This window comes from Centroberyx affinis, unplaced genomic scaffold (assembly GCF_046629955.1).
Source record: "Centroberyx affinis isolate AG114_WGS23_722 - 3 ecotype Tasmania unplaced genomic scaffold, CSIRO-AGI_Caff_v1 ptg000969l_1, whole genome shotgun sequence".
Lineage (NCBI taxonomy): Eukaryota > Metazoa > Chordata > Actinopteri > Beryciformes > Berycidae > Centroberyx > Centroberyx affinis.
Genome location: NW_027279540.1, coordinates 42,678 through 113,845, shown reverse-complemented (window position 1 = coordinate 113,845; position 71,168 = coordinate 42,678). Strand labels below are relative to the sequence as shown.

The following is a 71,168-nucleotide window of genomic DNA, read 5'->3' as shown; positions in this document are numbered from 1 at the left end:
AGGGAGGGAATGAACCAATCGGGAGTCACCACAGGAGAAGATTTTGACCGTTCTACCCAATGGCTGAGGGATGTACAGAGTTTTGGGGAGTGCATATAATTAACATATTATCGAAGGTGCTTAGATATTGATCCTGTATTTCGAGGTAGTTCAAATTCACCTCTCTTGGACCTTCGGGTTTGACCTTAATATTCGCCTGGGTGGAGAGTTGTTCACAAGCAAAATGCCTAAGAGAAAGGTGAGTGTCGCTGCTCCTGTCGAGCTTACTTCAATTTAGTTTTCCTCTCTTCTATGTGACAAAATAGCGGTGCGCGATTTTGTGGCGACGTCGAGGCAGGTGAGGTGATGCCAAACTTTGAGGAAGCGTCGTTTACAATGTTTCAGGTGTAAAGCCTTTAACCGGGGGATCCAACACGCCGTTGTTTATACAGCATAGATGTTATCAACAGCATATTGTTTTTTTTTTTACTGTAAACCTTCCTGTGTTCCTTTCAATGGCCGTTCTGGTGGTCGTTTTATTTGCCACTTCCCTATCCACGATACGCACTGGCGAATGTCACCCGGACCCGCTGGATGGATGGATGCGTAAATCCCGTAGGAGACATGCGTGATGATTATTCTTCTGTGCGCATTTCACGCATATATACTTATGATTTATCGATTCAGAAAGATGTGTAATCTAACACCCAGAAAAAAAACCGAACGACACCACCTTCCTGCTTCATTTTCAGTCTCCGGTGATGAATGGTAGCCGCCAAGCCGATGGAACAAACCCATATCCAGATATGGAGAGAAAGAAATAAAGAGAGGGGGGGATCACAGATAATTGCCGCCGTGTTAAAAGGGGCCATGACACCAAACAAACAGCCTTCCACGACGAGCTCTAGTGCATTGTATCAGTTCATACATGGAAACTGGCTTTTCTACCACCTAAAACTGCCATTGTCTGCGCAGATTCGCCTTTGAGGACAGAGAATGGGGGGCCTCTAGGGGCGGAGGTCGCTCACATGCAAATGATGCGATCGCCAACCTGCAGGCTAAACCAACATTTTTTTTGCATGGGTAGAGACTCCTATGTAGGCTGCTCTCCTTATCTACCTGCAGCCCAAATAAAACGGGCTTTAGCAGACCATCTGCATCAAATGTGCAGTATTTATGATCATGAAAATGTAGGCAGACAGCATTCTCTGTTAGGTTGTGTGTATTGAGGCAATGAGTGCGCGAACGAATCGATGTTTATATTCTATTATTCTTTGGGGAGCTTATTTCTTGGCAGGTAAGCAAGATGCCTCCATTAAAATGGTAATCACCGGAGAGCAATACATACAATATCATCACGACCCGTGGGCGCCGATAAGATGATATTGCAAATGGTAAATTTGCGGCTCTAAGCATTCCCTGACAGTAATTAATAGAAATTGCAATTTGATACTGTGAAATATTACAGATTGCGATGGTTGCTTTCATATTAATCAGAAAGCCGAAAATATAAATCACTCTGGAAAATACAAAAGTCATTATTGTGAGAAGACATTTTAGATTCTGAGAACTGATTTTACATTTCAGTTGTGCGGCACGTCATTACAACTCCTTAAATGTACAGGCCTATAACATACTCTGCTAATACCCGTCAGTGTATCAGTACACTGGGGATCGCCACATTATAGATGGAGGTTATCAGAAGGGAGATTTCTATTCAAGAAATAAGGGGTTTCTCAGAGGAAAAAGAGCCTCCAACATTTATTTTATGGACGTTTCTAACCTGTTCACCTTTCTCCAAAGCTATGCTCAGTGCATTTGGTGTTTTACAGTTTCATCCTGAGCATTCACCCTGTCTCCCAAATTCACCCCACAGAGGAGAGAAATACGAACAGCTGCACAGGGTGAACTGTGTTGAACCAAATCCAACCTTTAATTGACAGTGGATTGCTAGTGCAAACAGTCCAGACACTCAAGTTCTGCTTGATGCTCTCTTCCCTCTGCCATAATGTAAAAGGGCAACTCTCCTGGTGATGATGGAGGATGAAAACCACAACAAAACAAAGCCACAGTCAATTTTGAATTACAAAATGAATAACTGTAGAGGAGCCATAGACCCAGGCCTGAACTGGACCGCATTCGTGCACATACACACACACAGACACTTAGACTGTCAAAAAGTGTGTTAATAGTCTTTTTGACAGTGTAAGTGTGTGTGTTAATAGTCTTCATCCTATATTTGTACATTTGAGTCAACATTTTTTCCTTGATGTGTTTTCTCTACAGTCTCCAGAGGGTGCTGAGGGCAAGGACGCCCCCAAAGTCACAAAGCAAGAGGTAATTGTTTTGGGTGTGTTTGTATGCTGTGTGGGGGTGCAGATGTGTGTTTGTGTGCAGTGTTTTGTGTGCTGAAAGTGTGTTTGTGTGTGTGTGTATGTGTGTGTGTGTGTGTGTGTGTGAGAGAGAGAGAGTATAAACATGAACACAAACACAGATAGGGTAAATTTTTTAGGACACCAGGCAAACGCATCAGATCACCGGCCCCTGAAGGTACAACTGATATCTGTCTCTCTGTCTCTCTCTCTGTCACTCTCTCTCTCTCCTCCCTGCTCATCCCTTGTTCCGGTAGCCCACCAGAAGGTCAGAGAGATTGTCAGCGGTAAGTTGCGTTCTCCTCTCCCTGTCTTCACCTCTCTCACTTTCCTCTCCTCACCCCCCCCTGCCCCGCCCCGCCCCGCCACCCCACCCCACACTCAGTCTTCTGGGACGCGGTGTAATAAGTGTCAAATTACCACGGTCACTGTAAAGTCCTCGTCTAATTTATGGATGTGATCAAGGCAATCAGCATTTACAAATTCCATAAACGTGTTCCCTGAGGATTGTGTCTGGCTCGGCATGCATGTCTTTTTCTCTGTTGTCTTTGTCCATTCTCAGTCTGGTCAAATGCGCAGTAGGGCTGCACGATTAATTATTTGTAAGTGTATATCGCAGTTTAGGTTGCAAACAATTCATAAATGTGGAATATTGGCGTATCAGTAATAGTGATACGTTTGTTTTCATTTAGACTGTTCACTGGAGTTGAAAATAGCCAAGATGTTGATGTAAAATGAAAATGGTTTTGTTCCCCAAATCATAAAAAATAATGATTGATCATAACATCTAGCAAACGTGATTATAATTTTATCTATAATCATGCAGCTCTGCTATACAGGCCATCTGTTTTTATCTCTGTTGTACTATGCATGTTGGGCGCATGTGTATTTGAAACTTTGCCTGTGTTTGTGCATTTGCATGTGGATTCGAAACCTTTCATCAAATGTCAGAAAAACAAGTATTTGTTTATATGAAGATTTAAATGTATATATGTATGCATGCGGTCAGATAACTGTTGCATGTCTTTTCCCTTTGGTAGAACATTTTTGGATTTCAACACACCTATCTGGTGTGACTTCATTAGCCATGACCCTCCAGCGCTGGTGTTGGATTCTGTCTTTAAATGCAAACAGGCCAAATAATTTTTCAAACACCGCTTTTGAGCACCAGGACAACAAGTGTCAGTGGTTAGTTGCTCAGGAATTACTACAAGGATATAATAAGTACATTTGACACAACCTGACCAAATGAAACTTTTATTTACATTATTATCGAATAATAGTGTAATATGTCATACATTTAAAAGTTAATGATTATATCACTAATGGGTAAGAAGAAGATTATATGCAGAATTTGAATTAGATTCCTGCGTCAGGTTTTCCTTTAAATCGATCGGTTGTTGATAGACCATGAATTGCATTCATTTTGAGTGTACAACATGGTTTAGATGGAAACTATGTCTTAATGTTTTTGGTCCTAATTCCTGCTGTATGAAGGCAGTGAAAGGAACAAGCTGTTGCGCAAATAGGTGTATGTCATTGTGGACACATATTTGTAAATGTTTTGTGAACAATTGTGATCACCCCCTCATTTGAATGAGAATTTATGTTGTCCATTTAGCATCTTGTGTGTCCTAAGAAAAACAGATATTCTGAGAAAGTCTCACATGACTGAGTTTTGCCACAGCGATGTTAGCTGCTAGTGGCTTCAGGGCAGCGCGGCCCGCTTTCAGCAGCCTGGAAAGACTCTGCAGCAAGCTTGCTCTCATATTGAATGGCCGGTATTATAAATCCCGTCCAAAATACTCATTGTACTGCGGTTTGAGTTCAGTTCACTTTCAATTCAGTTAAATATTTAAAAACATTTGGCATGATCATATCCTGTCAGATCTTACCACTTAAGAAATACAGTATGACTGCTTGATCTTTAGTAATTTTTACAGTGGCAGCCAGTGCAGAACCTGCATCTGTCCTGCATTAGTCCTGAAGGATTTTCCAAACAGTTCCTCTTGTGGCCAAAGCAGCAGTATGTAAAACAGTGCTGCAGTGGCTACATGATCTGTATGTGTGGAGAGGGGAGACATTTTTAGGGGGAACTCAGGATAAAATAACGGCCAAAATGTTTGTCCAAAGACTGTGGACTGGTAGAACTGCATTCGATGAGCTCGGTCTGTCTTAACCAGGTGCAGAAGCCTGCTCCACCCAAGCCTGAGGCCAAGCCCAAGAAAGCCATCGTCAAGGTAAAACGCATGCAAACACACACACACACGCACACACATACACAGAGAGACACACACACATACACACAACCAACCATTCAATAATATATTTACATCCGCATAAATTTGCAGCAGTCCAAGGCAAACAGTGGCCCTGAATATGAAACACACACCCACACACAAACACACACACACACACACACACACACACACACACACACACACAACCCCTCATATACACAAACATACCTTGCAGTCACACACATGAAAGATAATTTGGAGGGCATACAGAGCAAATGTAAAAGCACATATTTCCATGTGTGTTTATATCTAGTGTTATTAAGTTTTTCTGCAGATGCGTTTCATTCTCATTTCCTCTGTGCAGAAGCCGGCAGACGATAAGGTGATGAAGGCAAAGAAGGGTGGACCTAAGGGCAAGAAGGACGACGGCCCCGCCCAGAACGGAGAGACCAAGACCGATGAGGTATGAGGAGGGAAAATACAAGATGTGGTGATGAAGTGAGAAAACGTACATTCAATGGACTAATGACCTTATTCCCCTATTTTGTCAACTTGTGTATAAATATGCACACACACTCACACAAACCACACCTATGCTCCTCACAACTCATTGCACAATCACATCTGTTTCCACTCACCATTACGCACATCTCTTTTTTCCCCCTCACACGTATGCATACACGCACGCACACACACACACACACACACACACACACACACACACACACAGATCTATGTGTCTCGTCCATGTGTCAGTGTGTCTTCCGTCAGAACCATGGCTCCCTCCTCGATGTCAGTGAGAGGCCAGAGTGAGACAGTCAGAGTTAAGGGTATGGCGGTGTGTTTCTAACCCGGCTTTCGCGTGTGTTTGCACACTAACACATTACAGATACGCTAACTGTAAGCTAATTGCATAAACAGTCATCGAGTGTGCTTTGCAGCGCTGCTTATTTGTGTGTTTGAGAGAGAGAGAGAGGGACTGTACCGAGAGAATAAGAGAACAAGTGAGGATGTCTGGCATTTTCCTTGCTGTGTGCAGTGATGTGGGCCAGGAACAACTTTTACACATCAGCAGGAGGTTCACTGCTGCTTACAGAGCCTTTATATGAAAGGTGATTGGCTCAACAGACTCATAGACAGTTGGCTCCACCAGAGGCCAAGCAGAGGAAACTGAAACGAGACGTTCACTTAAGTGAAATCGCACCGTTCGAATTTGATTCCCTCATTGAGGTAATGTTGATGTGTTGCAGATACTAGAGGGTTCAGTTAGTAGCTTTTCATGGAAATTTGAGAACAGATCTTGATTGGGCAAATACAGATACCAGTGTTGAAGCATAGAACTTGAGAACGAGCAAAGATATCTTAATTTATTCAATAATCATTTGCATTCAGTCTGTTTTGAAGTCTCCATTAGTTGAACTACTACCTAAAAGATACAGTAGCTTTGTGTTAATTTCTCATCTTAGTGCCCTTCTCAGGTCCCTATTGGCTGATTGGAATCTGCCCAAGCAGAGATTGAGTTGAGTGACTATATTCCATCTTTTGTGTAATCCTTGTGCTTTTCCCCCCCGTTCTTCCCTCCAGGTAACTGACGCGGCGGAGGAGGCGACTGAGGAGAAGGCGTAAAGAAAAGGGCGCGTCCCCCCGACTCGTCCCCTTCGACTCCATGGCAGCAAAGCATCTTTTTTTACTGACGATTTTGTACCATGCTGAATTTTTTTTAGACTTGTGATAGTAGAGATGGATAACCAGCAGCCCCTTTCCCATGTTCACACTCCTCCCTATCCCCTACCTTCCTTTTGCTCGACCCTCCTCTCTCCTCCATTCTGTAATGCTACATGCCTCTCAGAAGCGGAAAGACAGAATGAAGTGATAATGTTTTTACCGAATGGCTGCAGATGTTCTTCATCTTGCCTGAAGGGGGCTGTAAACAAGACTGTTATGTTCCTCTACACCAATTCTGCCTACATTTGAGCTATTCCTCTCGACACAAGTTGCTCCTTGATTGGCACTGACTGGAATGAAGCGATGCTGATAAAATCACAGTTTCTCGATTCGCCCCCTGATGGTTAAGGTCAGGATTTGAGGGTGCGCTGAGCCCAGATGTGCGCCGGGCAGCTGTTTGAATGCAAAGCTACAAGAAACGAGAGTCAAACCGAGCTCACGTCACATCAGAGGCGACAAACGGAGAACATCTGCAGCTTTTTAAAATCTGATTTAGATTTAGTTTTTAGAATCACTACCACTGTGTTTCGCATAACTCTTTTTGTATGTGTGTGTGCTTGAGTGGGTGTGTTTGTGGTTCCCTGTGTTTGACTTTGTTCACTTTGTTCCCCCCCTTTTCTTTTTTCTTTTTTTTCCTTTTCAACCCCTCGTCCTGCAGCAGAGTGACATAGCAATAATGAGTGGTGCTTCTGTTCTAGAAGGCTCTATTGGCTTTGGACCCTCTGGGCTTCTCTGAGTTTCATCCTGTTGGGAGAATATTTTGAAATAAAAGAGAAAGTTGATGTCACGTGCGAGCTGGTGTTTTTCTTTGTCTGTGTCTCCTCACTTACTGGTGAATAAAGCCGTTGTGGGCAGGATTATATTTCCATAGTGTTCTCTAGATTAGAATGACTGATGGGAAACTCCAGGAAAGAGTCTGGTTGACTTGCATGTATATTTCTGGTGAGGGAGAGAACATTGGCTTCCCTTTGTTACACCCACTGTGACAGTGGCGGTTTATTTGTATACCATCACTTCTTTGTTCCCATGGAAAGCTCAGGTATCTATGTAAAGGCCTGTGAAAGTGCACATGTGTGAATGTATGTGATGGGCTTGTGTTGGGGAGCTCCTTTTGAATGTGTCCATGTTCACAGTTACTTTTTAAACCCACACAAAGCCGGTGCTGTGTGTCTGTTTGTGTGTATGTGTGTGAGGTCGATGGGGGCACGTGGCTGTGTTAAATACAACTGCTGCGTCAGGAAGTGAAAGGTCAGCATTTGCCAAAGAGGTGGGACCAGTGAAACCATACAGTCACTTCATTGACAGACAAGCCGTCACTCAGACTCATGGACCAATGATACGGACACGTTTCCTTTTTCTTAACATGTGTAGATGTTGAGTGCTCATCTCTAGATCATCACAGATAGTGAGGAAGGAAATTGAAGCTTATCATCAGGTCTCTGTGTTAACAAAGATTAGTTTCAGTTTATGAATCAGTAGCAAGATGTAACTCAGCATTGAAAATGTGAATCTCTTGGCATTACAGAGCACCAGATGAGTGCTGAATGCACATAAATATGCTTTTAACAATTTTTTGAAATGGCAGATCCTCTACTTGATGATCTGACCTGTTAACCCAAACACCACACTGATGAATCTTAAGTACAGCTGCACAAGTGCAATATAGTAAGTCAGTTGAAGTATGTGATGGAAAGCCTTCGGCAACCATGAAGACTTGTGTCACTACAGTGATATACCAACATTGAAGAATGGCACTTAAAGTTTACCCCACAGCAATATCAGTGAGTCTTTGAAGAGCTTGGAGGACTTAACTATAGGACTATAGGACTTTACTATACAAGCAGAACAGATAGAGCAACAGGCTAATAGTTTGCACTAATAAGCAGAGCAGCAGGTGCATAAAGATGGCAGCTCTCTGGATTAATGTATCTAAATGACATTTTGAAGCATTTTGACACAGTAGAAAGAGTAATTGTATCAAACCAAGACTCCCATTAATTCTCAGCAATTCTCAAAATATAAGTATCATGAAGCATTTGGCCAAAACATTATTAGGAAGCAGTTTGGTATAGAGCACCAATTTATTTGGTCAAAGATAATGAAGCTCAGAGTTTCAAAGCGACAGGAGATGCGAGATTTTAAGTTCTGTAACCTTTGTGTGTCATACAAAAATAGGCAGGTGGCTGTTACTGTTGTTACAGACAAGCTCAAAGCAGGGCTTTGAGTCTGCTCATTAAGAATAAATGAATTGCTTTTCACGTCAAAGGGAGTAAAACTGAATAACTGATCACATTTCTCTTCCCTGTTTCTGGCCAGCCTCATCACCTTTTGACTCCTCTGTGGCCCTGTGCTGTCTGCTCAGCTGAGTGGTAGAGAGTGAGGTTGCCTCCTTGTGGCGAAGTCAGCCAGCACAATCACAATTACAGTGAAGGGTTCAGGATGAAGGGCAGTTTGGATTTGGTTGATACAGCTTGACTTAGGCCTAAATATGTGAGTCTGGCCTGACCCCAGACCACAAGGTGTCTTTCCAAACCCAAACCAAGCCTGAGGGGTGTTGTATTTTAGGGTGACAGGTGGCTGAGTGGTTAGAGAGACTGTCCTTGTCCTAACTGGAGGACCCGGGTTAGAGCAAGCAGCCGCCCAGCTGAAGTGTCCTTGAGCAAGACACTGAGACTCCACTGGCTCCAGGGTTGCTGTGCTGCAGCTCAGTGGTTCTCAAACCGGGGGTCATGGCCCCCCAGGAAGTCACAAGATAACTTTGGGGGGGGTCACAAGATGATTTATGGGATAGGAAAAACAACATTTCTACTGTACAGATTTATTATCATGTGTAATTTGTCTGATTTTTCTCAAATTTTTGCTTTTTCTTGTGAAATACTGAATAGTTTTCAGGCTCTAGGTTTCCTCTGATAATCAAATGAAACAACCTAAAAAGGGAAAATCGTTTGCAGTGTGAACTGTTCACCACTCTGCATATGCAGCCTGTAATGGGGTTTGCGAGTAGGTGTCACTTCGTTTTAAGGGGTCATGAGCCAAAAACTTTGAGAACCACTGCTGTAGCTGACCCTGCACTCTTCGCTTGTTCCCTGTGTAGGAGAGCAAGTGAAAAAAGAATTTCCCTGTAAGCCTAAACCTGAAAGGCCTGAATGTGCTAATAATTTTGTAATGGTTAATAAATTGTCAATAACAGTGCTTATCAACTCTACTCTTGATCAAAACCCCAACCCAAATCCAAGGAATTAAGTGATAAATTCAGCCTGACTTGACATGAGCCGATCAAGCATATTCGACTCTGGCTGACCTAAGTGTCAAACTCTATTGATGTATGGTGAAGGTGAGTGCATGCAGAGACGGCAGAGTATACCCACTGCTTTCTCTAAGAGTAGAGAGTATGCACAGCTATCTGCCTAAACAGTTTTGACACATACACAAATGGTAGGTGGTGTAACCACAGGATGCTCACAACCTCTGTAGAGTAGCCTACCCACCTCTCAGATACACTAGGCCATCGTTGTATTATTTGTGATCAACGCTGTTTAAATTAATCCCAAATTTCAAGGAAAATCAAAGAACAAGCAATGCAGTTCACACACACAGCAGCAAACTGGATCTGTGGAAAAGTGTGGACTCCAATATAGGGCTTGCGATCCCTTCTGAAGAAATTGTCAGTTCACAGATGATTATAGGATTTTGTTGAATCAGTTAATCCATTTAATTGCTGAAAAATGGCTTTTCACACGTTTTTAGCTCCTGCAAATAAATTCAAACAAATGACCCCTTTAGAATGAGCATTTGAACAATCAGTTTCAATATGATTACTGGTATGATGTCTCAGGTGTGCTTATATTACCCAGGAAATAACTCATGCAACATGGAAAAAATGACCAAAAAAAGTCATAGCCAATGTAATAACACGCTACATAAAGTTTACTTTTATCAAAGTCAGAAAGAATGTAAATTAGTCATTCATCTGTTTAAAGGATTTTCATAACAGCAGCATCCTACCACCCACATAGTCTACTGGTTTCCTTTAGGTAGATACTGTGACCCCGCATGTGTGTCTGAATGAAGGAAATAAGCGCACATAGTGAATAAAAATGAGAGTGGTGTGTACACTCTGTATACCCGTGTATATACAGTATACCCTCAGTTACACTACTTGGTAAATAATATTATTTGCAATATATAAAGAAGGAAGAATCAGACTCAGAAACATGTTTTTCATTTGAGTAAACTACACCGTACCTGCACATGCATGGTGTATATTAACGTTAATAGAGAAAAAGGGACACAAATCCATATTTCAAAGTACTTTGCCAGCGGTGTTTGGACTATAGTTTTGCTCTTGGGTTCCTCTGAGGTGTCTGAACATCTGTCACTGTAAACTTTGGGCTCGTGGTCAGGGAATAGGAATCTTGCTAGGAATCTTGGGCCCTCAACAAAAGTACATTTTAAACAAATGCAGGCTACAACATAATAATATTAATTAAAACTGACACAGTAAAAATCTGTAATCCCTGGCATGTTGCAGGGCCTCTGCATTTCTGGGGGCCCCCTGAATCATTCATGGTACCCCCCCCCCTCCTATTCCCTGTGACAAAACTGATTATTGGCTTCACATAGGAGGCAGGTTGTTTTCCTAATTTATAAAGTACTCTGAAATGAGCTCCAAGAGAATGTGGAAAGATAATGATAATTCTAGTAATTACTATAACTTATTATCCTTCTATTATTGATGTCTTAGCCTGGTACAGAGAAACAGCTGGGTAAACAGTTCATGAAGTCAGTCTTAAGAAGAGACTGGAGGCTTGTTGTTTGTAGGTGTTTGTAGGTGAACTGCTCCAAGTCCTTTGCTTTTTGTGTAGTTAAGCATAGCCTATCTTAATATAGATATAAAATATATTTTTCATTAAAATATTATGGGATCATATAATTAACTGTAAAATAATTAACATCATGGTCCTGTTCTTTTATATTTGCAGCTCATTCTAGAGGGCCATAGAGGAAGTATGGTGTCATATATTTCCTTGATAATCTATCTTGCATAAATATATCATTGCCATTAAATTCCTGTAACTCACGAGGTTTCATTCATTAAGCTGCATTCCCCTTCTTCTCCAACCCTTCCCCCATTTTACTGCCTGGCAGTATTTGGAAGAGAAATGGACGACTTCCCCACCAAACGGCTCCCAGAGAGAGTGGGTGTGTTAGTAAGACATCTTGTTACACAATAACGACAGAATAATAATAACAATCGAGGCCAACGAGTACACGGAGCATTACCACTACTAACTATACTATTTGATATAACCTACATAAAACGGTTAGATCGGTTGTAAATCCCTCTCAAACACAGGAGCCATGTTCTACATCTGCATCTAACGATACAGAAAATATGAAAAGTTGAAGGTTGTACCGATGCGCAACGAAATTCAATGTATGTGAGGATGAAGCAGTTATTTTTAAAACGTATTAAAGGCCATCTAGCTACACAGTAACAGCCATTCTGCAGCAATGTTTCCTCTCCCCTTGCAGGCTGCCATTTCTACCTCCCCTCTTCCTCCAGTGGCGTGCGTAAAACACACCACTTGGTATTCTTGCGCAGAGGGCTTGCGCTTTTTCCTTTGAGGGGGAGGGGATTAAAAAAACATCACTCGACAACCAGCCGAGCGCAACTAAAATTCACGCCTAGGGGTATTATACCCTGGCATACCTTGGTGGTTTGTTCTTTGTGGGACCAAGACGGTGTTTTGGGGGGCGAAACGCACAGCGCGCACTAGTTGTCGTTACGCGGAGGAGCACTAGACGCAGCCGGGACTTTTTGTGAGCGGAGCTGAATGGAGGAAGCCTCTTCCTGGTGGATAAACAGTGACAGCTACAGGGCAGCCACCTAGACCCACCACACAGGCTCTGGCGCTGCCCTGCCAAACAACACCAAAATGGCTTCAGACAGTACACACATCGCGCAATTGACTTCTGGTGAGTAAAGGAGATCGGAAAATATGTCATGGTTGTTTTAATATCCCCCAATTTCCTCGGTGCCCTCTTCTAACGCAGCTCCCGTCCTCTTCTCCCCCTCCAACCATACCAGAACTGTACTTCCTAATAGCCCGATTTCTAGAAGCTGGACCGTGTCAAAACGCAGCCGAGGTTGGTGTTTTTGTATTTTAGGATAATTTGTAATATGTCCGAAATTGTCCTGGGATATAATTTTGTATTTTTATCCTATTTTCAGACCCTGATAAGGGAGGTGGAGGAGAAGGAGGTAAGCAGTCAGCAGTACGAGAGAGATGCTTCTCTCTGCACTGTACTTTGTGATGTTGCTTTTACTCTGATATGTCATTTAATGTTTTAAAACATCACTCTGTACGTTTATGAACTGACTGATCACGGTCGACACTATTTTTCCACCTCAGCTGCTGCCCAAAAGGCTGGACTGGACAGGGCAGGAACACCCCGGGACGTACGAAAATTTGGTAAGGGAGCTCTATAACTGAGGAAAAAGTTTTTAGAGAGCAAAATAAAAATTGAATTTCCCGCAATTTTTAAATCAGGTGAAAAAAAAACTGAATAGGACTTTGCAGGGCGAGCTGGCTGCAGATCGGGGCCATTTGGGGCACCAAGGGGTCGAGTCCCAGTCTCCCGTGCACCGTGGTGTGCGAGTTTGGTGCCATGCATGTCCAAAAGGTTTTAATAGTTGTTGGAAAAATGTGTGTGAAATGTTGGTACGTCATGAGTGTTGTGGTGTAGGAGCGCCAGGATCCGGAGGAGGGACTCCCTGCGCCACAAGCCAGAGCGAGATGGAGGCGCTCTTGTCCTGCAAGAGCCATAATTTGTGTGCATGGGGTGAAAACACACAGGGGGCAAGAGTTAAAACACGACTTTTTAGGAGAATATAAACAGTATATCCAGTAAAGCTGGAGATACAGCTTCATTTTAACAGAGGCTGGTGCCTGATGGGGTGTAGTGATCATTTGGAGAGCTGTCTGGGGAGTGTGGCACAGCACGAGAGGAGCAGAAGAGGGGAGATCACTTTTTGGTGAAGATGCGAGGTAATGCTGAACTGATATCTTATAATCGCTCTATTAATTTGCGTGCTAATTGTCATGTAAACAAACAGTGCTCATACGAGAGCGCCGTTTACGCATGGGGGCGTGGAGAGAATTAATCACCGGTTAAATATTTATTTCTTGCCAATCGGCTGAGATAGTGTGCATTCCTATTCTTTACTGTTTTAAAAGTTTTATTTTAGCGTTTAATATTAAAAAATATTGACCTATGCCCTACTTAATTTACCAAGACCAGTTTTTGGGGGGATTTTTTCTTACCATCCGCAGACAGAGATAGGTACCTGAACATTCAACATGAGATGGCATGTTCAGTAGATTCAGCGGGATGTAAATCTATACGTTTAAGAAATTATTGACAGTGTCTTTCTGCCTGCCTGTTTTTTTTTCCCTTCCTGCTTGGCTCACTCCGCTCTCCGTCCCTCCTCCTCCTCCCATCCCCAGCCTTTGAGCCTGCCTCCTGTCTATTGTGGATAATTCCTCTATTTAAAAAAAAAATAAAAATGCGACGTGTTTTTAATTATTAGACAAAGGGAATCGGGGTTGTTTAGAAGCCGTGAACGGTGGATCACGGTTGTATTTGTTTGTCAGCAGTTGTGCGCAGGCTGTTTATAGAAGGGGGTTGGGCAGCCAAGGAACCTTTGGTATGGCAACGCTGACTTCAATGATACCGTGATTTATAATAGGAAGATCATAATTAACGTTATTAATTATAGCTTATTAATTGTGACGGATTAATTAGGTAAATGACTATTTTCATTTTAATAATAAAATAGGTCACGACTACCGCACACAATAGCATATAGTTCTGAGCAACCTATTAGAAACCTATTATAATTTTAACCTTATGGAACCAACATTAATACATTGAATTATCTAATTAGTTTTTAACCTTAATTAATGTGTGAATTTCAACATAGCAATTTTAATTAATTAATCGAATTATAGCTTGAATATGGTGACGTTTTCAACTAGTGATATTTATGGAGTTATGAGCAGTGCATGAAATGTAAGGAGATAATTATGCAGAAGATATGTGACTCGGTCATGGATAGGACCATGTGCTTTCTACGTGCTGTAGTGATAGGGGAGTGATATCCATTAGATTACAAAAGCAAAACGCACCAAATTGTTATTACACGTTACTGTTACACTGTTGATGTGTGTGTGCGCGCGTGTGTGTGTGTGTGTGTGTGTGTGTGTTTGTCCTGGTTCTGCATGAGCCCGAGAGGGGGGTCTGTGCAAGTGGGTGTTTGCCTGCTGACATGTGTAGGCGCTGCAAGTGCTTAGAAAAACTGATCACGTCTCTGAACCAGCGATGATGTTGAAAGCAATTAAGGGGTCATTAATTGTGCGTGTGTGTGTGTGTGAGAGAGAGAGAGAGAGAGAGAGAGAGTGTGTGTGTGTGTGTGTGTGTGTGTGTGTGTGTGTGTGTGAGAGAGAGAGAGAGAGAGAGAGAATAAGTGTTAGTGTCAGTGTTGAATGCTCTGATAAAGGAAAGGAGAAAATGTGTTTTCCTATTAAGGGGAGCAGAGCTGCTCTCTTGTGTTTGTGTGTGTGTGTGTGTGTATGTGTGTCCATTTAATATGTGAGTGGAATAATGGTTGCATTTCAGGCTCATTTGACCCCATTCAGATATTTAAATCAGATGCGTCTGAAACAAAGACGATTATTTCTTATCTGAATTAAGTTTAAGATTGCCTAGTGAAATACATACAGTGCTGCATGTTGCATATTTATCATCTCTAGCTGTGCATTGGTATTCCAGTCAGTCAGGCGTTTCAGGAGTTTGTGTTTCTTTAAAAGTAGGCCATGCAGGGGTGTCCCGGTGTGTCAGTGGGATAAGAGACGTATGATGTAGTTGCAACAATGTGGGTTCGATTCTGCTTCGATTCTATTATAGGAGTACATCTGTAAAATTCTCCATATCCATTTTGACCAAAAAATTATAACCTGAAGTTCGTCATTCAGTCGTTCTCAAATATAGACAATCTGGTCTGTGAAAGCATTTTAATTTTGCTAACTGATGTTGCCTACTATCTTTAAAAAGAGCTCTAATTTGTTTTCATTCTGTTGTATTAATAATTTTGTCAGAGCGGGTGTCACTTCTTTCAAATGGTGGATATCTCATTTTGAGAACGGATCTCATTTAATTAAGCAGGAATGACATGAAAATAATCTTTTTGAAAGAAAAGTAGGCCATCATTTAAGTTTTTTCCCCACTAGCCTTACACAATTTGTTCCTGTTGAGAAAAAAAGTATAAACTCACAGAGAGTAGTTACTGAAAGGGCACCTTTGCTCTTGAAATTCTGGAGCACACAGCAAACCAAGAGCGGGGAATTGGGGTATTGACCTTGTTTTCTGTTTATACTGCATCTGCTGCATAGAATTGTAACGTGTGTGTAAGATTTTGAAATTAAATGGATTCAGGGCAGGAAACTAACCTTTTTGTCTACAGGCTACAGTCGCTTGTACATCCTTAAATGAACCATCCACTTTTGGTATCTTTCCAGCTAATGGGTTTTTATAATAGGACCTAGCAAAAATGGTTATCTTCCAAATTGTCTGGTAGAGGAGACAAACTGATCAGGCTCAGCCAAAGATTTGCCAGCATTTTATGCAGTAATGTGATGCTTCATTGATCTTGGTAGGGAACTTGTCTTTTCGTTTGGCCCCCTTCCTCGGGGTGAGCTACCAAACAGCGCCCCCAGGGCTGGGAGGGGTTCAGTGTCTTGCTGAAGGACACTTCAGCAGTTGCCAACATAAGAGGCTTGAACAGACGTCTTCCAGCTGAAGGACAGTTTCCCTACTCACTATGCAACTCTGCTACCCCCCGACTGGTGTTTTGTGTTCATTTGCTTGCCTGAATGGAACTGAGCTAATTGTATGTGTGTGTGTGTGTGTGTGTGTGTGTCTGTGTGTGTGTCTGTGTGTGTCTGTGTGTGTGTCTGTGTGTGTTTAGGTGAAGTTGCACAGGCACATCAGTCCGGACCACCTGCTGCAGGTTTGCTCCAGAGTTTGTCCGCTGCTGGAGAGGGAAGTTCCTGCCAGCGTGCCTGGACTCACCAGCCTGCTGGGGGCCGGCAGGCAGAATCTGCTCCGCACCAACAAGAGTGAGTGGATACACGCATGTGCACGCCGGCCCGTTTCATGTACACACACACATACACACACACACACACACACACACACACACACACACACACAGGCAGTCACTCCATCTCTCTGTGTGTTTGTGTTGGCAAACAGACTCCATCTGGATACACTTCTTCATGAGCTTATACAGATGAAAGCGTGCATGCATACAGCACAACTCGCACAGACCCAAAGTCATAATGGAATCTGTAGAATGTGTGTATGTGTAAGTATTTATGTGTGTGTGTTCGTCTTTGTCCAGGCTGCAAGAATGTCGTGTGGAAAGGCTCAGCGCTGGCTGCGCTTCACTGTGGACGACCCCCAGAGCCTCCAATTATCTACGGGAGCCCACCCAATATTGGTAAAAATAGCTTTTTCTACTCTTTTTGGTATGACTTTTTCCAGAGAGTAGAGGGAAACACTCACTTTGTCCTCAACAGGACTAGCTCAAGTTGTAGCTCAAATATTTAATTAGACAGAAAGCGGCATTTATTTATTTTGACACTTCATTTGAGCCCTAGCTATCCCCGTAGCTGAGCGGAAGATCATATTCCTGTTGACAGCAAAATGCCAAAAGAAACATAGGAAAACTAAGTGACATGAATAATGGTGAGCCGTGGCTGGCCCTATTTGGCCCTGCAGTGGAAACCAGTCTATCAATCAGAGTTTACATATATTGTTGCTTGTAAAGGTCTTTACTGGCAGTGGCATTACAATGCAGTTATTATTGATTTGATATTTTTATTCAAATTATTTGGGATTCAGCATCACAGTGGAGTTTTTCTCAGGGGATAAATACTGTTATACCCCATCTCATATCTCATATTTAATTTCCTCTCAAATCTTTCATTAAATGAGTGAGTTTTCTCCGGTTGAGTGCCAGCTATATATATACAACAGTGTCCTTACCAGTGTGTGTGCGTCTTCTCTCGCCATCCAGTGGAGACGAGCTTCGGGCGTCGACTGAACGGCTCCTACCGTCTCCGCCAGCTGCTGCCCACGGCCGTCTACCAGCACATGAAGATGCACAAGAGGATTCTGGGACACCTCTCGTCCGTCTACTGCGTCACCTTCGACAGGACGGGACGCCGCATCTTCACTGTAAGGCTAAAAAAAAAAAAAAAGTCTCTGTGTGCATGTGTCTGGTTTTACTTTGTGTATGGTGTATGGTTGCGTGCCTTTTTTACGCACAGATTTGGCATGAATGTCCAAACAGATGTGTTGAGAATGAAAAGTATGGATGGGCAGGGGAATAGCGCGACTTGTGTGTGTGTGTGTGTGTGTGTGTGTGTATGTGCATGTGTGGGAGCGTTTCCCTGCTGCTGGTCAAGACAATATATTCACCCCCCCCCCCAAAAAAAAAAAAATTATGTAGATGTGGCCATTCCTGCATGGCGTGTGCTGGATGGACTCTGCTCTTATTATTCACAGACTATGACAGTGTTGGAGTGAGACTGTGTTGCCTCGTACTGCTTCAAATGCCCAAGAGAGCGGTGTTGCCTCTTTCTCTGTCAGCCTGTGTGTGCGGTCTGGTGTTAACGAAGCCGGTTCAGAGTGTTTCTCATCACGTTGCCGCGGCGATAGGGTTTCCCCTCGGTTTGATTAGAGTCACCTATATTTGATTAGAGTCACCTTTCCTATGGTTATGTTTGTTTGATTGTTATCAGCTGCCTTTTGCTTACCAAGATAACCAAACACCAGCATTTCTTGTGGTATTTTGTAACAGTGCTGGACTGGTAGGAGGTAATTATTGTTTTGGTTCCACATCGCTTTTTTAAGTCCCAGTTTGGGTTTCAGTACAGTTTGTTGCATCACACCTGTTCTTGTTTTGACCAAAGCTCAAATTCTAAGGAATATTTGTTTGTGGGGGGAATTCAATAAAAAAAAAAAAATAACGTAATAGATTTTTATTTTCTTATTTTCTGTAGGCAGTTTTCTTTCCTGAATGACTGACAGGCACCCGTAGCGAAATTCATGCAACTTCATGACAAGACTATTATTAATATCCAGGGGACTGATTTAGAAGAGGGAAACGAGGAAGTCCCACGGTCTAAGAAGGAAGAAGCTGACCTTTGCCCTCTGGCTGCCATTTGTCTATGTGCCGCGTTTTGGTGTTTTGGTTCCTTTTGCTAGCAGCTAATGCTATAGGTGCTGAATGTCTAATGTGTTAAACACTGACCCAACGCTGGGATAATGTTAGTTTAATGTTGCTGTCGTTATGTTTGGATGCCTGAGTCAAACACTGCCTGCTGCTATACACCATTTTCAGCTTTCACTTCTTAAACCTCTAAAAATGGCTGGCTGCTGAGAGGGAGGGGGGTTAGATTGACTCTCTCTCTCTCCTCTGTCTTTCTCTCTCTCTCTTCCCGTTATCTCTCTTTTGCCCGTTCTTACTCTCCATGCTCTCTCTCTCCTTGTCCCCCTCTGTGCCGCCCCTCCCTCGCTCCTTTCTCTCTCTCTCTCTCTCTCTCTCTCTCTGTCTCTCTCTCTTTCCCCCTCTCGCTATTTCTCATCATAACTGGAGAAAATGTTTCCTCTGAGGCGCTGGCTAAGTGCCAGAATTAAAATTCATTCTTGGTCTCCCTCACTTTATCCTCCCCCCCCCCCCCCCCCCCCCTCGTTTTTTTTCTCTCGCTGTCTCCTTTCATCACAAGATCATTTTTATTTATATATTTACTTATTTTTGGATCTGTTCATTTACGAGTCTTTTTACGGAGGCTTTGCTGCAGTGGTAGGCAGATTGACTAAAATATGAAAAGCTTGATTACCAAATGACTAAATGCTAATTGTTATGGAATGAAAAGAACAAATGCTGCCTCTGTCGCTTTATCACACATACCTGCCGCTTTTGTGTTTTCACTGTGCGGTACCTGTGTGTAAACTGTGCTCATTTTACCCTACCTCTTTGTCTAATATTGATTATTTGATTTAGCCTAAACATTCAGTGGCCAATACACAGTGATCATCTCTGACAAATATTAGCTTTGTTTAAACAATTGATTGGCAAGCGGCCATATTGATTTGTGTTATATGGCTTTAGTAATGGCTGGGAGTTCATTATCATGCCCATTGGGAAGGACAAATTAGACCAGCTAGTATGGATTGGTTGTCCCTGCGACTGTGGCTAATCCAGCTTCCTGTCTAGTCGAAAAGGAAATTTAGCATCGTGTCTTGCACTTCCAAATCCTGAACTTTTCAAGCACGCCACTGTATTTGGTTTATCAGTTTTTTTGCTCATCGCGTCACACCCGTAATTTGTCCTTGGGCTCTTTCAAAATCACTGAGGGAATGCCTGCTCTTTTGATCGGTCCAAAAAGAATACCAGCTCCAGTCAGACCCTCTTGTTTTACTGGTGATGGATTGACTGATTATGTTTTATTCAAAGGAAGGGGCTGCTGTTTTTATCTCACATTTCCTCTAAAAATCCATGGTGATACTGATACTCTAGCCAGTCTCATAAATTGCCTTGCAGATATAAAATGCTGGATGTTTCAGCATTTTGGACAACATAATCAAACCAAATCAGAAATAGTCATTTTGAGTTTCAACATGAGTTCGGTGTTCTGTCCACCAATATAAAGCCAGTAGTGAGAAAAAAGAGAATTGTACAATCTTGTTTCTTTCAAGGAATACTAAGGAATATTTCTGACATTATGCTGTTTTTCCCCTTTAGTGGTCTGGAAATCATCATCCATGCTTTCCTCATTTAAACTAATGCAACTTGCAATCTGTATTCCTGCCTTTATCAAAAGTCTCTCTTTCATCTCCAGCTTGTACAAATTGCAACACGTAGGACTCTTACTGGAACAGAAACATTAGATCACATCACCTTGATTTTTAGCATCTTAACATTGATCACTTGAAGTAGTTTTTCTTTCTTATCACTTTTAAGGCACAGATAGTTCTGGCACCATGCTGAATCCCAGACCTTCTAACCCCATACAAACTGGATCACAGCCTGAGATCCTCAGTCGGGTCCCCAAAGGCTGTTCCAAAGTCTAGATTGAAAATGAGGTGATCGGGCCTTTGCCATCAGGGCTATAGACTGTGGAACGACCTGCCTGGGGAGCTTAGGCTGGCTAAATCCGTATCATCTTTTAGATCACTATTTAATACTCGCTTTTATAGACTTGATTTTATGTATTATCTTCTATTAATTGTCCTTGAGCTCCATTTTGCTGTGGTTGCTTCTTTCTATGCTTACATTGCTTTCTTCTTATACTGTTGATTTTTATCTTTATTGTTTTTATGTACTCCTTTGTAAAGCGCTTTGTACCTGTGTTTTGAAAAGTGCTATACAAATAAGTGATAATTACTAAAGGTTATTATTGTAGTGAACAAGCAACAAGCATGTAATTCTTATTATATTTAATAGTATGTGCTAGCAAGAGAACATCCCTTCTCAAGTTGCCCTTTTGCAAGGGAACACACATCTTGCGAGGCGAGTCTTAGTGCCAATACACATCACTGTATCTCTAGAATTTGTGGAGGTTACCTTGTCTTCTCCAGTGCAGCTCTACTTTATTTCAACTGGAGTGAAGGATACTCAGGACAGCCTCTCATGGCCATGTGAAAAAATCTGAATGTTGGCAATGAGCTTGCCCATTCTCCTCCCCGTTGGTTTTGCTCTTCTTTAAATGCCATGCTGAAAAGACATTGTGCTGATGACAGTCTGCCTTGAAACGTTCATCGTCACTTTTTGTCTCTTCTCACAATGTAGATTAATCACCTCTATTTTTGCACCTGAAGAGCCTCTTTTTGTCCTGTGTTTTATTCCAGTTTGCCAATTTGCTGTCAGTCTAAGGCAGAAATATGTACAGATATATTTTAACAAGCTGTTTGAACTTGATGTGTTTAATTTGTCTTTCTTGAACCGTGCCTCAGAAGCGGACACACCACTGCACACGCAAAATGAGATAAATCAGAAACTATTCATGTATTTTTCAAGTAGGCTTCTCAAAATATCTAAAATACTATTCTTTACTCATGTTTGATTGCCATGTTGGCTGTTTTCTCTTTCTGTCTTTGCCAGGGCTCAGATGACTGCCTTGTGAAGATCTGGGGCACAGATGACGGGCGTCTGCTGGCTACGCTGCGCGGCCACGCTGCTGAAATTTCCGACATGGCCGTCAGCTACGAGAACACCATGATCGCCGCCGGCTCCTGTGACAAGACCATCAGAGTGTGGTGCTTACAGACCTGCGCCCCCTTGGCCGTCCTGGAGGGGCATGCGGCCTCCATCACCTCACTACAGGTAGGCGGGACTGTCGGGGGCTTGTGTTGGTGCTGGGTGCTTGTGCGTGTATGTGTGTGTGTGTGTGTGTGTGTGCATTTGGGTTTGACCGATACGGTTTCTTGAAGGCCGATACCGATATTTTTATGCCCTGCCACCATGGTGGCGTCTGTCTGTCTGCCTGTGTGTGTGTGTGTGTGTGTGTAGACACATTCTTGTGAACACAGTAACTCAAGAACAAAACATGATAGAAACTTAATACTTACACCACAGGTTCCCCCAATAGAGTGGATGATCTGATTAGATTTTGGATGAGCTTGCTGCATACATTTGCATATTAATGAGGAAATACTGATTTCCCCGAAACTACTGTAACTCCTTAATGCTTTAAGATATGGAGCTCAAATTAATTCCGCCCATGTGTTATGTGAAGACAAGTATGTAGACTAAGAAATATTTGCTAATTAACATATTAATTAGCTTAATTAATGACCTAATTAGTATAACTAGTTATGTCTAATATATCACGGTGATTATGGCGGGATTTTAGACAGCTCAGGCGCCTCTTGTTAGACTACAGCTGCTGGAAAGCTGATAATTTGTTCAATATTCAATATTTGACCATGTTCATGCCAAAAAAGACAAGTATTCAGTGTTTCCCCCAGGAGTTTGTTCTTGGCAAGATGGAAAAGCCTCTGAAACACCATTTAGGCCGCGAGACTCTAAAACTCTCCACCGCACCTATTCATTGGTAGGGGAATAAATAAAATATGCAAAGAAAAAAAAAATATTCCACTGCACGTTTTACATGTTATGTAGCTGTAGTCAGGGAGGAATCTCCATCATATTGGCAGTGGTGGATGACACGACTGGCCGATATCCGATATTTAGTTTAAGGCCAGTATCAGCTACCCTAGTGTGCATGTGTGTGTGCATGCGCATTACATACAACACAGTCAGAAATTTGTATGATTGTGTCGTTGCTTCAGGATTGATATATTGTTAAATGTTGTTCATACACAGTATTTTGGATGGATTTTTGGATGGCCTCTGCATTATCTGAGATTGTTTTTGAGCTTTGACTTATATGTGTAATTATATTTATTTATTTGTTTGTTTATCAATTTATTGTAGTATCTATTCATTTTTAGGCACTTCATTCAATTGGCTTGTATGCTTATGTGTCTTTGGTCATTTTATACTTCACAGTGGTTATTCTTCTAAATGTTTTTCAAGCTTATGTACCTCTGTGGGTCAACTGTCCATGATTTACTGCTTGAGTATTTTTAGGGACAGCATTTGATTGGCTGCCACACTCACCTCTCACCTCTGATTGGCTCTATTTGCAGTTTTCTCCTCTTTGTAGCGGCTCCAAGCGCTACCTATCCTCCACCGGAGCCGACGGCACCATCTGCTTCTGGCAGTGGGACGCACGTACGCTCAAGTTTGGGTGAGAAACACACTCACACACTCACTTATGCACACACCATCTCAACTGCATAAGTACCATTTATACCGTTTGTGTCAACATGTTTCTCTTATTCAGGTTGTATCCTGATAAGATTCATCTGCATTTCTTTTACACCCAGTAATAGAAACTTCGATTTTAAAAGTTAAAAAGGTGGAAATCCATATCTTCAACAAAGAGCATAAAGGAGGCAAAGGAGAGACAGACTATGTTGTCCTACCTAACCTGTGTTTAATCCCCTTTTATATGTGACATAGAATTTGTCATAACTAGTACATAGTATAGCAAAATAAGGTGTTTTTGAGGAAATAAAACCAACGTTATATATGTTATATTCGTGGTTGTTTGTCTTGTAGTGACAGTCGATTAGAGTTCATAGCTTGCCCACCTTTTACTTTACCACTATATCACTGGCAGCATAGAGAGCTGCCACATGGGGACATTATTTTACTGCAAGTCAGAATGAGTTTTTCCTGACTGCACAGATGAAGACAAATACTTAAGTTCAGTAACAGAGTCATATACGCAAAAACAGAACCCTCTTGCATGAGCATTTTATAATAGTTCTATTACAGATGTATTAACATATACATCTTTTAGGCCAAAATCAATGAACATGGATTTGGCCACTATGAATTTCAACTCATCTCCTGCTTTGGGTGGATTGGATTGCTGTTCATCTTCAGTGCTTCACAGTTGGATTTACACTGTTTTTTAATGTGTATATGCCTCATCCAGAAACAAGTACAAGTTGATACAAGGGAGCCGTATTCGACAAACAACATATCCCCCTTATTCTTATTCTTATTCTATTAGATACACACATCTATATCCAGGTGGTGATGTTAGTCCAGTGTGTTTTGGTGTAACTGTGTGTCTTTGTGTGTATGTGTGTGTATTTTCAGTCAGAGGCCCAGTAAGTTCACAGAGCGTTCCCGGCCTGGTGTCCAGATGATCTGCTCCTCCTTCAGCGCAGGTAAACACAGCTCCTTTTGACATCATGCATGCCCACCAAAGTCATTGTACAGTACATAACATGCAAATGGTGATTGCACATTTCCAACATGTTGAAGCCACCTGTGCCCTATGCTGATCCTGTGTGTGTGTGTGTGTGTGTGTGTGTCTCCAGGTGGTATGTTCCTGGCCACGGGAAGCACAGATCACATCATCAGGGTGTACTACTTTGGATCAGGCCAACCAGAGAAGATCTCCGAACTTGAGTCCCATACAGTGAGTCAATGTGAAGACATTTTACACAAACACAGTCTTGTAAAGTAGCCCTCTGTATGTGAAAGTCAAATGCTGAAAAATTGTGCCAAAGTGCCCCATTTTGACGTAATTATATTTGTTTAGGTATTTGTTTATCTGTCTACCTAATCATCTACTTTCATATTTGTTTATTATGTTATATTTTCCATGTATTTTTTCTGGACTTTTTTTAAGCTACATTTTTGAGTCTGCAGGTTGTTACTAAAAATACTGTACATAATACATTGTTGACACACTGAAAAATGGATTGTATTCACAAGGTATTTGCAAAGCTGTGGGAAAAGTGGACTTAGTGTCTTGTGTGACTGTTCAACCCACCTTTCTCTCACCCAGGATAAAGTCGACAGCATCCAGTTTTCAAACTGCAGTGACAGGTGAGTTGTGTGTGTGTGGTGTGTGTGTGTGTGTGTGTGGGGGGGGGGATATTTTGCGTGTGCACTGCTGTTTGTTTTATATGGAACCTCAGGGTGTTGTAATGTGACTTGATGCTGTCAGCAGAAACACTACCTTTACTCGCTCTCTCACACCTGCTCTAACACATGCACACTTCCATAGACACACACACACACACACACACACACACACAGATTCACTTGCACATATCACGCACTCGCTGAGTGTTAAATTGTGTGTGCATATGTGGAGTTTGCAGAAAAACAAGCTCAGCTGTAATTCCCCAAGGTTGCTGTACTCTCAGCAGTGAGGGAGGTAGACTGTCTATGCAAAGGGGAGGGATTGGGGGGGGGGGGGGGGGGGTTGTATGGCAACATCTTTGTAGCAAACATACAGTTAGTGTGTCATGATGTGTGTAGATGAAGGCAGCCATTGTACTGCTGGCCAGCTTTACCAGAACCATGTGTAATATTCACAGTTTAGCTGCATTAATCTGTGTATACAAATCTGTGTGTGTGTGTGTGTGTCTGCGCATTGTAGGTTTGTGAGTGGCAGCAGGGATGGTACAGCACGAATCTGGCAGCTGCAGCCTCAGGGCTGGAGAAGCATTCTGCTGGACATGCAGACCAAATTACCCGGGTATGTGTGTACACCACCATCCTAACTGCACTAATACAGATTTCTGTCTAACATAGCAGGGTTCCTGCACAGGCCTGGAGAGTCTGGAAAATGAATTTGATAATTTACAGGTCTTGAAAAGTCAGACAGTTGCAGAAAAAAAGTCTGGATATACAGTATATGCTACATTTCACATTTGACATACATGTAATAGCAGTCTTCAGCTGTGGACAGATATGGTCTAGCTGACAGTCAAATTGCCCAGCCACAACCAGCATGAATGTGAATTGAAGGTCTGGAAAAAGTGTGGACATTCAAATGGAAAATGTGGAGGAACACTGCAATAAACTGCTTGTGTTTCTTGGCCCCTCCGGCGTCTACGTGTTTGTATGTACACACACCCATTTATGGTGTAAAAAATGGACTCAGAGTGAGGTTAAAATTTAATAAGGGGAACGGACAGGTGATCAGTTGTTTGCCCCTTCTCTTGAATCAATAGTTAAGCAACAGGATGCCTTTAATAATTTGTACTCTCAGTTGATCCCCCTGAATATACTGTAGCTATTAGTTTGCTGTGCCTGATGCCTTTTATTTATTTCTACCAGATGGAGCAACTGTAATAAACTTAGGTTTCTTTGCTCCTCTAACATTTTCAGTTGAACTTCATCCATATAAATGTCAAGACTACAAAATCAACTAAACGGGCACGAGTAAAAAATGCAGCCATGTGAAAGTCAATTCTGTTGTTCGTGTGGAGTCAAGATCTTTGACATGCTGTTTGTGCATTTGTAGTGCAAATTAGATTGCGCAAATTAGATTGCAATTTCTGAATGTGTGTGCTCACACATCACATATTTTGATAGGCGTTGGTATGGAATTCAATACAAATCAGGATCTCAAGCATCACATTACATTACTTTAAGTCGCTCACTGTCCGAGGGGTTCAGAATCAGATGCAGCAGCATCTAACAGCACTTCTTACATCTTCATAAATCACTGTAAAGCACGACCTCTTGTGGCTTCACACTTATATAAACGGCAGTAACACACCATAGTACTAAAAAACAAAAGAACACAAATATTCAATATATATTTTATTTTCAGTAAATAATAATTATATTGCAATAATAATTAAATGTCATTCTTCTGCTAAGCAATATAGTTCTAGTATCTGTTTGAGTGGTGATTTTCAGTTAGTCCATTAATATCTAAATTAACTTATTCAGTCAGATGTGTGCATTTAGCGGGTATTTTACGACAGCTTTGAATGTTACTTAGTGTGAGCTGAGGACCAGAACTATCTATTATATAATGTATGTCTTCCTTATTAGTTGCATTATTAATGTTTTGTGTTTTAACGTAAACTGAACTGACCTGAACTGACCCGAACAAGTCATCAGTGTATCAATATTTCATTGCCGTTAATGAGTCGAGCCTCTAAATGGGTGAATCACAATCTGCCCATCTGTCCTCCAGGAAGTACAACCCTCCTCCGCTGGAAGACAAGGTGACCAAGCTGAAGGTTACCATGGTAGCGTGGGATCGCCATGACAGCACGGTGATCACGGCAGCCAACAACCTCACACTGAAGGTGTGGAACTCCACCACCGGAAACCTTGTCCATGTTCTCATGGTATGTAGTGGTTACACACACATGTGCATACAGCTGATAGAAACACAGACACACATGTAAACAGACAATTAAGGCTGGCTTTATATGGTGCAGCTTGAATGCACCTTAGTTGAATTGGAGTTCTGTAGTATCATGTAGTAGTCATCCAGTGAAATTCTGAATTGGGCTTGTACCATCATTTTAAATGTTCAGGATGAGTTTGGTGATGTAGCAACAGCAAAAGATTTGTTTGAAACCTGCAACTATTTGAACAAAAGTTGCATTGTGTAAAGCCAGCCTTAAATGTTAAAAAGCCGGTATGCACTAATATTAATGACACATTAGGTTTTGACCAAACTGACAGAAACTTACATATTATTTATAGGTTTTTTTGGTTTTTTTTTTTTGCAGAACAATGCTGAAGTAGCTATCAGTACATGTAGATATCTTTGTCATGGCGATGTATACCTCTGTATAGGTATGGAGGGTCTCATTCCAGGCTGGGGTACAAATCCACCTGAGGCAGTTGACGTCCTCTCTCACCAGAATCCTTGCAGGAATGAGAGTAGATTCACTGTGGAGTGGTTCCCAGTGTTTGTCTATCTTTAGAATTTTGCTCATAGAGAAGTAACATCTTAGAGATGATAAATGGCTAGTTTAGTTTAGTTTAGTTTAGTTTTACTGGACAATTTTAGAACATGAGTCATCAAACTTGCGTGGAAAATTTTCAAGGATAGCACGATAAAGTGATATCCTTGGTCCTTGATGTTAAAAACGACCAGTATTGACAGTATTTCTGGAGTGAGGAATGGTGGATGTTTTCTTTTTTTTATTTCTTTTTTGATATTTTTTATTTTCTCTTCCCTCTCTCGCTGCATCTTGGCATGGGGCCCTACAGATAATCAGTATTGATCATGCAAGGGCAAACACCTATATGCAGACGAGTATATGTAAGCACATGCGTGTGCTTGAGTAAAAATATAGATACGTTGTTTAAAATAACTTATTCGTGTTCCGGTATGTATGTAACTGTAAGTGATCTTTCAGAGGGTTTGAAGCATCATGTACATATGTTGCATTTATAGTTGTATACATAATGTTCACACAGCGCTGGACGGGAGTATATAGGAGTGTAGGCAGTTAGGAATACATATTACTAATCAAAAAAAGGAAGAGTTTCTACTTCCCCTCCAGAGCTGTTAGATGATCATCTTCAATTGTTTTGCTTCCCTCCATTCTTTTACCAATCCCACAACATGCTGCTCGTACCTCACCTTCCAGTCCTATTTCTAACCTTAATCCATTTGTCAGCTGCTAAAATGAACTTTAGTTAAGTGGGTGATGCTAAACTCTTGGTATATTATCTGTAAACCAGCAAACCAATGCTTGCTAGTTTGGAGTGCCATCCTGGATTTTTGCACTTGTTTAAAGTAATACAAACACTGGATTTTTTAATCTGCCTCTATTCCTTCCTGAGAACGTCTTAATCCAGATGTTTCTCTTGGTGCTGCTACAGTACTGAAGTGAAGTACGGAGAGAAGTCTGGGTGTGTTAGAATAACGATCGGCTGACATGACCGTTTGCTGTTCCATGACAGGGCCACGAGGATGAGGTGTTTGTTCTGGAGCCACACCCCTTTGATCCCAGAATCCTGTTCTCAGCGGGGCATGATGGGAACTGTATTGTGTGGGACCTGGCCAGAGGAGTCAAGATTCGTTCTTATTTCAACATGGTGAGACTCTTGATTCCACCGTATGTCTCTGAATCTCTCTCTCACTGCCTCTCTCTCTCTCTCTCACTGTCACTCTGGCGATGTTCACACTGCAGCTGGAAGTGTCCTGATTCTGATGTTTTTTTTCCTTTCACATGTGACACAGATATGATGTTTTCTAATCAGTGAAAACAGCAAAAAGCTACATGGATTTGCCTTTTTTCCCCCCATATATCCATACATTTTTCCATTATCGTATTGTTAGGCATACAACCTACATGTCACTTATATTTAACTACTCAAATCATAATTTGTCAGCATTGTCAGTAAGTCTTGTGTCATTCGCCTGAGATAATTGTCATTTTGGCGCCAACAAGCCCTTGGTTGAGCCAGTGTTAACATGGAGCGTAATCAGACACATCAATTGAAAGAGAGTAAAATAGCCAACTTGATTGGTATTTGGGGAGGTGACTCAATTCAGTCAAAGCCCAAAGGCACATACTGTGACCGAAATGTGTTTGAAACAATTCCAAGAGAAATGAATATTGAATATTGGGAGTCCCTTCCCTGGAGTGGGAGAAGCGTAAGTACAAACAGCTGTGACGTTTTTGTTATTGTTGCACGTGTGTCTTTTTGACATCGCTGTCAGTTCATATTGGTATGGGATGTGTTAGTCATAAAAAAAAAGATAGATAGGAAAGAAGAAAGAAAGATATGAGCAGCAATTTGGAATTATGATCGTCTGCAGTGTGAGCGCTGCCTTTTTCTCTCACCTTCTCTCTTTTTCTCACACATGCTTGCCCTTTCCTCTCTTGCTGTCTCTCTTTTTCACACTTTCTCTCCCTCCCATACACTCTCGCTCTTTGCTTCCCCTCTCTCTCTCTCTCTTAACCTTCTCACTTTTATCTGCTCCATTCTGCTATACTTCCTGTCATTTTGTAAACTTGGTGTGGTTATGGGCATGTGCAGAGTGAATTCATGACATCAGATTCTGACGTGCGAATGCCACTGTACATAGTCACCTAGTGTGTCATTCACTGTGGTCATTGTTTTACTTCCTGATTTTGTCTCTATGGTTACCAGGGACAGCATTAAGCACAGTCTCAGAACAAGTGAGTGAGTCAGTCAGCCAGTCAGCGGCCAGTTCTTGGTGTTGATTAATAACAGACTGTTTCTGAGCTCGGCAAAAGGTCCAGATTTCAGTTCGACACCTACCGGCACGGCTGGATAATAGTTGAGTTTTACAGGAATATCAGTCTCCACTTTCCCACTGCTGGGCGTGAAAACTGTACTCAGGGCTTTTTCATTATTTCTGTCAGGCTATTTGATCCAGAACAACATCTCTGTGATTTGTTTCCCAGCTTGCCACAAGCAGTGATTTATCAAATAAGCTCTGGTTCCTCAACCCTTTTTTTTTAATTTTTTTTACAAGAAAACTGGGATCAATAGGTTACTAATTGAATATTAATGATTAATGTGATACATTTGTTTGACACTAATTTTCAAAATAAACAAAATCACCTAAGCTAACACCAGGGTGGACCACTTGAGAACCGTTGCGGCCGTTAAACCTTAATTTAAAGTGGTCATCTATAAGGTCCTTTTTTTATTTATTTATTTTGGTGACATCTTCGGTGCTAAGCGCTCATTTCTGTGCCGATTTTACACTGCACTTCCCAGAGATCACTTGTGGCCAGTACTGTGAAATCTTTATCCTTGGATTTTCTGTTGACGAAGTTTGAGTTTCTGTCTTTGTCTGCTCAGCCATGGTGGCTGTCGCTGCTCATGCTAACTACCCAACTCTTCTCCTATTTATTCCAAACAAACTGCTGCTGTTGCTGCTGCTGGAAATGTAAAACGCATCTGTGCACCGGGGGATTTTTCCCTGGAAAGAGCTTCCCGTGTTTAGAACAGCAAATGTAAAAGCTTTCATGAACCGGCTATAGGTTGAATCACTGTTGAGTTATATCAATCGGCAATACGGAGGAGCAAAATGGACATTTATGTCATGGATTATTACTTTAAAGTACCATTCTAGTGGCTGATGGAATAGTACGTTTTATGTCGTGTAATAGACATTTTGAGCTGTTCTTGCCCATGTCATACCCCACTCCCAAGGTTCCTGGAAATCCCCCTGTGAGTGTAATACTACCATTTAGAGTGTGGGCCTTAATGATTTTTTTTTTTATATAAAACTCATTCCCTCTGCTCCCATATTTCCCCCTGGATAGATTGAGGGCCAAGGCCATGGGGCGGTGTTTGACTGCAAGTGTAGTCCAGACGGGCAGCATTTCGCAGCCACCGACTCCCACGGACACCTGCTCATCTTCGGCTTCGGCTCCAGCAGCAAGTATGACAAGGTGAAGGCAGCCACACAATTTCACAGCTGTATCACGAAAATTGTTTAACACACACTAATACCCAGCATTTTTACAGCAACCCTTGTAATTGGATAACATCAGTAATAACAAGTACCCATATCACAGCATGCTCTAAAGCTGCAACAGTGAACATAATGTCTCTCAATGTTTCCATCCCTCCTCCCCTTCTGTCTCTCACCTCTGCCTCTGTCTCCCTCCTTCAGATAGCAGACCAGATGTTCTACCATACCGACTACCGGCCATTGATCCGGGACGCCAACAATTATGTGTTGGACGAGCAGACTCAGCAGGCGCCGCACCTCATGCCCCCTCCCTTCCTGGTGGATGTGGACGGGAACCCCCACCCCACCAGATACCAGCGGCTGGTGCCTGGCAGGGAGAGCTGCCGGGAGGAGCAGCTGATCCCACAGATGGGGGTCACTTCCTCAGGTACAGCGGCGAGAATCAAGCCCTCAGGACCGGCACATCTCGGCACGGTGTGAGGGCAGAGTAATATGGACCACAGATGAAGTGTCGCTAGGAACGTGTTTGCTGTGTAAACATTTGTGTGGGACATTTGCAATGTGCATATGCATTTGTGAGAAGCGCATGTTCAAGAAGCGCATGTGTAAAATGAGTAGCAAAAAACTAGTGACACATCATTTTTGGTCCATTGCGCAGATCAAAATCTCGATTCCATCTGTGCATCTTGTGGCCATGGTGATTTCTTCTCCTCATAGAAAATTCAGGGAGCAACTAAACTCTCTTGTACGCTTTGGAATAGATCTTTGCCTGGAGGTGACACTGTTGTCTTCTGTCTAATCATAGCCCTATCTGTCAGCTGATCAAAGGCACCTTTGTCAAGCCGATGATACTGCTCCCTCGGCCTGTCATTTGATGAGAATGAATATTGTAACACTGATGTCTGTACTCTGTCCTCAAATTTGCTAAATAGGACGGGCTGGCTTTTGCGGAAATTCCAATAGCTTTCACAATTAACATCAGACTTTTAAAAAAGCAGACAGGGATATAAACAGAAACATTCACCAGTTAATGAAATGCATCGGTAGTGCGCCTAACGATGGGTGAGGGAGGCAAGTGGGAGAAAGTTGAGGGATCTCTTGGTAGACAATAGGATTGTACAATCTCTCTGAGAGGCTTTGGCACCTAATGCTGCCCCACAGTACAGAGATTGGTGTTAGCCTAACCTTGCCCCACTGTCAGCTTCTGAAAGGCATTCTGGGTATTGATGTGACTGTGCAGTATTTGGGGAAAAATCCATTTCATTTTTTTTCCTCTTTCAGGGTGATGGTAGAGCATTGTGACAGGGTTTTCAGCTGCCATCTACTAATAATATGTGTAATGAATGTAATTAAAGAAATGTGTGCATCCAGTTATCAGCTATCTGAAGAAGAAAAAGGATGGTTTAGTTATGGTTAGGGCTGGGTTTAAAAAATAGATTTTCCGATTTAAATCAATCTTCATTTGAATGATCCGATATCGATTCAATAATATATTCCTTTTCCTGTGGATGCTTGAAGCTTGAAGCTACACTGCACTAAAGAAAACACTTATCTGGTCACTCTCACTGACTGTAGAGTCTGTAGAGTTGCACAACTTGCACTATATTGTGTTAACTGCTGTAGTGTGTTATATATAAATAAAAAGTACATTAATGTAACTGCTTTGGGGTCAATTCTAAATGTAAACATTAATATTTTTAATAATGCACCAGGTTAGAGGGTTCCTTGTACAATTTACAGCATTAGTTCTCTGAGAATCTCTTTCATATCCAAGCAAAATTGGTAGTGTAACTGAAATATCCCTAACCGAATCGATATTGAATGGAATCGAATCGGGACCTTGTGAATCAGAATCGAATTGATTCGGGAAATCAGTGGCAATACCCAGCCCTAGTTATGGTTTAGTTAATATAGTGCTTGTTGGATGTAAAACTTCACCACAACCTTCTCTCTTTCTGTTTCTCTTTCTTTTTTACTCTTTTTTTTGACCCCCTCCTCTCTCTTGCTTCATTCCTCTCTGTGTCAGGCCTGAACCAAGTGGTGAGTGAGCAGGCGGTGGACGGCCCCAGCCCTCTGGACACCATGATCCAGAGGCTCCAGCAGGAACAGGACCAACGACTGGGTACTAATGACCCCGCTGCTCCCGCTTCTGCTGCTGTAAACACTAGGGCCAACAGAGGTACAACAAACTCACATCATTGTAGTGTGAAAAGCTGTCAAACCTGGGTCAAAAAACTATGCAAATAACTGTTAGTGTTTGTTTTAACCTGCTTGGAGTACCAAGTGGGTTGGGGTTTATTGCACCAGGACAATTCAGATAGTGTCAGGTAAACTATCAGTGTCAGAAAGGTATACTAAATTGATTTACAGACTCTGGTCGTCTACACTTTCTGGGACTAGTATTGTACATGGCAAACTTATTTGCAGATACTATTTGACCCAGTTCTGGTCTGTATAAATACTTTGAGTGCCGATCACACCATACATTGTAGTCATTTTTTTATAGGCCACAAAAAACATTTTAGTTGGAAATTAAACAGTATTGCAATACTAAAAACATTTCGCATGTGTGTTTCATGTGGAATATCCAGCATACATAATATCCAAGTATCCAAAACCAACATTTTCTCAGTGAGAACTTTTCAGAGTTGCTGTGTTAGTCTCAGAGACTTAGTGAATACAAGGCACCAATCGAGAAAGAATCATTGGCTCCAGTGATCCTTACTAACACTTTAGCATACATTATGTTAAGTGACTGTGTGCAACTAGCATTATTCAAAGTAACAAGACTGACCTTTTAATAATAAAAAGAGGTTAGTGTTTTTATTACATGGCCTGTAGAGTCATACATTTTAAAAATGAAATATCATTAACTCGGTATAGCTGACGCAGGCACAGTTTATTTTTGGAACTATTTCAGGTGAGCAACTATGTATTAATCTGCTGCACAGTGAATTTTAGCTGTACAAGTCACACTCTACAACAAGTCCACAACAGAGACCATTCCACAGGGAAAGTAGTCCCTGCTAGCTCAAAGCAGTATGTTGTTTTTTGTCATATTTAGTGTCAATTTTTACCAATCTCATACAAAAAAACTGAATTGGCCACATATCATTTAAGATTACTTACCATTCATCTATAGAGCTGCTACAGATTCTCATCTGCTCACTTTTGATATAATGTTAGTCACGTACCATGACTCAACATAACGTATGCTGAAGTGTTAACATGGAGCATCAGAGCGAACGATCTACCGGGAACACATGGATGATTTTTGTGTCAGTGCCTCCACCACTTACTGGGTGAGCTGACCAATGGGCTTATCTCCCAAAAATGTGGTGTGTCCCTTTAAGGCTGTGGACAAAATGACTCAGACTAAGCACTTTCTTCTCTCTCTGCCCAGGATCGGTGGGCTCCCCCACGGAGGTGCACTCCCCGCCCAACGTGGGTCTGCGGCGCAGCGGGCAGATCGAGGGGGTCCGCCAGATGCACAGGAACGCCCCACGCAGCCAGATGGCCACAGAGAGAGACCTGGTGGCCTGGAGTCGCAGGGTGCTGGTCCCTGAGCTGGAGGATGCCACTGTCGGGTAACACACACACTCACACACACACACACACACACACGCACACACACATGCAGTACTCACAAAACCAGACTTCAGAGGACAGGACGTCTTGAAACTGGGGAGTTGATTTCACTGAGAAGTAAATTGTTGTGGAAGCGGTTGTATTTATGCCTGTGGTGTCTCTGTTGTGTGTGTGTGTGTGTGTGTGTGTATCTGTGTGTCTTTATGTTTGTGTAGGAGACAGGTGAACTGGCGTGAGGCTAAAGGGGAGGAGGAGATCAATATATACCGGTCAGAAAGGAGGAGACGTACCATCCACTCTCTCCCTAAGGAGAGCAGGGTAAATAAATAACCCTCCCTCCCCACACACACACACACACACACACACACGCACACACTGCTGTTTTACACAAGTTTACAGGAATATGTTTGTTTTTTTCTCTTTTAAAGTTTTTTTTTGAGGATTTCAGGCTTCTTAGACACAACATTTTAAATCATTTCTCATGGATATTTCATATTTCTTCTTTTTTCCCCATATAAATTTCTTTCCTTTCTCTCCCTAGTTATTATGCAGCTATCAGTTGTCACATCCCCTGAGTTTATCAAGTTTCTCCCCTTCACAGTCACACTCTCCACACTATTCTCTCCTGTTATAGGTCCATCCTACTTCAGAGTGTGTAGTAGATGAGGGGAGGCGGAGCCAGGGTAACCACGGTTACCACACGCGTGCTGCCATGGAGGAGACCAGTCGCCAGAGTGCCGAGGTCGCCGACGACGATGACAGCACCTCCGAGGTAGACACTGTTACTGTAGCAACACCTTTACCCAGTCTGACTCTTTATAAGATTTTATTATAATTTTTTAATGGTAGAGATGTGGGGTAAAATCCAGAGGGTTCATTCCAAAATGCTATGTACTGTATCCTTTAAAAAAATGCCACTTGAATTACATCTGTCAACATTTCAAACACAAATGATTTTGTCTTTAAAACCAGACCTATCTCACATTTGACAAGGTCTTTAACATCCAGTGCAATCATTTTAATTCAGTTTGGAAAAGCTTGCTATGGTTTTCTAATGCAAGATGTGTCATTTTTCCAGTTTTTGATGGTTCATCTAATTTGTTGCAACTGCTTTTGTGTCATTTTCCCTAAACCAATGGCTCTCAGGTATTCAAGTATTCATTCCAACCAACTACCGCTGTATTTCATTAATCATTTTAACAAGCCCTCCTTCACTTCCCCTTGGCACCGTACGTCACACGAGTGGCCGCTTGCAGAGCAGGGGGCGAGGTCCGAGGGGGAGCAGAGTATTTGAAATCGAACCCACTTGCCCTTAAGCAGGCCTAATAATGAATAGTAATATTAAATAATAAAAATGACACAGAACAATGAGTGAGAATGAGAAGGGCACTCGGAGAGCGCAGACCTCAGCCAAGGTTCGTGCTATTATTGCTTGTTTGTGAGTCGGATCCCGATCCGCTCCAAAATTTAATGGTTTAATAGTTCTTCCTTGGCCCATGCTACACCCTTCCATGAAGTTTCATGAAAATCGGGCCAGTAGTTTTTCCGTAATCCAAACAAACAAACAAACAAACAAACTGCACCGAAAACATAACTAATAATAACATATTGCAGTCTAAATCCTCTAAATATCGTTTGTTTACTTACTTATATAATCACTTGTTCGGCGATGATGGGTCGAACACAGTGAATTCATGGCTGGATGTGCTCCTGAAGTCTAGATTTTGTTGCTTCGCTCTCAGAAAGTTCACTTGGGTTATCAGAGTAATGGAACGGCACTTAACATGGCGGCGGGGATTCCCCCAAGTGGAAATGCCAAGGGGAAGTCAATGAGGGCAGGTTGAAATGACTAATGAAAAGCAGCGCACACCAGCTGATTTAACTAACCCTCTGGTTGAATGTGTGTTGATGACAAGTGGCAGAGCTAGGAGCAGAAACATTTCTTGTCGCTCATGTCCAAAGCAGAAGCATCTAGTGTTCATGGTGCAGTCAGTGCGAAAGCGAAAGTAGCCGAAATTCTTCTTCAGGGAAAAAAAAATCAGCTTAAATCCTGAAATATTTTAATGTTACATGACAAATTCCATGCCAAATAGAAAGTACAGAGTAAAGGTTATCAACATGGAAGTCTTTCTCTCTGTCTCTGTCTCTCCTCCCTTTCTCTCTCTGTTGCATTCATGCTCGTCACACACACACACACACGCACACGCACACACTCTAGGGCTGAACAATTAATCGAAATTTTATCGAAATCGCAATATGGCCTACTGCAATTTTCAAATCACAGGAGGCGCAATATTTGTTAAAGGCGAAATGTGTGTCAAAATACCATTTTAAATTAAATATTGTCGTGCTGCAGAGATGTCCTGGCCCACACATCATATTCTACAGACTTAAGAAAACATCTTTGTTTGGTACAGATCCCCGCAAAAATCACACCATAATCATTTGAATACGTTTTTCAATGAAAATGAGAATAATGATGTAAAAATTATCATTCCCTCTAATATCGCAAATCATATCGCAATTGCAATATCAGTCAAAATAATTGCAATTTTTTCAAAATCGTTCAGCCCTAACACACACACACACACACACACACACACACACACACACTCACAAACCTGCCTGCTGAGTCAAAGTTGAATCGTCCTCTACTTTGGAGGGTGTGGCGCGGACTTTCACCACACAGTTGACTAATCAGTAGACACTGTCTTGCCTGACCAGTGAAACGACAGTTTACTGATGTGTCACTGAAACCTTCTTGAGGTCCCTCATCAGATAGCGATTCTCACCATGCTCCTGTCTAGATGTCAGAATAGGATGGACCCAAAATGACTTGGCAAGTGAAGCTAAATCTAATGTCTTGGTACCAGCCTGCTTCTGTGGCGGTCCATGGCTACAACATAGAAAACACATTTCTTACACTATAGTTGAAATAATTACTTGGAAACTTAAAAAATCACAGTAAGAACATACTGACTTGAAATGTATACCTATATATAGCTAAATAGCGTATAAAATATATGCTGTAGCTTACAGCAGTGACTTTACAGATGTTTGCTGAAGCCGTTTCTATGGTTACCACATTCGGCGCTTGGTGTTCCCTCCCTTCAAACGAGGAGTTGGAAACCATGCAGAGATCGTCCACATGTGGCTATCACGTTGTGGCTGAAATGGCCACAGCACACCCACACACACAGACCAGTTCTCTCACTTTTTGCCCATCTTTTCCACTTAATGTTATTAGTCTGAAAAATAATATGCATGTTTAAGATAAGTAGAGAAGCGAGAAACTGCAAATAACCGCATTATTGGCATTTTACAGCAGCGTTTGTTGTTCTTGCCAGCCACCAAGGCAATCTCTCAGGTGTTTCTTTCCTGTCTCTCTCAGTACTATCTACACATACACACACCGCTCTGCTCCCCGAACGTCATATGAACCTGTTTATCGTAACGGCAGACAGATGAGGCTAATATTAACCAACATTAACGTTTAAAAATGCAAAGGCAGTGCTGTTGTGCTCACACTCGCAGCTCGCGTGCCGCCTAGCCAACAAGCTGCCCGTTAGCTGTTGGTTAGGCAGCGGCAGAAGTGAAAAAAGCGATGGTAGTATACTAGGGCTGGGCGATAATTCAATATTATCGTTTATCGTCTTTCAGTGGAATCATATCGTGATGATATGAAGATATTTTGATATCGTGACACACATTTCTGCTGTCTAAATTGATGATGACAAGCAAATTCTACTTAAAAACTCTCATAAAATGAGGTATGGTAGGAATATTATTTGGATATTTCAGTTTTGTTTGACATCACACCTAACATCACCATTCGGTTCAATGAGATGAACATTAATTTGATTATTTAATGTGATTTTGCATACATGAACCATATCGTGATATATATTGATATCGAGAAAAATCCTTATAATTATCATGATATTGATTTCAACCATATCGCCCAGCCCTATAGTATACCATTCTTCAACATCAAATTAAGAGCAAATCCAAGTGTTTTTTGAACCACTTGCTGAAGTTCATCACGCAGCCATCAGGGTCCGTGAACAATCTACTTGCTAACTAGTTAAAACAATATATCCGATTCCGCAATATACTCAAGTTACAGGCCGTGGATAATTGGAAAATTGGATGTAGGCAGTTCCCAAAACAGCAGTGTGACTGTTATTGTGCTGAACAGGACACGTGTTTTGGGTTTGGCTGTATTAGAAAGCAGCGTTCCCTGCAAACTCAGAGCTATGTAGCTCTACAGAGACGTAGGTGATGACATTTTGATCAGAATTGATCTGCATGATGGCACAAACTAGGAAAATAAGGAAATTTAGCTATGCATACTGTCGCCCAATTTGAGAATTCATTCATATCTGGGTAAATTTGACGTCATTTACACCTGGAAGTAGACTGGATATATAAAGCAGCTTGATTCTGTTGACAGTCAGAGAGATAAGTTTTCATGGACCATACGTCAAACTTCCACAACACTGACAGTTCAAATGTTTTGGGTAACACTAAGTGAACATGGCCTTTGTTAAACAATACCATGAGATTTTGTAATGTGATTCTCATTGCACTGGGCCTTTATGATGACTCAAGACTTAAATATTAACAGATGATGTGCTTTACTTTAACACCAGCAATCATTTTGTAAGAGTAGATGTCAATTCGGAAAAATAAACCTCTTTGATTGTGGTTGTGATATTGTTTGGGTCACTGGAGCCACCATCAGCGTTTTGTTTTCCACTTTCTAACCATAACTGGTAGCTGATACCACTACATTAAACTGTTTGCTTCGCTCTCAAATGCGATCATGACAACTAAACTTTTTTCTTTGTGTTTCCTCCTGCTGTTTATACAAAGAAACATTTGATTAGATTTGATTTTCATTGATTCTACGTATGTTTTTTGTTTTTTTTTGCATTTATTTGTCTATAGTAGTACTAACATGGAGTGGTGCACTGTGCGTTTTAGGGAGAGGTGGAGGTGCGGCAAATCAACGGACACTCCTCAGAGGAGGAGAAGGAGGAGGAGGAGAAGGAGCCCTGGCCGGATGACCACAGTAGCTCTAGGTGGGAGCACATACACTCACACACACATAATAACTGTCTTCTACAGACTCATACACACACACACACACACACACACACACGCACACTAGTGTATTTACCCTTCTCTCTGTGATTTTGCAGTGACTATTCCAGTGATTACTCTGACTGGACGGCGGATGCGGGGATCAACCTTGAACCACCGAAGAAGAGTGTTAAAGTGAAAAAGAAAAGCAGCGGCTCCGAGGAGGATGGAGAGAAGAAGAGGGACGGGAAGAAAGAAAGGAAGAAAGACAAACCAGACAAAGACGGCACATTACCAAAGAAGAAGACGCCAAAGGAGAAAAGGAAGGTTTGTCATTATTAATGGCCTTTTCCCAAAATTGTATTTTGCCTAGGAAGTGAATTAACTGTGTTTCAAAGTTATTACCCATCAGCCATTTACAAAAGTAAATGTTAAGATTAAATAATCTTTAATGGATATTTTATTCACAAAAAAATACAGATATTTCCTTGTTATTCTGTGGTCTGTTTCTTGTTATTCTTTCTTCGTTCATCAAAATGGATAATTTTATAATTTTTACATACAAGTTGGGCTTTTCCAAGCATTTTAAATCCAATGTGATATTGTAATATTTCCTGTGTTGTGGTGAAACTGACAATTTTCAACAATTGCTGTCTGTGTCATTCTTTTTGGAGGTAGTGAGAGATATGACAACTAGTCAAAAGTGCAAGCTTTTACATATATACTACTTCTTTGGCGAAACAAAATCTTGCAATTACAAAATCAAATGTAAGTGAATATTTCCGCTGTGTGTCTTTCAGAGAACAGAGTTCGAGGAGGCGGGGCTAACTCTGGAGGAGTGGCTCCCCTCTTCCTGGATCACAGACACGGTCCCCCGGAGGTGTCCCTACATACCCCAGATGGGAGACGAGGTACACACCGCCTTGTTCCTATTACAGTGGACTCAGATAAATAAAACGTGTGTCTTCACCACACATGTCCACCATATGTCTGCTCCATAGGAATACAGAAAAAACAGCCTTATTTTTCAATTGACAAACATGTCTTTTGAGTATAATGCCATATGTTTTAAATAGATTTAATTTGCCCTACTGTCAGGAAAATTTGCCCAGCACACAAGATAAAATTAGAGTTGCCACACACAACAACAGCGATAAATAACATTATGTTGCAATCCCCTGTTTGAGGTAGAGTCTAATATTTGACATGATTATATGTGTGTGTGTGTGTGTGTTTGCAGGTATATTACTTCAGACAGGGCCATGAAGCATATGTGGAAATGGCCAAACAAAAAAAGATTTACAGCATCAACCCTAAGAAGCAGCCCTGGCACAAGATGGAGCTACGGGTAAGGAACTGTCTGAGAATGTCGGAAACAGTTTGACAAAAATGAAACGAAAGACCATTTGAAGTGAAACGGAGCCTTTTGGATCACGTGTACGCAGAGATTTATTGTGTCTATTTATCGACTCGTGCTCACAGCTATAGAAGACAAACCTGTGAAACAGAAAACAGAATTCTCAGTAGGGCCATGTGACAAAAATCAATCCCATGACCTTCACACAGAGCAACTTATGTGTTGTTTGGCATGTAGGATGGTGCAGTCCTCTCACTATCTGTGTTTTAGCTGTTAAAAACAATAAAATACCCTTAGAAGATTATGGAAAACAAATCGCTGAAATATCACTTACTTTATATTTGAGCTTAAAACTACCCAAAGTAATTTCTTTCTGTAAAAAAAAAATCTCTCTCTCCTCCTGTAAACATACGGTGAACATTTGATGACAGATCCAGCTTCGAAGTGTAACATCTTGATTGACACCTCGGGGTGTCATGTTTTTAGTGACATTTCCCTTAGGAAGGATGCTGTTTCCAAGGTAATGGCTAAAAAGACTGGAGTCCTAGCAATATAAAAAAAAAACAATAGACACACAATCCTCCCAGTAAAACATAGCAAATATAGTGTTAGAATGTGTTTTGTTAGTCATATTTTATCACTGTGTCCTCAATTTATTTGTTTTATTTTCATTGCCTCCTCCTCAAACGCTGTAATCATTTACTGTTGTTTTGTTGCCAAAATCAACAATGCAATACACACACCCAGTCTTCCACTTTGCAAACCTCCCACTGGTATTTCTTCTTAATCAGACACTTGTCACTAGTTTAGCTCTGGTTTCCCTTTCATGGGGTCTTTAATCCTTGTCCCATGCTAAACATTTCCTCCATCGAAATAAATTTATATCTTTGCTGAGGACTAAGTTTCATCCATGTATGTGAAACTAAAGGACATTTAAATGAAAAATCCACCCTAAAGCGCTTAAAAAAACCCAGCTATTGGTGATGTACCTCGCATTTCTGGGGCCATTTTGTTGTTTAGTGGTGTATTTTTCTGTTCTCTTCCGGAATGACTTTCTTTTCTCTTCTGGAATGACTGGCCAAACCTAGATGAAGTCAACTATCTAAAACATCAAATGGTAAACGTTTTGGTTTTAGTTCTCACTCTTAAAACCAAACTGCAACAGCTTCTGTCCAGACTCGCCATTTTGCACCGACGTTTAACAATCATACAGGGAGAAAGAGGAGATACCAATTTTTCCACCGACAGGAGCCTCAATAGCCCATAATGCATTGCAGCCACATCTTGCATCTTTGCGGATGTGTTGTTATTAGCGTGTGAAATGCAACCCCCTCTTCACTGTCTTTTTTGTAATTTGAACAACTGGGCACAGCAACACCATGGCGTTTTTCTCGACTGGAAAAACTGATTATGCTATTGCTATTGATCTCTCCACCTACACATACACAGCACAGAAAGCCCCTTCTCTGGGGGCTGTCCAGAAACACAAACAGAGGAAATCACCAGCTGGAGTAGAAGTAAATGAGACGGGTTCAGGGAAAGTGGGTACACCAAAAAAAGTAAATTTCAACACTTCATCACAAAATAACTCATGAAATGCATTGAACATCACAAATTGATCTAACAGTGCAAGAGTATCCAAGGATGGAAATGAATATATGAATAAACTGAATGACTATAACTGAAATGAAACAGTAGAATCAGCAGATTAAGAATATATGAATAGAGAGTGAAAATGGTGCGCTCAACTTCAAACACTTGAACCTAACAGGGTTCCAGATTTAGAAAGATACAATATGACAAGGAAAAACACTGTTTGTCTTTATGTCATTTACAAGAATATGTGAATGACATTCCTTGAGAAGAGATCAGCTGTGTTAAATCACTATTTGTTTTTTACTTGTCATGTTCAGGAGCAGGAGTTGATGAAGATAGTTGGCATCAAGTATGAGGTAGGCTTACCCACGCTGTGCTGTCTTAAGCTTTCTTTCCTGGACCCCGACACCGGCAAACTGACTGGAGGATCCTTCTCTATGAAGTAAGCACTTCAGCCACAGTCTTTCCACATGAGAGGTTCAGATGGTTCCGCTGCTTGTTTAACAGACTTGAAAAAGCAGCACTGCAAGTGAGCTTGCAGCGGCTCAGGTGTATAAAGATGGTATTCTCCTCAATTGACATCATCCTCATCAGTCCCCCTGGCCTATCACACATTACAATGCTTACCAAGAATTTCTGAACTTCCAAGATTAAATGTTGACTTTGCAAGCTTTTACAAAGATGCATTCTCTAAATTTTCCAAATTGACTTGAAGTCATAAACAAAACAAAACGAAAAATAGTGTCCTAAATCTGTTATGATGATAAAAATTATGAAATGATAGTGTTACCGAAAGAAAGATGGATGTTCATTTTTGGCTCCCCAATATACAATTAAAGAATTATCTGAACATTTGACTGACACTGATGGACATTTTAGTGCAAAATCACTCATCAGTCAAATTTTGAAAGCACAACATTGGAAAAGAATATAATATAGAATAGGATAGAATAGAATAGAAGAGAATAGAATAGAATGGAAGAATAATATAGAATATAATATCTAAGTTATGGTTTGGAAAATCTTGCCACAGTTTTGTCTTTGCAGTCTCAGCAGCAAAAAGTTGATAAAGTTGATAGAAAATAAAGTAATACCCTATTTCAACTGTCATTTAATTGAATTCAAAACATTAAATCATCAAAACAGAATGTTTGAAAAATGTGTTATGAAATCAACAAAGATATTAACACAGCCAACTGCTTAGTTTCCTGCATTGAAAGGGCATGCGTTGCCCTAGAAATTTAACCTTGACATCAAAACAAGCTCAATAAAAAATGTGGCAACAATTTAATAGAAGATCAGATTGACTGTAGCACTTGAGGTATACTCACCTTGTGTGAATTAAATGGAAAAAGGTCTATCCTCCTACACAAATCACAAGATAAATGTTCTGGGCCCTGAACTTTTATTACTTTTATTACTTATTATTATCAAGAAATCAACATTTCGACCTGCCGTTGCCACAACACTCGAAACGCTTGTTTCTTAAATCACAGCAATCTTAGTAGTGGTGTATTTGCGTGCCACATTACAGTGTTCACAATGTTCCTCATAATCTTTGCAAGTGAAATACCACACCCTGAACTACGAGCCTTCCACTTTTCACACCTTTTTTTTTGCTTTTCCTCCAACAATACGCAGATTTTCTGTGCCAACCTAATGTGAAACTCTCCACCTCAGTAATCTATGTCAGTGATTCTCAGCCTTTTTCATATCAAGGACCCCTAATTTAGCCCACATTAGGGCCACAGACCCCCATTTGATGAGATTTTGTCTCTCGGACCCAAATCTGAGAATATTTTTATTGTTAGATGTGATTTTGTCCAGAATTCCATGACTATCGGTATTGTAGGTAGAGAGATAAAAGTGAAACTATGATCAAAATAGTCATTCTTCTACATTCTCTGATTGTGACATCCTCTTGTGCCCAATTCAAACGTAGCAGTTTTCCCCTAAAATAATTCCTACTGATAATATATTTAATTCTATAATCTTGATTGCCGTGATTACACAACAGTGTAGGATGAGGATGTTAAACCACAAAGCCACCATCTTTATGCACCTGGTCCATTATACACTTTTAATATTGTTATTATACTCATTCTTTCATGGCTTTGTTGTAGTCTTGGACTGACGTGTATGTTTTGGTTTTCTCTTGTTGTAGGTACCACGACATGCCTGATGTCATCGACTTCCTGATTTTGCGGCAGCAGTTTGACAATGCCAGAAGCAGACAGTGGACCATAGGTCAGACAATTCTACCATCATAGCTTGACTTGGCCATACTTGACTAAAATATGTACGGTATCTGAATATGGTGTCAGATATTGTTATTAGTTTAGGTGCATGCAATTTATGAAGTCAGTCATTATTATCAGTTTCACCTGTTATTTAAATAGAGCTTAGATAGCTTAGCTTAAATAGAGTCGTGTGATCTGTGTGTAGGTGACAGGTTTCGGTCGGTGATTGATGATGCCTGGTGGTTTGGGACCATTGAGAACCAGGAGCCCTTCCAGTCCCAGTATCCTGACAGCCTGTTCCAGTGCTACAACGTCTGGTACGGTCACAGCATGGATTTACTGTACTCGCAGCACTGAAGGGGAGAAATCAACCAAAGATTAAATGAATAGAGCCTTATGTTTGTAAGCAATTTCACTTGGGATTTAGAGATTGGGTTTTAGAAATCATTGAAGTCGCCTACAGTACAAGAGTGGAACCTTTGCACTTTGACCCCATCCTCAGTTCCCACAGAGCACCTTGTCTGCTGCACAATTTGTTCCCATGGGATGAGGGGCAAAGCCAGTCTTGGGATTGAATATCCTCTGACTTTCCATTGACAGATTGATAAATTGACACAATTGGAGATTGAAGAATCTGAAACAATTTCATTGACAAGAACACTTACATGCACCAAGGATTTGTTTACACCAGTCTGCTAGGGCCAATTCGTTCCTGGCACTTGTAAGTGTCTTAATTGGACAAACAGCTGACTGTGATTATGATCCTGAGAGCTCCACTCATAGCAGTTATTAACTGCATGGACACCTCATGACTTGAATCATTCAAGAGATCTGATGTCCTGGCTGACTGTGTGAATTTGATATTTATGATGATGCTAACTGACAACGACACTTACTTTAGCATTGCTAGATTTTTGTAATTCTCAGTTTTTAAACATATTAAGCATATTAAGGATATCTGTTTCAGTTGATTTTTCTTCCCACCACCACTTCATAGACACACATCATCATCACATCAGATTCACATCATTTGAAAATGGGTCAGGGTTAGAAAATGTTAGAAAATGCCTTGCATGCACTCAAGGCTGTGGGAGAGGAAAGAAAGGTCACAGGTACAAAATATAAAAAGAGTGGAAGCTACTTCAGTGTAAGAAAAGTTCACAAAATAAAAAGTCTAATAGAGTTCAACTTTAATGAAATGAAAAAGTTGATAATGTTCATTTGCACACAATTTTTACATTTCTATGAAGGAAGCACAAACACAGAATTTGGCAATGCATTCAGTCCACGAATACAAAAATATCAGAACAGGCCTGGAGACATGATGCTAGATTTGATCATGTTGATGACTGCAAGTGTGTTTCCTGTCCAGCTGGGATAACGGAGACACAGAGAAAATGAGTCCTTGGGATATGGAGACCATCCCCACTGATGGTGAGTCTCTCTAATACACCCACAGTATGAATGCACGTTTACCTACACGGATACACACACACACGCACACACAAACCTCTTTCTCTCCTCACAATTTCATGTTTTTCCCTCCCTCTCTTCTCTTCTCCCTTGTCTTCCTCCTTGATGGGTTTTTCTGTTCCTCTGTCTGTCTCCTCCCTCCCACCCGCTCGCTGCTCCTCTTCTCTTTGTAGCGTCGTTCCCAGATGAGTTGGGCATGAGTGTACCGCTGACAGAAGAGGAACAGAAGGAGCTGCTCTACATCCCTATGGAGGGGGAATGGGGCTCCCGCACGCGCTCAGAGGAGTGCGAGCGCATCATCAAAGCCATTGACCAGCTCTGCACACTGGGTATGACACCATCAAACAGAAACCATTCTGAGATCATCCGCCTTCAGCCGTGCCATTTACGCTAGGACGGGAAGTTGCCGTGAAGTCACATTTCTTGTAAAGCAACACAGTGCCTTTGCACTCACCCACGCCATTCCCAGTATGATGTCATCTGCCTGTGACACTCACTGCTGTGAGCTCATCAACGTGAGCCCAGCAGGCCTACAGGTCGCGTGTTAAGTAGAACAAGCTGCAAACGTATAGTGCCAGATATTGAGGTAGTTGCGTGAATTCCTGTTAAGTGATGTAATGACACGTCAGGCACAGACTTTGTATCACTGCAACACTCCATAAGGGAAAGGCTGGTCCACAGGCTCCCTCTAGTGACTGTTTGGGGACTAACCACACACAAGCAACCCACACAGAGTGGCAGCACACTTAATCCTTCTAGATCTCTCCTTGTTACTCCTACGCTCCAGGCTGTAGTTGGCTCGCACAGCAGGATTTTAGACGAAAGTTCTCTAGGTTCAAGCCCATTCCTTTCAAACTTCTAAGCGTAGCACTGTTCCAGGATCAAAATAAACTCCAGGATCAGTAGGAACGTCTTGAAATGACTGAACAGGCAAAAACCGTCTCAGATAAGCACTCCTATTCCAACAGTTGATACATACAGGCACTTGATAATGTAGATTTGGCTAGATGATTATACATATACACACATGGCCCTATCATTTTCTTGTTCTTAGCAGCGTCTTGTTGCCCCTCATTGTTTCGCTACCTTCATGATTCACAAATAATAACTTTTTCTACTATTTCCACTTGTAGATTTAAATGGTTAAGAGTACTGGCTGAATGCGTAAATGTAACTGTCTCTTCCAGCAGAGCATGTGCTGCATGAGACAGTTACATTCATGCATTCAGCTAGTACTCTTAACCATTTAAATCTGCTGTTTCTACTTGTAGATTTGGTAACCCTCTCCCCTTGTCTCTTTGCTACCCTCTTTTGTCCACCCACAAACACAAACACCTGCCACCCTCAGATGTAGCAGCTCCATTTGCCTTTCCAGTGGACCTACAAGCCTATCCCACATACTGCACCGTAGTGGCCTACGTCACTGACCTCAGCACCATACGCCAAAGGCTGGAGAACCGCTTCTACAGGTACTTGGCACCTGTGTGTGTGTGTGTGTGTGTGTGTGTGTGTGACAAAGACAGCGAGCGAGAGAGTGTATATATGTGACATAGAGAGAATTTAAGATCTGCTCAACAATTCTGTGTTTCCTTTTCAGACGTATGTCTTCTCTGATGTGGGAGGTTCGTTATATTGAACACAATGCCCAAACGTTCAACGAGCCGGGAGCGTTCATTGTCACCACCGCCAAGTTCGTCTCTGACCTCATGCTGCAATTCATTAAGTGAGTCTTTTTTTGTGATCAATTCTTTATTGACATTTTAGTATGAAACAAGGATGTGGATTTAACAACAGAGAGGAGAGAACAAAAAACAATAATGAATTTTCAAATTTTCACATCCTCCCATTCAATACAAATATCAACTCAGATGTCGATCTCCTTTAGATCTTAGATTATAATAATAAAAATAGAAGAATGAAGCAACGGAAAGATGGACAAATGAGAAAATAAATACAAGCGATACCACACCCCCTACCCTCCCTTGTCTTTCCCTCTGATTTTTTTTCAATGACCCAAAACCGATATTACATTATTTTCAATTTAAAATGAAAACTTAAAATTAATTTTTAGTTCTCAATCTCAATAATCTCCTTGTTTTTAGGCTGCTAACCCACTAACTCACACTGTTTTACTCAGTCGGCCTTACATTGCAGGGAGCCTATTTTTTGCCTATTTTAAACTTCACACATTTGTATCATCCAATAATGCCTGTTCTCTGTCTCTCCTTTCTCTTTTGTTCTTCCTCAGGGACCAAAGTCTGATAGACCTCATCCCCCTCTACAAAACTATGAAGAAGGCTACTTTCTCTGACTCTGAAGATGAGGTGTGTATATATACCATGCAGTTTGTATCTTGCAGACATCTTGTTCCTACAATGTTGCTTTTTTACTCTTATTAACAGCTGACATTAATTCCATGCTTCTCACCCAGCCAAACTATTGATAATGTATTGTAAAATGTCAGCAATGTAGGTGCTAATGGTAACATCAACCACTTGTTCGCTTTCCAGTTGCTGAAAATTTGTTTGGATTCACAAGGCCTGTTGTCACATTTGCATTTACTTTTTTCCCCCCTTAATTCTTAAAGATGCACTGAATGGGATTTTCCAAATGAATAAATCACTGTGAAAAAAGTTGTAATGACAAGTAGTAATAAAAACTATTAAAAATAGTAATTCCAATAATCTGCTTGGAGCTTGCAGACTCCATTCCACATGAAATATTTCTGTAGACTTGTAAGTTACACTTGAAAGGCAGCTTGGAGTGGAAATAATGAAATATGCTAATGTAGAGCAGCCCACATGAGCTTTATAAGATGTTTGTTGGTATAGTCTAATATGTGTTGCCTGTTGTTGTTTTTTTACCCCATTGCTTACGTAGGATGAGGAGGAGGAGGATGAAGATACTAATACTCCTGGAACATCCACAAGAAACAAAAAGGTAACATATCTCACAGCAAGAGTGTGTTTACATTTTCACTCTGAATTAATATGTACTTATGGTGTTGTCACCATATAGATAGGATAGATTCTAGAGCCTGCTGTCTACTTTAATGAAAATAACATGCTAACTTCTCATGACATGAGATAACATGAGATTTTGCTCCAGTGTCCCATAATGCAGCATCTAAAGAAGAAGAGGAGTCTCTTCCTTATAGCCGGTGTTATGGTCAAATTAACTTTGCCATGTCACTTTTGCGCAGGGCCGTCGACCCATGCAGCGCCAACTGCGTACTCGACCTCCGTCATACGACCCCCAAGCCTGGAGGGGGCGCTGTAAGGAGCTGCTGGACCTCATCTTTCAGTGTGAAGATTCAGAGCCCTTCAGAGAACCTGTGGATCTACAGGAGTACCCGGTACCTATGCAACTCTTTTTCACACTTGCTCCATTCCAGCCTTTCAAGTGTACTTCTAGCAATTGCATGTGAACATGAACGGAAACGCAGACCTCCTCGGGAAATGATCCCCAGTCTGCGTTCTGTTTTGTGTTACCTTTTTGGTCCTTAAGGCACATCCACATTCACTCTGGGGCACAAGTGGGTAAAAACAAACTCTACAATGGCTGGTAGAGGTGACTGAGGGATTGCTTAGTCTGAAGAAGAGACCTCAATATGTGGAATGAAAATTAAATCAAACGGGAGTGTGAGTTCTAAAGGAGCTATAGTGCAAACAGAAACCCCATGAGACCTGCAGTGGACCAGAAAAAGAACTGCGTTCTCTTTCAAGTACATTGACAGTGTGAAAACAAAGAGAAGCAAGTTTTTTTGCTGCTGGTTCAATTTTTGGTTCACTTAAGGGACAGATTGATTTTTTAACCAAACCCCAAAACACCTTTACTCTCCCTCTCTCTCTGTCTCTCTCTCCATCCTCTCCCCTATTCCTTACTTGTCTTTCAATATCCCTAACCTCGCTGTCCCAACTTGTCTTTGCTTCTCCCAAGGACTATCTGGACGTAGTTGACTGCCCCATGGACTTTGGCACCGTTCTCAACACGCTGACTGACGGAAAGTACCAGTCTCCCATTGAGCTCTGCAAAGACGTCCGGCTCATTTTCAGCAATTCCAAAGCTTACACGCCCAGTAAGAAGTCTCGGGTGAGGCACACATGCGCAAACACACACACACACACACACTCCCACACACACATGCTTACTGTGATCAGACAACATAACAATTCTTGTCTCTTGCACTGCAAGAGACAAGAATTGTTATATTGTCTGAGAGTGCATGTGTAAAATAAAAATCTCATGTCAGGCAATGCTTTTCAAGCCTCCCTTGTTTCTTAGTATGACAACTTGACAAGTTTATCCATTATTAATAGTATACTTTATGTACGTGTGTCTCCAGATCTACAGTATGAGTCTGCGGCTGTCAGCACTGTTTGAGGAGCATGTCAGCTCCATCCTGGCCGACTACAAGGCCATCCACGGTCTGACAGACAAACTGACCAGACAGGGCACAGACAGACAGACACGACACACTACAGACAGACAGACACGGCACGCCATGAAGAGGAGGAGGAGGAGGAGCGAATCTCCCGCAAGCAGCACCGCATCCAGGTAGAACAGATGACCTTTTATTGTGGGTGAAAGCATAGCAACAGCAAATGGTTTTATTGTGCGTCAAAAGGTGAAAACAGTGGACTTGGTGTAACATTCAGAGAATACTTACAGAGTTTACAGAGAGGATAATATCCAACCGTATGAACAATTGCAGGTAGTGGGTTATGTAATAGCAAAATCTCTTATCATCTGCAAGCTGAGAAACAAAATGATGCAATACAGTACGCAACAAAATAAAACACAAGGAAACAAAACAAAGCACAGGACACAAAATAGCTTGTTGAAAAGACATATCAGGCCTACCTAGCCGAGCCTAGCCTACCTGGCAACACCAACCGTAGACCCTCAGTGAAGACATGGAAAAACTCCCACGAAAAACCTTACGAGGAAAAAAACGAGAAATTTTGGGCAGAGCAATTGAAAGAGAGCATGCAATAGGTGCCGAGACAAAAAAAAAAGGACAATAACACAGACAATGACACTGAGATAAGAAAGCAAATTAAGACAAAGAGAAACATGATGAGGCAGAAAGATGAGACTTCAACCAGCTAGGCCAAGTCCACAAAAGGTAGGTCTAGCACCCACATGCCAGGTAAAATCACTGCGTGTGACAGGTGTGTGAAAGAGAGGACAGACAAAACACACAGCCACACACACACACACAGCCATACTAAGCATGACTCACACACTCAGAGCAGCTATTTATTCTTCAGCTGAAGCACTTTGAAGTCAGATCTGGCTTGAATTGGGAGCCACTGAAGGGAGGTTAAAATGGGTGTAATGTGATCCAATTTCCTAGTTTTAGTCAATATTCTAGCAGCAGTGTTTTGTATGCGTTGAAGGTATTTAATACTGGCGTTTGGTGAGCCAGAAAACAGAATCGAGTCTTGACGAGGATTTCAGCATTGGACATACTTAACAAAGGACAGATTTTTGCAATGGTGCAAAAGGTAGAAAAATACTGTCTTTGTGAGGTGTTTAGTTAATTGGTAATGTTATCACGAGAGCCAACGTGCTCGGGGAATGAGGTGAGAGCTTTAGGCAGAAGATCATTTAATGAAGTAATGATCTGATAATGCTGGTGGGTATGGGGAAACTAATAAATCAGAGACAGTAATGCCACGAGCGAGGACCAAATTTTTCTTGTTCATTACTGAAACAGTACTCTTGGCCTGGGAGGACTTTAGTACCCGCTCTGCTAGTGCTGGTGCTGGGCCATTAATTAAATTTATCTACAATGAGTGAGCAACATATCTACGGCTAAGGCACAGTGTATGTGTGTGTGTAAACCTGCTCTATCACTCCTTTCCCCTCCATCCTGCCTCTAGCCCAGAGAGGAAGAGACGTGTGTCATCCAGGGGGACCGGAAAAAGAGAGCCATCGCCAGCTCCTACACGACCCGCCTCCCTGAGACAGAACCTCCCCCCCAAACAGCCCCCCCAGCTGGTCAATGGGAAGGCTGACACACCGGCTGCAGGGCGTACACGCAGTGCCGCACGCCACTCTACAAACTCACCACCCTCTTCCTCCTCCTCACACACCCCCGCAAGCAACACACAGAGTACAACAGGTGAGATTGACATGAAACACACATGAAAATTGATTAAAAACATTTGAGTTTCTTGTTTATTACAAAGAATTCACCACGTGTACCATGTTGCTACTATCTATGCTGTACAACAAACCGATTTGTGAAAATAAATCTCTCTTTGCCTATTGTCAGAGCCCCCCGCTCGCTCGCTGCGGGCTCATAACTCTGTGTCAGCTCCGACTCCGCCAGCTGGCGAAAAGTCAACACCCTCACCCGCTGCGGAGAGCAGCAGTGGGGGGGGGAGCACCCGGCGGAAACTCAGGACCCCTGTGCGACACACACCCGGTAAGAGATTGTGTAAAAAAAAAAAAAAGGTGACAAGTGTAATGCTTTAGTGGTATAGTATAACTCTGGAAATCACAAAATTGGAGCGTTTAATGTTGTCTGCCCGCCACCTCAAGACAGTGTTGCTGATGTGTTTTCTCCCTGTCTTTCTCTTTGTGAATCAATGCCCCTCCCTCTCAGCCTCTCCCGCCAGCCCGGCATCTCAGAGCACAGCTCACCTGAATGGCCACGGCAGTCATGTGACCCTGGGCGTGGGGAGGAGGGGGCGGAGACCCAAAGTCGACCAGCCGGTGAGTCCTCCGGAAGCCACAACCACAGAGAGCCCTCCCCGACCCCGAGGCCGCCCCCCTGGCAAGAAGAGAGGCAGGAAGAGCAAGCAGGAGCTGGAGGAGGTGAGGAGGAGGAGCAACCACAGGAGCTCCACCCCTGAGGACGAGCTCGACCAGTCCACAGGCGACGAAGGCGGTACGTCCTCTGCACAGGAAGCGGCTGTGCTGTCGGACTCTGGCGCAGCGGCGACGCCTAGGCGGCGCGGCCGGCCCCGATTGGTAAAAAATGAGGAAGCCACTCCTCCTGCCGAGTCGCCTGACCCCTCCCCGCTGAGGAGGAGCAGCAGGCGGGTCAACGAGGAGACCACGCCTCCTCCCCAGGCTACTCCTCACCGTTCCCAGCGGAGGGAGTCTCCAAAGGAAGAGGAAGAGGAGGGGGCCGGGGGGTCGATGCGCACGCGTAACCAGGGGCGACGGTCAGCCTGGTACATGGAGGAGGACTCTGAGGAAGAGCAGAGGCAGCTGCTGTTTGAGGACTCGTCAATCACCTTTGGCACCTCCTCCAAGGGCCGCGTGCGCAAGCTCACCGAAAAGGCCAAAGCCAACCTCATAGGCTGGTAACAGAGACAGCAGAGCAGACAGACACACGGGACGTGAGGAGGAGACACTTCAATGGGCTGACTGCCTTGACAGCACATGGAGAACAGAGAAGAGGGAGGAAGATATCTGGCTGAGATTTCTCAGCTTATGGGTTGGTGGAGTGTGGGATTGGGTTCGAGAAGTCATGCATGGTGCTGTATGCATTTGTGTGTGTGTCTGTGTGTGTGTGCACGTCTGAGTAAGTGTGTGGGGTGCCGCTAGTCCAGCTGCTGCTATTTAAAGCTGTGGCTATGGAGAGACACAACGGTGCATGGATCTGTTCACTCCTCTGTCCGCTCCTTGCTGACCCTTCGCTCCTCTCGGCCCAGTAAGCACACCGCCGCCACCCCGACCAGCGGCTGTCTGGAGACATAGAGACGGCAGGTTGGTTCGTTCTGACTCTTCCCACACTATTGGTCCATGTTGGATCCCACAGGCGCTTACTGACTCCTATGTTGGTGGTCTTGTGACTCGCTCCTGTCCAGTGAACCACTCTTCATCTCCGTCTGACCTTTAACACTGTTGGTGTCAGACCTGGGCAAAATTGTAGTTTAAAATAGTTTTAGTACTTGAAAAAAAAAAATACGAGGAGAGCTGGATGTATCTTATCTATCTCTGTGTTTTGAGGAATTTTCAAGTGTCTCGCTCGCGTCTGCCTGCAGAGCCCACGTCGGGTCTGTGATCCACCACAGACCGCCGGCCTGACAGAGTCTTTTGCCCCTTCTTGTGTGTTCGCACTCTTTTTTATATACGCCGTCTCTGCTTTTGTAAGATTTGTATGCGATGATTGGCTCTCTGTTTTGGAAGTCTTACACATTGGCTGACCTGAGCGTGTCTGTCTGTGCTGAAATACCAAATGGCGTACCTCGCTGGGTACTGTAGATCTGTAGGTTTTGTTTACTCTTAATGTGTGTGGATGCGTGTGTGTGTGGGTGCGCTTGTTTTTGTTTCTGCATGTCAATTAGAGAGAGAAAGAGTAAGCATCTCTTTTTTTCTAGACGCTGTTTTTACTGTGAGGAAGTGAAAAGGATGCATGGGTGAAAGGATCATTTATACGTCTAGATAGACTATGTTTCAATGCGTCCTCAACATTAGCAATACCTTGTGCCTTTCTGTCCTTTGTGTGTGTGTGTGTGTGTGCGCGTGTGTGCAGACGTGTGCTAGGCCGCTGCCTGCAAAGTACATGTGCCTGTATGTATACAAACCTATGTTTTGACTGCATGTGTGTGCAATTGAATGAATGTGTGTGTGTGTGTGTGTGTGTGTGTTTTTAACACGATTGAGTGTGTCATTCACTTTCAGCGTACAAACAGTGGCATACAGTTTGATCGTTGTGAAACCTCTCAAAGAAATGTATTTATAGCAGTTCAAAAAAGATTTTACTGTTGTTGTAAACATACCATTATTCATGTCAATATATTATCCAACTATAACCAACCTATCGTCAGTTTAAACCTAAGGTACAGCGAATAGAGCTTTGGGTGACTAGCTTTGAGATGCACTTACCACAGACCGGTTATCAATGCAGTCGTAGGGAGTAACCCTGTATATTTTAAATGAGTTGAATTGTTAACAGATGAAAATGAACTTTTTAAACGTTGATAAAATGTTTCTACGGTGACCACACACACACACACACACACACACACAATTCTGTCTCGCATGTTCTAGCACTTTCTCATGCCTGAGCAAACAGGATCGAGCCAGATCAAACTGGATCGGACTGGATTTGGACTGAAACCGTTGGGCGGACTGGAGAGAGACAGGTCTTATATTCATTGTTCTGATTGTGTGCCTTGGCTACTCCGTCATTTTGAATCCTCGGTTTCTCCTTTTTGGGCCTTTTTCGGACTTCCTGGTTCCGCTTGTCGCTGGGTTCAGGAGACTGGACTTCTGGGGCTGGACTGGACCTGACTGGCTTGTACAGAGGGCTTACTAAAGAGAGAAAAGACTGAAAAAAATATGACAGGAGACAAATATTATATCACTCTCTCTCTCTCTCTCTCTCTCTCTCTCTCTACACACCTTAATGGACCAAGTGCATAAAGATGGCAGCCTCCTGTTTTGACATCATTTCTATTTTCAGTACCACAGTGCAGAGCATCCAAATGTCAACATCTGCTTTTTTGCCAATCCAGAAACCCTGGGTGGGCTTTGTATTGTGGGATTGGATGGGGAGAACTGAATGATGGCAGTCTTGGACGGCACTGTCTATATACACCTGGTCCGTTCTTATAAGTCTCTCCTGTCACATATTATTGAACATTTATCTCATCTGTTTATCATGTTAAGTTTTTTTTGTCATGGATTTTGTTAATGCCAAATTATGTCTTTGGGCACTGAAGTTTTAGAACGTGGCTTTTGAATGTGTTTATTTTCTGAATCAGTTTTACTGTCCCCACAGTGAGTGTGTCGAGGTCCCTTAACCTGTATTGTATCAACATGTGTTTTTTTGTCCCTGTCTCTGTCCCTGCCATACAAGACAATATTTCTGTGGCTAGATCTGGTGAATTATGTTGTGCTGGAATGGTGTTTTATACTCTCTGCCGCGCTCATTCGATGATACGATATATGATATGACATGAACTGGCCTTGGGGTTTTTCCTTAAGTATCTTCTGCAGCAAGACTGTTTTGTTTTTACTTAACAACGAATGTGTCTATATTGTGTATATGAAGAGTTTCATTCCAAAATGAGATATACACCTTTTTAAAAATATCTGATGCTTCCACAAAATGATTGTTGATATGAAAGTAAAGCATATTATGGGTCGCTATTAAAGTTGTGAATCTTATTAAGATCTTTGCCCACAAAATGGTTGTGTTTTTGAGGATAGAAATGTCTTTTTTTGTTTATATTCATAGATGAATTTAAGTTTTTTTTTTCTGAAATGTATACAAAGTTTTGAAGTAAAACTCTTCATATGCACATAGCATTCTAGATGAAAGCTCTTACACAGGTTAAGGTTTTATTTCATATCCCAATCACAAATATCTCCATTTACATAAGTGCACAGAATATAATGAACACTACTATGGAAACTGAATGTATGCAGCTCATAAAATCCAATGGTAGATGGGATAATTGTTAAAATTGTTGAGTCCCCTAAATAATATCAGCACATCCAAGGTATTTTATCCAGGTTTAGTTGAGATAAGAGCTGACTTTAAACATGATCTTAACATGAGCCAACTCCAAAAAACAGAATACTTGAGAATCCTAACTGTTTGCAGGATATTTCTGTGTATGTAAATGCACTCTATTGAAACCAAGAAAGATCAGTCTTCCCGCTAAGATGCTTTTGAGAAACCGAGCCCTCGGCCTGCTATGCAGCAAGCATTACATCCCAGTTTAACATAGGGGGGTTGGCAGGGAGGTGAATTCTTATACTTCCTCTGATTTCCCCTTAAAATCAACAGTTAAAGTGGGAATGCAGTTGTGCTATCAAAGTGGACATCGACCCTATTTACTCTGCGGTTGCCTCCTCTTCATCAGATCACTTCCCCCCCTGCCTGTGTGTATCAATCATGTCAAAGTAAGAGAGCTGATCTAGGATTACTGGTCAGGTTGCCTTCACCGTACCATGTTAGTAATATTGACTGAAACATTTCAAAGGGGTCTTGAAAGCAAATCATTGATTTACAAGTTGGAATTGGTATAACAACTACTTCCTATTTGAATTAGACACCAGTTCTGCCTGTACAGGTGAACCTCATTGGGTTTTAGGATTATGACTGGTGTAGATAATCATACACCACTTTTTAAGATGTTTTTTATCATGATGTTTTGTTTTGATTGGTCGTATCAGTTCACCCGCTTTGGGCTTCCCACCTTCGATCAGCCTTCTTACCATGACACACTTGATGCCCTCACCTATACATTTACTACGGGCCTGTGCTAATGTGTCGCAGAGTTGTGCTGTGGTGACCTCTGACAGGGCATCAGTGAGGGGTCAGAGGTGAAAGATCACAGTGTGTGTGTGAGTGTGTGTGAGTGAGCCTGTGTGAAGTGGCTGCATGTGAGCCACCGGGAAGGGTTTTGGGGCTATTTCAGTTATGGGGACAGGGATGGGAAAGAACCGAACGGGACGGGAAGGGAAGGGAAGGGAAGGGGGTCTGTACTCTGTTTCACGTGAACTGATTGAAGAGGGTGTCTTTGTTAGTTTGGATACTTTTTATATATAAAGGAATTAATGCAAAAAAGAAGCATAAAGCTAGAATGTATGTGTAGGGGAGTACTGCTGTCCTGTTAGTTCATACTGATATTTTAAGTAAATAAACAGTTGTGTTTCCATATCCACTTTCCCCTCTGATATTTATTGTTTTGTGTCAAGATAGGGGCATGTATAAGAGTTCCTTAGACTTTTTTTAATGGTCCCAGGTGGAGGGTAAACTCGCCTAAACTCATTTTACCTACCTTGATATACATCTTTATGACCTAAATTCATAGTATACATAAGAGTATCAAACTGGTGTAATATATATATATATATATATATATATATATATATATTTTAAGGAAACAAGCTTGGATGTATTTCTGAAAACATAATTGTTTTTTGTTTATGATCCTTTATATAGTAAAAGAACTACTATAATCCTATAATGAAATTTAAAAACTTTATAAATATCACATCGAAACTATAAACTAGATATCACATCATTAGGGGAATATTATGGTGATAACAGGAGATGAATACAAACTAACAAAAGAAGTGCAATGAAATCACTATAAACTCACTATTGCGCACCAGAGACACACAGTGTGTTTTCCTCAGGGTTGGTGGTTATGATGCCTTATGATTGTTTACCCAACTTTTAAGTAGGACTATTTACCACATCATCACTGTAGTGGTCAAGAAAAAAAAAGTAGAAACGTCAGATTAACCCATAGATGTACGTACATGCAGGGTCAGTGGGAGTCAAGTTTGCATTTTGAATGAACAACTCTCCCACCTTGTGTTGTCGAAGCGCTACTGCGTAAAGATTACATCCGCGCCCGGAGTACATGGGCTCGGCTCTTCCTGACGTGGCGAGCCGCTAGAGGTCCGCCCCCCCCCCCCCCGTGGGCTGCGACGATTGGGCAGATAACCAGTTTGGCAATTTCTCCAAAAAAAAAAAATGTAAATACACAGGTGTCAACGGCATGAGCGAGCGTGTGGTTTATGTAAATACATCAGAAGTGAAACCGTGTCACTAGTTTCAGGCCTCTACAGGTGCGGCGCACAGACACTCTGGCGCAATGTTTGGCAGATAGTTGGAGGAAAGATTATTTGGGATTTTGAGGTAAGGATAATAATAATAGTACTAATAATAATATGCGTTGCCTTGTATGCCGTTGGTTTGCTATTCTTTCCTGTCAACACGTCTGCATGGACATGTGTTGTATTACCATTAAGATTTTACTTTCCACAACTTAATGTCGAAGGCTGTTAACATTATGCCTGCTAACAGCACAGCGTGACTCTATTAACGCTTCAGTCCAGGAGCGTCAATTCACTAACCCAAAATTATGGCAAGGGTCCTGCGTCAAATAGTCTAATAGTCTGCTGCTCTATTTTACCTCCAAAACTTGAAAACAAGCTTATATTATCATTCGGTCAATGCGTTAAATTATTAGGCACAAAACGGTTGCACATTACACATATTGGTCATTGGTGTGATTTCTTTTTATGTATTTTTTTAATATACTTCTGGCATTTGTATCTTTATCTTTGCTCTCCATTATAAAGCTAAAATCAAGATCAATTTTGGACTGATTTGGGCTATGTCATGGCGCGTGCACCTTGCCATACCCACCTGACGCGCGCATGTTTCCGTTCCCAGGTGACAGCAGCAGTCATGCCCCAGCTCGCGGCCAGTACGGTGCTCCAGCTCGTGCTGCTGCTCTCCGCTGTGCCCGCGCAGTACTTCATCTCCCGGTGGGCCGGCTCCACGGCGGTGCAGCGCTACCACGCAACCGCACGGTAGGATCCGTGCGTAAAATGTCTTTTCATTCCCATACACGCGTCAGTTTAGTTCAGGGTGTGTTCATTTGTACATTGTTCATTTGTTTAGGGTGTGTTCATTTGAACAGGGTTGCCTTGAAAGTCCTTGAAAGTCTGGATGGATAGCCTTTTGAAAATGAATGGATAGCCTTGAAAGCTCTTGATTTTTTAAACTAAAATATAGTACCCAAACTCATCTGTATCCCTCAGCTCTAGACCTCTGTCTGTTTTCGTATCAACCCTTCACATCCTGAGGAAAACCCTATGATGGCATTTGTGTTTCTATAGCAGCAGTTTGAAAATAAATGATTTCCTAACTTGACAAGATCATGAGTAAAAATTGAGGCCTCTGTCAATTTTTGTCCAATATCATGTCTTACCCCAAAACATGCCAATTTTGAGTCCTTGAATCTCACCAAATAAGACCTTGAAAGTCATTGAAAAGTAGTTGAATTTGATGCCTAAGTGAGTGTGGGAACCCTGTTTGAATCCTACAGACCCCAACAAATGATCTACAGTTATCCAATATCACAGCAACACCATTACGTCCATAAAGGAATATTGTAGTGATACTATAGGAAATGGAAAAATACAACAAAGTACAATAAGGTCACTACAAACTCACTATTGAGTGCCATAGTCACATTTACAAGTCCCTATATGAATTTTATAGTGAGTTTTTGTCAGGGAGGTTTAATTAATGAATAGCCATAATGTTTCAGGTTGCTTAGGATGTGGAAAGAGTGGACAGCATCTTATCTGAATGGTACTGTATGGACGGAGTGGGCAACCGAGCAGATGTCCAAGATCAAGTGAGTGGGATGTTTGCTATTCAGATAATTAGTATGGTCCATTAAGACTCCTGACCTACCTATCAGTCTCTACTTGCATACACAAACCAAATTCAAACAGTCCTCATTTTGTCCTTCATTCAATTTGATATTCTTGGAGGAACGTTTGGACCACCACAGAATAGTGAAACACAAAACACACACACACACACACACACACTCATACTTTGAGACTGACAACATTTTTGTATTCCTAAGGTCGCTGGTCGGTTTAGGACAGGAAGACGGAGCGCCTGCCGAGTCTCCTGCCATAGAGGTCATGCTTTATGACAATGACCAGGGATTCTTTGGAGGTTTGTGGCCTCTTCTGTGTGTCAGGACATTTTTGGTCAAGGGAACATTTTCATAAACACTCTGAGATTTGTGACCTCTGAGCAGTTCATCTAAGTATGCATAGTCCAGCATCTCACTCTTAAGGAGGAATGGAAATTTCACCTGTCCATGTAGTTAGTATTTTTCAGAATGTCAGAAACTATATTTTTTGTTTATGTTTTAAGGATTTCAACTTTGTGCCCACAAAACTCCCATCCATTTGGAGTTCACCTCTTCCCTACTATTTTCCTGCACATATAAAGCTACTTGGTCAAAGCCATATGGCCATGCAAAATCTTGACAGATTCACGTACAAATAACCAGAATCTTGTCATTTCGACTATAAAGGTTATAGAGACCATCAGAAATGGTACAAACTAGCATTTACGTTAGGTTGTCCAATTCATTGAGTGATTACGCATGTGATTTGCTTGGTATTATGACCTTTTTCAGCTATTACCATCAAGCTAAAATCCAAAAGAGATGGTCTTGAGGCACACATCAAGACATTTGGGGAAGTATATAGCAGGACATTAAGAGAAATTGCTCGATCAATTTCCTTAAATGCACGATACCCCGGCTATTTTCCTTGTGTTCAGTTTGATTGCACTCTCACTAACCGCTCCGGGCTTCACTTGGAAGCAGCCCAAGACGAGCTCTTTCAGGCAGATCAGTGAGCAATTTTCTGTGCTCCCATGTTCAATTGGAGCGCTCTTACCTCCTTGGCGACCCAAACCGAGAGGGTAAAGGCGTCAGGGTTCAATTTAACCGCACTGAAAGAGGCGTGTGTGAAAGTGGCCTTATAGGATCCGACTTTTTTCACCTATCCCCCCCCCCAGCCTCCAAGGCAGTGCGCAGCCCCCGGCCCCCGTTTGTGTTTCTGCGGGTGGGGGAGGTGGTGATGGAGAAGAACGGCCACATGGTCGGGGTGGTGGTGAGCTGGGACTCGGAGCGCCACGCCCCTCCAGACTGGATCAACAGAATGTACACCGACTCCGTGGTGAGCAGCCGCAACTCCACACATCACTGCTGCTGCGTGAAAGCCTTGTCGCTCCAAATTGGGTGTTTTTTCTTTTCATTAATTTTCTTTTAACACAAATTGAATGTTGGAATGGGCATTTTAAGGGCTAAGTAAGTGTAAGGAACCTAAGGCACATGAAACCAATTTTCAGAAGGGATGGTTGTGAATGTTTAACTCCTGATAAATGGACTTGGAGGTACAAGGCTTTTAGCTTTTCAGCGCACACACACACACACACAGGCCTGGAAAGTCTGGAAAAGTATTAAAAATGTATTTGATCATTTCCAGGTCTTGAATAGTTTGGGAATTTGAAAAAATGTCTGGAAAATTCTGGAAAATGTTGTGGTTCAGGTTCGATACACACACATAATTATAGCTTTTATGTTGTTGTAGACCCATTTTGAGTCCACAGTTTTTGTTGATGTGAAGAATAATGTTCAGATAGAGGGATGCTCTTATTACCCAGCCGCTGTCAGCATGCATTATATCAAATACTGACCAAAATCAAATCCAGTCAAGAACATAGGGTCTGGGAAAAATATGGAATTTTAAAATGGAAACCATGTAGGAACCCTGCCAATCATCTCACATATTCTGATATTTGTCGCTGTGAAGGACAATCTTAATCTATACAGTGATATGACCTAGTTAGCAGGGGAAAGATGTCTATCTGCGTAAATCATATTGAACACCAGACAAAATCTTCAAAACAATTCAAGGTCTGGAAAAAGTATGGGATTTTTTAATTGAAAATGTGTAGGAACCCTGTTTAATATACAGTAGGAGATTCTGAGTGAGAAATACAGAAATACATTATCAATGGAGGAGGTGCCTTAAAGATTGCAACCTCTTATACGCCTTATGACCCACAGTGTACATGAGAGTGGATGTTGAAATTTGGATGCTTCACTACTGTGAGCTCAGTATGCAAAATGCAATAACATCACACCAGACTGCAGTCCCCCTGTCCATCAAAGCTCTAAACAACTAATCCCAAACATATGCCAATTATGAATGTATATTGTACATATATAAACATGTATGTATGCAGTAATGTATGTATGTATGAAGTAGGTATACAGTTTTTGTTTTATGGACAGGAAGCACAATTGTGGAAGATGATGTGTATTTATGTGTATTTTATACAGCAGGAACTGACAAATTTCCTTCGGGACAATAAACATCAATCTAATCGAATCGAATGCAATCCAATCAAATCTATTCACCTTGTCCATTATCTAAGACCCTGTTAATACATTGCTCAGTCTCACCACCAATGCCAATTAACTAGCTCAAACTCCTTGAGTTCTCTGACTAACTCTGTGTGTGTGTGTGTGTGTGTGTGTGTGTGTGTGTGTATAGTACCCCAAAGCAGAGAACACACCTCACTACAAGGTGCTGTTCAGCGGCCCTGGACCCAACTCCATATTTGTTGGCTACCTGCCTCAAACACAACTGCAGCGCATCACTGGGATGAGGGTAAGTACTACAGACACCACACACACACACACACACACACACGTACAACACACACCTCTCAACTCCTTAGACTCATTGTTGGATGTTTCTAGCCGGACATTCCCACTTTGGACCAGTATTTCACACACTTTGATGGAGAACGGTTCATCATGCAGCCCTGGCTCAGAGAGATCTTCCCTGAGGACGCTGAGGACAACTAACTGCTGGGCTGTGTGTGTGTATGTGTGTATGTGTATGTGTATCTGTGTTCATATAGGTGACAGAAAAAAAGATTTGCATATGGAAGGCCACCAAACGAAATTTGGTTACTGCTGCTATGTGAGTGTGTGTGTGTGTGTACATGCAGATGTCCATGTGTGACAGCGTTTTTCTGGAGAAGCATTTATTTTTCTGGCTTTTGAAGCTGCCTCCTGCTCCACCCCTCTGAGAGATCCATCTAGCTGACAGTTCCTAGTGTGGAGATCTTAAACCTGGCCTCAACTAGTCTAGTAATCTACTTTTTTTGAGATAATTCTGATCTGAATTGGGAAATCATGGGTTACGCTGTTATTCCCACAGTTAAATGGAGCGGACACAAACTGCCTGTGTTTTCATTTTAATTATTTATTGACCTAGTAGTCATGAAGGCCAATCTTTGAGCAGAATATGATTTGGTGTAATTACTCCATGCTCGACCTCGCTGTAAGGGAGTCTTTGGGGGTTTTGGAGGCCAGTAACATTGGGACTCACAAATGAAGTGGTGTAATTCAGCTCTCTTGTAGAGTATTAACTCTGGAATCTCGCTGAATTGTGGGACTCGCTTGTCCGGCCTTTATTTCTTTGAGAGTTACAAATGTACAGTATTTTAACGTGTAGAAAAATGGAATGATTGCTTTGTTTAAAAGACCAATTAATTAGAATTATTATTTTTTTATTATATTTAGTTACTCAGAATGTGAATTGATGACGATGAATGCTTTAATGACCAAACTGCGGTGGCTGAAGTGAAAAAAATAAATAAAACCTGTTTGAAACTCTGCACTTTTATTCAGCCATTAGTTACAAATGTGCAATAAAGTGTGTTAAATTACAAAAGTCCTTTCTTCATTCTTTGGCATCCTGAGGCAATGGCAAATGGTGCTGTTAGTGGAAACGCAGGTGTGCATGTAGGTATGTGTGTGTGTGTGTGTGTGTGTGGTCCATGATGACTTCAGAGTTTCTTCCTGGTTTTGTCTTGGAGGCTGAAGGTCACAGACACACGGCAGGAGGCAGTGACTGTGGGTCTGTGAGGGAGCTGAGGATGGGTGGCACCGCCCCGCCTTCTGTCCCCCCCCTCCTCCTCCTCCTCCTCGTTCCTCCACTCCCTCGTCTCCTCCTCTCTGACCAGCAGGGGGGGTCCCAGATTTTGTCCCAGCAGGCGACTAACTTCGCAGGCCTTCTGCTGGGCGTTTTCAACCGCGGACACACATGCACGCTGCCTGTAAGCACAGAGACAGGAGGGAGGGAGGAGGGAATGAAGGCTAGTTATTGCTAAACTAATGAGAGGCCCAGAAAGGCCCAGTGTGTGTGTGTGTGTGTGTGTGTGTGTGTGTGTTTTACCTCAGCTGACTCAGGCATTCAGCGCTGTGGTAGAAGTGTGGCACTCCCACACAAACAGTCTTGTCCAACTTCTCCAGCAGAACGCTACACACTCGCTCCATCTTCTCAAAATCTGAGAAACTGACTGTCACCTATGGGACCAAAGACAAAGCAGTACACTGTCATACACCCTCCTTCCCTGACATACACTCACACTCTGTCTCTTCCTCACCCAGCTCTCTATCATACACACATATACCGTATATGGTCAGAGAAAGGTTAATGGCGTGACACATTTGAATCAATAGTTTTTGTCCAAATACTCAACCTCTACATCCATGTGGTACAGGTCATCCTCTCGGTGGAGAAATCTCCTCACTGAGGTGTCCTCGTCCTTCACCCCATGTTGTCTGAGCAGAATGAATGAATGAATGAATGAATGAATAGTATATTCATCATAATCAGCTTGTAATTTGATAAGTGTAGAGTCGGGTAAGTTGAGCCACCTCAAAAGCTAAAAAATATTAAATTCACACAAAATAAGCACTGAGTGTACAAAATATTAGGAGCAGTTTCCTAATATTGGCCTGCATGCCCCTTTGCCCTCAGAACAGCTTCAGTTCACCAGGTAGCCCAGTAGGTACTACTACTACTGCTACACAGTAATAGCCTACTACTACTGCTCCAGTGGATACTACTACACTACTATTACTACTACTGCTGCCGCTTCAATGGATACTACTGTGTTCCTTATGTTGTTTTCATAGTTATCATTATCTAGTAGTACTAACTTAGTTTGCTGGTGCTACTGGCTTACTAGTAGTAATGATAAATTATGTTTGAGTAGTTTTTTCTTACCTGAGTGTTTGTAAAATGTATTCAACTCGCCGGGAGACGCTGTTTCTAACGTCGTTGACTGATTCCTTGGTATTCCCGACACTGATGCGCACCGTTACCCGGTCCGCCGGGCTGCAGATTTCCGCAACTCCCGTGACCTGGACCTCCCTCGCCCTGTTGTTGTGACTTTGCCGATGAACTACTTGCGCAAGTCCTTCGAGTCCCTGCTCTTTCTCATTATAAGCGAAATCCCGAGCAGCAGAAGGTATTACCGCAGCAAATACTCGACTCGGACTATCCATGGTGATGTCGATGGCGGAACAAACGAACTTCTCGCTGCTATGGTAATACGTGAGTTGTATGTTGGGATATGTAGGCTACGTCCTCCAGAGAACTACAAAGAGCGGGGGGGGGGGGGGGGGGGGGGGGGGGGACGGAGGGGGTGTGGCCAAATGCTGCATTCACACGCACCTCGGAAACTCGTTTTTCCGGGTTGCTATCGTTTCAGTGGCACAGACCTGTGTTTTGTGCTGCAGCAACAGAATGAAGAGGAGAAAATGTGCAATTGATGTTTTAATTCATCTATTAGCCAAAAGGTGTTATATTTATATACATGTGTGTCTAGCTAAAAGTTAAAGAAATTAAAGCAGAAACAATAGAAGCATACAAATGTTTATATTTCTTGATACATTTTTATACAGATGCTTTGATATTATGATTTTCTGTGATATTTGTATCCTTAATGAGGTTTGGATGATGAAATATTCACATTAATGAAGAAATATGTTTATTTAAGTTTATTTTACTTCAGCAAAGGCTAAATCTGTAGAACTGCCTCTTTCCCATTTCACCTGAGCAGCTACTCACTGGCTGAAGGGAGTCAGTTTTAACCACAGGTATTCATGATGTGTCATTCAATAAAATCAAGATACAATTTAACGGATGCATTTGTCCCAAAATGTTACTCCAGCTCCTTATAGTGGTTGTAGTCTAAATAAGCTAGCTAACGCAATTAGCTTGTGGTTAGCTAATAGCCAATACCATGTTGGCTATTATCTTACCAAAATTAAGCAAATTTCACCGGTTTGTACCTGTACCTGTTTTAGTTGCTTATTGTGTCTGGTCAATTTCACATGTGGCGAATAGTAAACAGTGATGTTACTTTACCTTTTCACCTTTTCCTCTCAGAAAGTACAGCAGCTTCCCCCAGACCGCACTCTGAATAACTGTCCATAGCATTGATAACACTTTTAAATTGTGTTTGTTTCAAGGATTCTTTTACAGTTTTAATATCTGACTGTTGTGTGTGGAGTTTGTCATGGAGTTTGAGTCAAGTTAATAGGTGAATACACTGTCTACATAAAAGGCCTATGTGAACTTTGAATTGGCCTACATGTGATCAAAATAATGTTCTTTTACTTTTGGATATATAGGTTTATTGTTTATGGTGCTTTGCTTTCCCCCTTCTTCCATTGAGGCTCACAATGTGACCAAATTTAACTTGAATCCTACCCTGCTGCAAAGTGGGCCTCCTCAGGACCATTCTGCACATCTATAGACTAGCCTTCAAAGAAGATAGAAATAAGACAATTAGAGGACTGAAACATGCTGAATGTGTAACTGTAGTTACGGGTTCATTTTTGTCATGCAACTCAACTGAGCATTCAGATTTTGAGTCCGTGGCATAATCTTGAGTAGTAGTAATATAGATTCATTCCTTAATGAGGTTTCCACTGTTCAAAATTTTAAAAAAAATTCTATATATATCGCAGGGTAGTGAGTAGAGTAGAGACACAGTCCTCCACCATTCAAGCTCCTGTGTCAGCACGCTTCATGCAAATGCCACTTGGGTTAGTTAATAGCTGTATGGTTTGGTCAGTAGGTGGCAGCAAAGCCTTATATTGAGTCTTACTGACCTGAATGAGTGTCAGGGTAAATGCAGGCCTATTCAGTACAGAGTCAACTAAGCAAAGCCATTACTTCAGAGTTTAATTATATGAGGTTTAGTTTTCCACCTTTTCAAAAATAATTAAAACTATTATTCAAACTACCTCCGGTGCTTGGATGAGGAGGCTAATTGTAAACATACTGTACCACTAGTACTACTACAACTACTGCCAATACTACTGCCACTGGTTATAATAATGACAATAATAACATTTATTTATTTATTTGGCCTGTGCTGTAGGTGATGGTAACATGACATCACCAAGTAGCTAGCTCCAAATAGAAACATCTGTTTATGCAGATCAGTAGCTATATAGTAATTTCTTCATGTTAGAGGCTATTTTCCAAAGCAGTGTTTTCATGATTATTGATGAAACCTTTATAACTCCAAGCACTGGAATAGTGTTATGTTGTAACAAGGAAACATAAATATACAGTAGATTTAGACAACATTTTCAGTGTATCTTAAATTAGTCTAATCTCTCAAATGTGTGCCAGAATCATGATAAATATATTTTTTTAGTCTTTGTTTTCTGTATGGGCAAACAGCAACAGACCTTTACCTCAACCATTATCGGCTTTAGAAATTAAAATACTGTTTTGCATAAACAGAGGGCTTTGTTGCATCACATTAAAATCTATCAGACCACATGGCAGTTTGTAAAGTACAGTTGTGTTAGCTTCAGTCTCGCCATCTTTTGTAGACCTAATTATGTGACCTATTTTTCATTTTTCAAGGACATCTGGGAACAGCAGAGATTTTATCCAATTCTAGCCGTTCGTTTCTTTAAACAACAAAGTTTGTTTGGTTTCCCCGGAGTATTAAACTGTGAAACGGGCTTTATAATCACAACCTAAAAATACAAGGCCATATTTGTTGTTATTGTCTCTGGTTTCGCCGGTCCCCCGGTATGCTCTGTGAAACCCTAGATCTGATGCGGAGCTGCAGCCAAGAAAGATGCAGCACCCTACAATAGGCTATTTTCATAGGAGAGAGAGAGAGAGAGAGAGAGAGGGGGAGAGAGAGAGAGACCTACAGACCCAGAGATCATAACTGTTAAACCTCTATGGCGGCCAGGAACTTTTTCCCTGAGCGGGCTGCAGACCCTCAGACCCTTTTCACCCATCGCCCAGCTATCTGTTGCTCTAATCACTTTTGAAAATGGATCTCCCTCTCACTCTCCTGCCTCCCTCCCTCTCTCTCTCCCCCTCTTTCTCTCCGTCCAGTAAGATGGCTCTCTCCCAGAAAAAAAAATTAAATCTTCAAAGTTGCTACAGCTACATAGTTGGGAGCAGTGAGGCTGTGGTAAATGAGAAGGTGAGTAAGTTATGACCTCCAGTTGGTGATCATCGTAAGGTTACTAACCACCAGTATAAACAAGAATCAATTCTATTCTCAAAAGCATTAATTCATGCTTCCCCCCCACAATCTTTACATATAAAAACATCAGTTTCAAACTATTTGGTTTGATGTATACTATGAAATTATGTCGTAAAGATTTATGTCTGGCTGAAAAGGTGGGTTGCATAAATAAAAAGGTGGGTAAACTGACTTGGGGTGGGTTTGCCCTGCATCACATCTCTCGTTGGGGGGTGTAAGGGGTCTGGGGGTCCCAAGATGGAGCCTGCGGCCACTCGGGTGGGGGGGGGGGGAGAGTTCCTAATTGCCACAGAGATTTAACTGTAATGGTCTCTGGGTCTGTGGATCTCTCTCTCTCTCTCTCTCGCTCTCTCTTTCTCTCTTTCAGATGAAGTAATAAAGTTTGCTGTGTTGGAGGCCCTCCATGTCTCTGCATAGACCGCAATCAAGGCCCGTGCAGTTTTATTGCAGTTTTATTTTCATATTGTCCAAGAAATCTCCAGACTCCCTCCTGTGCCCGGTGCAGTAAATCTTATATTTTGACTGCATTTCTTCCACTCTGCATTTCAAACGAGAATTTTTATTTATGGGTGAAGGCGTTAAAACATGCAGCGTGCACTGTGTGTGTCTACAGCTGTCATCTGTCTTGGACTTTATTGTGAAGGAGAAAAAAAAGTAGAGTTTCATTTTATTTCCTTACGCAAATCTCCCCCCTGTTAAAAACAGATGCTGATAGGATGAGAAAACACAATAAATGGACAGTTTTGGTTGTTTACCTCTCCTGACTCTTCCGATGAACAGTTTTATTGGTTATTAAACCAGCAATATTCAGCTCTGTTCAACAATGGGATCAGGTGGTGATCATCACCTCATCAGCAGGAGGTATTGTGAATCTCTGGGCTTGTAGTGTGCAATAGCTGTACCTCAATAACCCGGCATTTATGTAAGTATGCATGAATGAATGTTTGTTTGCTTACTTATTAGCTTATTTGTCTGTCTGTCAATCAGAAAACACGCCAGCTGCATACACACATCATCTCTTATCTCTTTTAGTACTTCATGCTAAAGATGTTATGTTGACTTCTTACATATTTGGCTTTCATACTTGAATATTCAGAGTTCAGAATGCTAAGAATGAATAAATTAGCATTCCTCCTAGCAGGAATAAAGGCAGACTGATAAAATTGCTACCCTGCAAATCTGAGGATCTATCTGTAGGCCTTCAGTACGACCTAAAGGACGAGTTGCATAAAGACGGTGGCCCCCTAGCTTGGCCATCTGGTTGTCTTGGTGCATGTTGGTGAGGAAATTGAATGATGAATGAGCAATTGCACTGGGAGTAAATGATGTGATAATTGCCTGAACCCAGAATTTGGCAGTATGGGATTTCTCACTTGTATTACCATTTTTAATCCAAATGAGCCCAGATGACCAAAATGTTTGCAAACAAGAGCTACGATAAGAAGTGTTGCCAAGGGATACTGTTTAATAAAGGAATATTGCTTTAAATCCTGTGATATAAATGTGTGGAATAGGAAGCTGACCTATTACCATCTCTCCTCTCTCCCTCCTACAGATTCTTGCTCATAGGTCCTGGAAGTCCAGCAGGAAGATGAGTTCACCGCTGAGTTGTGTGTGTGTGCGTGTCAGCCTGATATCAGAGGTATTTTCTCATGCTGTCGCTCAGCTCCACAACATCCATCTCTGTAAACAGCTCGTAGTCAAATAAACAGCCCTGTCCACAGCCCCTCTCCTCTCCCCGGAGTCCCACAGAACATGAATGGATGGGCTTTCCTGAACACTAATTTGGCTGGAGCATTTAACATGGCTGCCTCAGAATGTCTTGTGATTGTCTTAAGCACCGGTTTGGTGCGTGAGATTAAGAAAGCTTGAGATTAAGAAAGCATGACAGCATTATTAAAATGATAAA

General features: G+C 41.9%; 4 protein-coding genes across 5 annotated transcripts; 3 read left to right on the top strand and 1 right to left on the bottom strand.

Annotated features, from left to right (window-relative positions):
- Positions 1-90: 90 nt before the first annotated feature.
- Positions 91-7,103, top strand: hmgn3 (high mobility group nucleosomal binding domain 3). 2 transcript variants are annotated; one of them, XM_071522247.1, is made up of 6 exons: positions 91-238; positions 2,266-2,316; positions 2,609-2,638; positions 4,535-4,591; positions 4,959-5,054; positions 6,176-7,103. In XM_071522247.1, the coding sequence occupies exons 1-6, from the start codon at positions 224-226 to the stop codon at positions 6,215-6,217; spliced, it is 291 nt and encodes a 96-aa protein (XP_071378348.1). In that variant the 5' UTR covers positions 91-223; the 3' UTR covers positions 6,218-7,103. The 2 variants fall into 2 exon arrangements, with proteins under 2 accessions (XP_071378348.1, XP_071378347.1); XM_071522246.1 differs by having other exon boundaries at positions 4,956-5,054.
- Positions 7,104-12,190: 5,087 nt separating this feature from the next.
- phip (pleckstrin homology domain interacting protein) lies at positions 12,191-58,152 on the top strand. The gene is made up of 40 exons (XM_071522234.1): positions 12,191-12,295; positions 12,408-12,466; positions 12,552-12,581; positions 12,733-12,792; positions 16,347-16,497; positions 16,782-16,880; positions 17,460-17,620; positions 21,552-21,773; positions 23,102-23,202; positions 24,126-24,196; positions 24,350-24,450; positions 24,823-24,863; positions 25,423-25,521; positions 26,977-27,133; positions 28,710-28,844; positions 31,055-31,183; positions 31,408-31,633; positions 33,233-33,385; positions 34,610-34,793; positions 35,010-35,112; positions 35,429-35,566; positions 39,781-39,878; positions 39,999-40,206; positions 40,680-40,790; positions 41,120-41,227; positions 43,150-43,274; positions 44,997-45,079; positions 45,278-45,389; positions 46,445-46,506; positions 46,719-46,874; positions 47,894-48,014; positions 48,143-48,268; positions 48,794-48,869; positions 49,426-49,485; positions 49,748-49,900; positions 50,485-50,637; positions 50,891-51,102; positions 52,434-52,675; positions 52,829-52,981; positions 53,162-58,152. The coding sequence occupies exons 1-40, from the start codon at positions 12,256-12,258 to the stop codon at positions 53,869-53,871; spliced, it is 5,529 nt and encodes a 1,842-aa protein (XP_071378335.1). The 5' UTR covers positions 12,191-12,255; the 3' UTR covers positions 53,872-58,152.
- Positions 58,153-59,078: 926 nt separating this feature from the next.
- LOC139646286 (uncharacterized) lies at positions 59,079-64,592 on the top strand. The gene is made up of 7 exons (XM_071522271.1): positions 59,079-59,173; positions 59,714-59,853; positions 60,597-60,686; positions 60,924-61,018; positions 61,877-62,037; positions 63,421-63,537; positions 63,630-64,592. The coding sequence occupies exons 2-7, from the start codon at positions 59,729-59,731 to the stop codon at positions 63,735-63,737; spliced, it is 696 nt and encodes a 231-aa protein (XP_071378372.1). The 5' UTR covers positions 59,079-59,173; positions 59,714-59,728; the 3' UTR covers positions 63,738-64,592.
- A 134-nt stretch (positions 64,593-64,726) lies between these two features.
- On the bottom strand, positions 64,727-66,233 carry irak1bp1 (interleukin-1 receptor-associated kinase 1 binding protein 1). The gene is made up of 4 exons (XM_071522272.1): positions 65,953-66,233; positions 65,423-65,504; positions 65,116-65,246; positions 64,727-64,994 (listed from the first exon to the last, which is right to left on the bottom strand). Exons 1-4 carry the CDS (start codon positions 66,231-66,233, stop codon positions 64,727-64,729), a joined length of 762 nt encoding a protein of 253 aa, XP_071378373.1.
- Between the last annotated feature and the right edge of the window lie 4,935 nt (positions 66,234-71,168).

Coding starts and splice junctions, on each gene's coding strand:
- hmgn3 (XM_071522246.1), top strand. Junction 2,317..2,608: donor CCAAAGTCACAAAGCAAGAG/GTAATTGTTTTG, acceptor TTGTTCCGGTAG/CCCACCAGAAGGTCAGAGAG. Junction 2,639..4,534: donor GGTCAGAGAGATTGTCAGCG/GTAAGTTGCGTT, acceptor TGTCTTAACCAG/GTGCAGAAGCCTGCTCCACC.
- phip (XM_071522234.1), top strand. CDS start 12,256: ATGGCTTCAGACAGTACACACATCGCGCAATTGACTTCTG. Junction 16,881..17,459: donor CGGGAGCCCACCCAATATTG/GTAAAAATAGCT, acceptor CTCGCCATCCAG/TGGAGACGAGCTTCGGGCGT. Junction 34,794..35,009: donor CTGGAGGATGCCACTGTCGG/GTAACACACACA, acceptor ATGTTTGTGTAG/GAGACAGGTGAACTGGCGTG.
- LOC139646286 (XM_071522271.1), top strand. CDS start 59,729: ATGCCCCAGCTCGCGGCCAGTACGGTGCTCCAGCTCGTGCTGCTGCTC. Junction 61,019..61,876: donor TGACCAGGGATTCTTTGGAG/GTTTGTGGCCTC, acceptor CCCCCCCCCCAG/CCTCCAAGGCAGTGCGCAGC. Junction 62,038..63,420: donor GAATGTACACCGACTCCGTG/GTGAGCAGCCGC, acceptor GTGTGTGTATAG/TACCCCAAAGCAGAGAACAC.
- irak1bp1 (XM_071522272.1), bottom strand. CDS start 66,233: ATGGATAGTCCGAGTCGAGTATTTGCTGCGGTAATACCTTCTGCTGCT. Junction 65,505..65,952: donor TACATTTTACAAACACTCAG/GTAAGAAAAAAC, acceptor CATTCTGCTCAG/ACAACATGGGGTGAAGGACG. Junction 64,995..65,115: donor GAATGCCTGAGTCAGCTGAG/GTAAAACACACA, acceptor CTGTGCTTACAG/GCAGCGTGCATGTGTGTCCG.